This window comes from Rissa tridactyla, chromosome 5 (assembly GCF_028500815.1).
Source record: "Rissa tridactyla isolate bRisTri1 chromosome 5, bRisTri1.patW.cur.20221130, whole genome shotgun sequence".
Taxonomy (NCBI): domain Eukaryota; kingdom Metazoa; phylum Chordata; class Aves; order Charadriiformes; family Laridae; genus Rissa; species Rissa tridactyla.
In genome coordinates, this window is record NC_071470.1 from 13728982 (window position 1) to 13801070 (window position 72089).

The following is a 72089-nucleotide window of genomic DNA, read 5'->3' on the forward strand; positions in this document are numbered from 1 at the left end:
CCCGGCGGTGGCGGCGGCTGGGGGCGGCTCGCCCGCGGTCCCCCCGCACCGAGCCCCTGCGAATGGCGTGAGTCGTCCCCCCCCCCCCCGCCCGCCCCCCCCGGCTGCGGTGTGCCGTAGTGAGGCGAGGAATGGTTAAAAAACCCGGTCTTTTTATGCATAGGGTTTTTTTTTTTTGGTGGTGTTTTTTTAACAAATTATTTATTTTTTGTTCCTTTTCGTCTCGGGGCTTTCGGCTTACGGCAAAGGAAAGCATCTGATGCGTCTGCTCACATGCCACTTTTGATCATACGTTGCCTCTTTGCACAGAGCAGGATCGTTGGGAAAGATGGAGATACCATAAGTTGCTAGGAGTGAAAAGTGCTGCAGAAAAGCCAGTGGTTGCCTTTCTCCACTGAAGTGACATTTTTTATTTTTTTTTTTTTCCTCGGGTTAAGTTGAAAGCGCTGCTTGGCCGGGACTGGCTGTAGCTGAGAGCGGGTTTGTGTTTTTCTTGCACGGTTAGGTTTTGCGAAGAGCAGCGATGAAGAGGAAGCTGGCACTCTCCGAGATGCAGTTGGTTCTGCTGGTTTTATTGGTGTGGCTACCAACAAGGTGAGAGGACGTTTCATTTTGTTGCTCGGTGCAAACATGCATGTTACAATCTGCTAAGGGTAAGCTTGCGTGAGAGGTTATAAAAGTATAGTATGTAGTAATGTCATAAAAAAATCTTTCTTAGCTGTCTGAATGCAGTATTACATAGTTTCCACAGCAAATGCAGTAGAAGGTGGTCTAAGAACCATATAAGCCTAATCTCTTGCCCTTAAACGTTTTGTGGTTTGATGCTTTATTTCACCACTAAAAAAAATAATTCCTTTAAATGCCTTATTGGGATCTTAAAGATTAATTGGAGTTACTGTATCGCTGTGATCCTGTACCATACAGAACAGTTAAGATGGAGAAATAGATTATCGTGAAGTCAAATAGCAAATCACAGCCTCTAAAATAACGCTCACATATTTTTTAATACGGGCATGCCTTTTTTTTTTGTCTTTTTTTTGGTCAACATAACAGAATTCAAAATGATACTTAAGCTTTAAACCTCTAGGTGGAGATAGCATACAACTTCACAATCCCATATAATAATAGCCTCATTTATTAATCAACTTTTCTTATGTTGTTTAAAGTTCTCCATTTCTAAAGTGACAACATAAGAGAAAGTAATTTTTATCACGTAATGGTTTTGTGGTGCTTATAGCCCCTAAACACGCAATTAATTGTAGTTTCTAACTTCGGTTTACCTGCTTTGGTTCAGACTGCAGTAGGTCTTGTCCTAATGTGGTAAGGATCGTAAGCCAAATAATGCGAAGTTTCCTACGATTTTGAAAGTCTGCGTTTATTTTTATCTATTTCCCAGTGAACACAATATTTCCTGCAACTATGTTTCCTATTGCACTTTCTCCCTAACTATGGTGCAGTATTAGTTGAGTCACAGTGGGCCAGATCCTGCGAACCCTACTCAAGTGAGTAATCTCACTGACGTCAAAGAGACTACATGCGTAATTAAGGAGTTTATGCCTGAGTAAAGTTTGCAGGATTTGACCCTAATTTGATATAATTGCATGATCTAATTTTTTTTTAGTGGGATCTTGAGTTCAAAAAAAACTGTTGTATCTCAAAAAGAAGCTTAAAAAATGGCAGGGACTGACAGTACAGACATAAATGTAAATTAAAAATTAAAAATGAGCCATCCAGTAATTAAAACTAAGAAAAAACTCACACCGGCAAAATCACACATGACGTTTTGTTATGTCTTTTATAAGTTATCTGGTTTTGGGCGATTCTGTGGTTTGTGTGATGGAAAGCACAGACTGCAATGATTTACATTTAAATACTTCCTCCGTGCTGTTGAACTGGGGACCGACATAAAGCCCTGTCCTTAATCATTTTATCGCTTGCTCTAGGGAAAACGTCACCCAAACCTACTTTTGGTTAGGAGGAGGGAGAAAACATGCTTGTTTTTGTGGCATTCGGCATGCCTCGATCAGTAGTTCATTTCCAGGTGACAAATAAACATTTCAGGGTAATAATTTGGATGGCTGAGAAAGGTTTAAATGATAATGTGTGTAGCACATGATGCTTTATTTCCTTGGTACTAATATTCTGGTATTAAATAGGTAAGAGTGATGAGCTTATGCATTTCACATGCAGGGTGCTTAAAATTGTTGGCAGAAGAACATTCACTTGTGCAAGGCTTTCGGCATGGGAGTGTTTCCCCCTTGGTCCGGGTGTCCAGGTCCGGGAGGACTGTTCGCCCCCACAGCTGGCTGGGCAACAGATTCATGTTCCAGCCCTTGGTGTTTTCCACGGAGATATGACCCATAAAAGCTGTAACATCTCTTTCTTTATTGGGGAAGTTTGAAACAATCGTCGATCTATAGATTCTTCTTAATGCTTCGTTTATGATTTTTTTTTTTTTTCTATCCAACTATTATAAGGTTTGTCTGCATCTAGTGGGGCAGCAGACAGTGGGTTTTTTTATAACAAGACAGCATTTTAGGAAGATGAAGGCTATCCACAGCTAGCCTGCAGCTTGCTCGTCAGCATTGTTGTTCCCACCCACCAAACGCTGACATCAGAGGACTCCCTGAGCATGATCGCTGGAGTTTTCCCTCATGTTAGTTCTTCTGGTCATGTACGTTACATGACCATTGGGTGGAAGCATATCCACAGGATTTATCCAGAGATAGAGTATCCTTAGGTGAGGACAGATAGGATAGAGCTGGAAGGAGACAGTTTTGTGTGTGGGAACTGGGGTGATGGGTCTGGGAGTGACATGCCACCTGGGGCCGGGAAGCTCTTTTGGGCTTTTGTACCTGCACAGCCAAATGCGTTAGCAGAGCTTGAAAGGAGCCCTTGCGGTGATGCGATGTTGACTAGAAGTAAAAGCTACCAGAAAATGAATTCCTAGAAATTTTAAATAGTGTATCGTCGACTCTTATGTTTCCGAACATGTGATGTGTGAATTGTGTATTCGTATACTCCTAACTACACCTTTCCTGTTAGAAGGCAGCCAGTTAAATATTCAAGGCCAGCCTGCAAAAACTGCATGTTGAGTGTACATTAAAACATATCTAGCACTTTCTAAAATGTGAAATGTCCATTTAGATCAGTGCTGGCTGACTCCCTGGAAGACGAAGCTAAGAATAACATCACCATCTTCACAAGAATTCTAGACAGACTTCTGGATGGTTATGATAATCGTCTCAGACCTGGACTAGGAGGTAATAAAAGCAATTAAAGATTGATTTTGAAAAATAATTTTTAATGTTCAGATTTTATGCAGTGATATTCTTCCTTCGGGGCTTTTTTTTTTTTTTCTCCTTTAACAACTGGTATGTATCTTGATAAATTATTTATAACTCTGTATTCACCCAGCTGAATCATTTGAAGTTTGAGGAAGATAACATCTATGAATGGAAAGGAGGCACTTTCACACGTTTATCTTAAGTAAAAAGAAAAAAAAATCTGACGATTTAACATAGTAAACCAGAATGAGAACAAAAATAACATCTGAAGCTGCTATTCCAGTCAGGGAATTTTGGTTGAGCAAGGGTTGCAGGCTTGATTGCCTGCAATGCGATGAGTGTGTGTTTTCAGAAATCTGCACAAGTCTTTTGTGTGGTGTGTGTAAAATCCACATTTTAGATTCATTCCTTGTCCCACTAAATTAAATGAGAATGTTGTATTTTTGACTTCCTTGGAATTAGGGTTTCCCTGGCAATTAGCATTTTTGTTTCTGGGTACCTTGCATGTATTTGGGCATGAAAAAAAAAAAAAAGAAAAAAGGGAATACTGGAGGACAGAGGTCACTGCCCTCTTGTGCCATGACTGTCACTTATTTTTCAAAATGTCAGTTCACATTTTCATTTTAAAGCTGTATGCCAGCTCATGTAAGGATGTAATCAAGAAATGTAAATAATTTGTTTGGTGTTGGAAGTATTGCTGTGCAAAAAGAGCTCTGTGGTATGGGGAGGGGCAGAATGTCCTGGTTTTGATATAATTTTATCTACTACTATTGTAGATATTCTATCTGCTATTTATACTATCTAACATAAATATTTATGTATCGAATATAACACTGTTACTATTTTTATTATTCGTAACAATTTTGGTAATTGTAATTTTCAAGCTGGAGACTGTTTCAGCTTGCTAAAACTAATTCTTGTGCAAAATCCCGGGGAGCCGTTCCTCTTCCTGTTGATTTCAGTACGATCAGGCCCAAAGCTAGGGACCTGCCCCGACTTCCATGGAAATTAAGCTAACAACCACTCCATTGGATCAAATGAGGAATTAGTTAAAGCTCACAGTTTTTAGCCAACGCTCTTCCATCCCGACCTGTGGCTCTGCTGCTGCTCTGGTTCTGGAGCATCTTTGGCTTGCACCTGACACAGCATAAAGTGGGAGCTGGCGCTGGCTGGAACCAGCTTTCTCATTATGCATTAATCTTAACCTGGGTTATCTTTTCATTTCCATTCCTGGCCTCTGAACAAGTGGCGACTTATTTTATATTTAAGGACTTTTTAATTTAGGTGATCCATAAAATGAGACGTAGGGCGCTGTTGATGTGAGAATTTATGTAGTGATGTTTTCCACGGAGATTCGATTTCTTTGCAAAATACCCGAATTTAAGAATTTAGACGTAGTGTAAACATACAATGCCTTGCGGGTGACTTGCCGAAACATTTCATCTCACAAAGCTTGTGTTTAATTGGCAGGGTGTTTAAAATCATGGGGTTTATTACAAAAATAATGAAAAATTCTTTTCTTGTTTACAAAAAGGAATGTGCTAGTTAATGAGAACAGTCTGCAATTCCTTTGCATATCATGTATTCTTTTTAATATTAACATTTATATTTCTGAAAACATGAATTTTAATTTTTTTTTTTTCTAATGGATTTTTATTTTAGGTTTTCTACTAAATCTACGTCAAAATACCTCCCTCTTTTTCTTTGCCAGGCCTCCTAGGCAATTAAAATATACTTTGGGAGCATAAAAATTAAAGAATTAACATCTGTTTGATATTGGCATACATGGCAATCAACCCATGCAGAACATGTGTGAAATGAAACTGTGTCATGCATATTAAACCGTGATGATTCATGATACATTAATCTTAATCTGCAAGAATCCTTCAGTTGTGGATGGATGGATTCTTGTAGTTTAAAAGGACACTTGTAAAAGCCAGTTGTGATAATCTATGATATGAAAAATACCAAACAATGCTTTTGCACGTAATGCTGAGTAATTACGGAGTTTCATATTCCATGAATTTTGTAGCACTTTATTCCTTTTTCTCTATTAATCTGTACTCTGAAAAGAAAAATGGAAATAATTCTTTTTTTTTTTTTTTTAAATACTATGTGCCTAGTGAGTCCTGATAGTTTCTAAAAGCGTTTGTGCGCAGACTACCGCATTTTGACCAGGCCACACGTCATTAATTTAATATACTCGGTCTCAGTTCTCTTCCACTTGCATTTACATGAATCTGAAACAATTCAATTGAAACCGGTAGAGCATTTACTTTGGCACAGTAGCTTGTGTTGTCCTGCTACGCTACTATGACGGAGATCACAATCTGGCCCAACGTGCTACAACAGAAATAGTCCAGGGTCTGAGATGGGTTCTTTTAGAGTCTTCTGAAAGCAAGAGTTGTTCACCAGCTCACTTTCACCTGTTGTGAAAGACATTTTCAGAGATGTCTTATAGCAAAAATTCGTCTCATTGTAAAGAACTATCCATTTCAAAAATGTTTTTGATGACAAAAAGTGTTAGCTTAACACTGGTGTTTTCGCTAGTTACCAACAAAATGGAAACGTATAGGCTCCTTCAAAGACTGTATATAAATTCAACTTAGTAATTGCCTGTTTGGGAATTCATTCTTGAATTTAGGGGTAGATTTAGAATTAATTTTACTGGGCGACTTGGTGTGACTCGGTGCTTTACTGGTATATCGATACATTTCAGAACTGAGTACTGTTTTCTCTAGGCTGTTGAGGCAGCTTTAACTTTTACTGGTGATGCAGATCTGTCATATAAACAGGTTTTGGCCGTTGATTATTGGCTGTCCTGGCAGCTGGGATACTTGAAGCATGTATGAACACTATAGTGATGAAATAGCCTGCAAAATGTGTGTAGGCAGGGTAAAGAAGACACCACACTATCCCCTGAAGCCAGAGACATCTCATATGATTTAGATAATACCCTGACTTACGGTGTTGATACGGATAGGCATGAGGGTATTCAAGGGGAGATGAATTTTCCTCTGTATTCATTTTATGCTAAGCACAGGATTGCAGCTGGAACACTCTTGACTGCATTTGCAGTTGTGACATGAACCATTTCACACAAACATTCCATGCCATTTCTGTTTAGACATCAAAAAAAATTACAAGTTTGGTTTCAAAACAAATTCCTTCTGTCATTTGTATGTCACTTCCCAATTTGCATGAAATACAGCCATGCAAATGACAATTCATAAAGAGTTTGATTGTTTATGGTTTTTCTCAAAATCATTAAGGTATTTTCTTCTATTTGTTTGCTGTAATGTTTGCAAGACACTTAGGGTAGCCACTTTTCCATAAATCCTTTGATTTTTATTAGCATATAGAAAAAGAACTCCACAAAACAATGGACACTAAAGCTAAGCAAGGGACCAAAAGAGAATTTAGATCTTCAAATAATGAGACAACAGAATACTGAAGCTGAGATACAGCTGCATTCAAATCTGGAGGTGGTTGAATTATCTGTCTGCTCTGTCTGCTTTCCTCTGCCCCATGGACAGACCTAATTAAAAGAAAAAGGGACACTGATTAAGGCAGTCCCCTCTTTTAGTATGTTGATGTTCTTGTGTATTAGGTCTATCAGCAAAAGCATATATATTTTTTAAAATAGTAGCTGCTTTTTAGAGATGAAAAAGAGGAAGGAAGAGAGAAGTAACAGAGATGGTGCTCGGGTATTGATATCATGTTGGGTAATTGAGTAGTCTTACCATCTCCATAAGCTATTCAGCCTGCTCTGCTTTCTCACGTTTGAAATTGCTCATTTCCAGCAGCTATAGAACTTCTGTCTGTTTTACTCTCCCAAATTTATAAAATATAATTGAATACAAGACTTAGAAAATACAAAATTCAAATCTTGAAAAAAACCCACAAAGGGTAGTGACGAGGACGGAGGACTGGACTTCATAGCCTGAAGACCAGATTTTCAACTGCCATATTGATATCGAAAAGAGCTATGCAAATTTATACCATTTTGAGGATCTTTCCACAAACTCTGGTCAATCTCACCAGCTTCGGAATGGCATTCTCACTGTAGCCAGAGAGGTCAATTTTGGTTCTTAAAAAAAACTGAGGAAGATGAGACAGTAGGTAGGTGAAAACTAAATGCTACCGTGGTTCCATTTTGAAAGATCCATCTCTGCTGCAAAATGACTTTCAGATGTTCTGATTACTTTAAATAAGACTCTCCATTGTGTTTCACTTATAGACATACCAAAACCTTTTTTTACCCCCAAGATTTTGTAAATAAATTGAGCAGGAAAACCGAAGAGCATGGAGAAGGATTATTGCTGTGAGAGAGATGGTGAGCAGTGGGCACTTGGGGGTATGGTCGTTCGCCTTTGCAGCACTGGATGCATCATTGCACAGAATCGGTGCAGTAGTGTAGAGTATCAGACTCTGGGATCAAAAGTTGTATGATGTGCTCACCAATATGAGCTAAAAGGGAAAAAAACATTTTCCCACTGAAAACCCTTTCTTTTTCCCCTCAGATCAGGAGATATATATATGTGTGTGTGTGTGTGTGTCTCTGCATGTGTTTATCAGAGAGTTGTATGTCTTCAGTTGCCATGAAACCAGGCTGTGATCATATGCTGATAATCTGGAATATGTTAAATTTAGGGCAGTATATTTATATATCTCAGTGATTCAGAGTTTTTGATCAGCTTTAGAAGAATTTGTAGCTGTCGCAGTCCCCTACCTGGGCATTCAAAACTTAGCGGTGTTTGTCAGCCTACCATGCTTGATGTGCATTCAGGGTATCATAAAAGAAGGTCCTTCAACTCTTTCTGCTGCAGAACACTACGGGAAAGCTTTCACTACTGTTTTTAAAGGAAAGAAGTGCAGTTGCCCTGCTCAGTTCTGGTTGCTTCCTTAGCCCTTCTTTGCTCCAGCTTCATCTTTTGGAAATGGTAATGTCTCCCTGCTGGTGCTAGTGCGGAGTGATTCAGAGCAGCACTTGCATTTTCTGAAAGCCCACTATCTATGTAGCTATGCTGGGATACAAAGGAGTAAACCACTGTATGCACTTTCTTGGGCCTACCTGGAAGGGTCACATGGAATCTGGCCATAATAGTGCTTTCAGAGGAGTCAGCGAGAACCTCAGATTAATTTATGTTAGAGCTGTCGATAATGTATATTGGCAAAAAAGCATTCCTTGTGAAAAATGGAAAAGCAATAGAGGGGAGGATATGAAAATCTCATTTAATTAGTTATCCAGGGCATGCAGATGGTGCTAAAATCCAAGAGCAGAACTAGCTCAGTAGCTGTAAGCATTCTAGGGAATGAATCATTAGGAAAGTGGAAGGATAAAAAACCCTCACAAATTGTTGTGATACTGAAGCACGAACCATCGGAAATGATGTAGGGTAGTCTAGTGGCTGAGGAGCTGGACAAAGCTTATTTATTTTATTTATTTATTTATTGAAAGAGTGTGGATAAATCAACAGTGAAGATATAAAAATAAAATTAATGTTAGAGCTGTGCAGAGCATTGCAATCGGGGAATGTGTTGCACTGTAAAAAGTAGCAAAATGCTATGCTTCTAAACAGTTAACAAAAATCTAGGTACTTTACAGGAAAGTTTACGTGCCTATAAAGGATCTTGTCTGGGAGGATCTCCCAGTGCACCGAACATGTGTATTCAGTACTTTTTTCCTCTCTTTTTTTTTTTCTTTTTCTTTTTTTTTTTTTCTCTTCTCCTGGCAAAGCATCAGCATTCGCTCCTAATGCTAGAAATACTGCTGATGACACCGAGGCTGAATTAAGGCTTTGCTTACTTTTATCTCAGCTGCAAGGAAGACATGAAAGCAGATACTGCCGATTTCTGTGGAGCTCATTGGAGCTCATTGTAAATCAGGCTGACGGGATGGTTTAATTTTTCAGCCAGATTTGATGGGCTAAGGCAAACATCGCCCTTCTTCAGCATTACGTTTATTCTGGGTTATTTAGAAACTGGTTGAAAAGCAGCGGCCTTGCTGATACCCAAGGTGTTCTGCTGTTGACTGCTTCCCACTGAGGCCTCTTATCATGTTACATAAATCTTGCGACGAGTTTGCCATCCGAAATATAGAGCTCCTTCTCACTCAGGCTGACTAGTTTTAATAGCCAAGTACCAAAGGACTGCGATATTATAGTTCCAAAATTTTTATTACCCTTGTGAAATGGTACAATTTGTGTAATGCCACCTGAATTGGAAATATAATTATTATTTAAATAATCTAACTCCGAAACGTTTTCAGAAATATTTAAGCGCATTAGAAATTCATCCAGGATATCTTTGGGGGATTTTAATGGATTTCATGGATTTTTAGTAGTGGATTTTAACCAAGCAAAAAGTGAATTTAAAATGTAGAAATCAATGTATGCGTTGCTTACAATGAAAAAAAAAAATGTTAGTCATTCTGTAGCAACAAAGACACATTTTGTAATACAAATTTAATAGTATTCTAGGTTACACTAAAAGGTTGTGTTTTTTTAACCTTAGCTCTTGCAGCCTCTAATGGCAAATATCTATTTAACATATATTTAAGTATATTTTCTGTATTTTAGCACCCCATAAATTAACAACCGCCATGAGACAGACCTCTTACTATGTATTTATATTCTGCATAGCACAACAGGCTTCTACTCCATTCAAGGCCTGGTTGTGGTGAAAACAATGGAACAATATTATTTTTATTTATGAGGCATAACCTAAAATGACAAAAAAAGGACGAAATAATACTCCCCCTGCCCTTTACCTTTACTAGCAAGCTCATAACTGTTAGGCCAATAGTGGTGATTTTCAACACAGTTGCAGAGGTAATGGTTGCTCGGAGAAGTGGCGGAGTCTCCATCTTTGTGGAGACATTCAAAATTTGACAGATGGTGACCTGGGCAACCTGATCTGTCTTCAGAGCTGGCTCTGCTTTGGGCCTTCCGCAGGTGCTTTTTAAACAGAATTATTCTAAGATTCTGTGACCTACAACCAGCAAGACACTGAAGTAATGGCTGAAGTTTTCCATCTTAATTGGCAACTGTGAAAAAATAAAATTTAGAATGTCAGTTCTGGAAGATAAAGCTAATAAAAATACCTGTTTAAATGAAAGGTTTATACTGCCTAAGGACAGCAGAATGCACAGCATTGTACCACTCTTGAGCTTATTGTTCCACTGGAACCATCCACTGTGATGAATAGAAGATTTGGGGTAAATGGGCATGGTCTGGAAAAATGCAGAGGACAGCCTTTTCTATGGTCTTTGCCTTGGATTTTCTAACATTCAGCAGAATCTGTGACTGAAAGTGACTCTAGCCACGTTTTTCTACTCCCACTGGAGTCCTGAAAAGGGTTAAATATGGGAAAAGACAGTATTTTGAAGGAGAGGCACTGTATTTCATCGAATCGTTCCCAGTTTACTTTGTCATCATTAGATGGGCCGTGTAGAGGGAACTGGAAGGCTGTACAACACTGTGTATCCTAGAGCTCAACACCTCCTCAGCAAGCACCCGGGAGCCTCCAAACCCTGCCCTTCTGAAGCGTCCTGAGGGAGGTCTTCCTTTTTTCTTCTTCTGTTTTCATAGTTGCCTTTTCCCTTTCTAAATACCTATTTCATACATTCTTCTAGAAAATGCCCACCTTCTTTGAACAAAATTCCGTGAATTTATGTCACTCCGTCTAAATGTAGCTTTCCCCAAATCCAGGCCAGACATGCTGTGTAGATGCAGCTGTCTAATTTCGCTTTTTGGTTTTGGTGTGGTATGAAACCCAGACCTGCCTTCCCCTCCTCCCAGGCACAGCTGCTTACATCCAGCTGCCCAAAAGATTTCATAGCTAATGAAGCTGGATCGGGGAGGTTGAAATGATGCGAAGGCAGGTTCCTGGGTAGGCAGAAAAGCAAAGATCCTTCTCTACGCACAGATTGCATGTCCTTCCTTTTGTGCCAGTACAATTTTGTTGGTGTTGTTGAGTGGTCTGAGATGGATTGTTGCTTCTGGCAGTACTCCTGACTGCATATTCCTGCTTCTGCTTTCTTGGAGTGCCACCATTTCCTGACCATTTTTAACAATAACCTTTTCAACGCACAACCTAGTGCTTCCAATTTTTAGAATGAGTAGTGTGTAGGGAGAGAGGTATTTCATCAACAAGGATCGTGCAGAAGGACATTGTAATTGCCTGTACATTAAAACTGCGTCTGCTTTGTTTTTACAGTATTTTGGTCTGTATTAATTGTTGGTATTAGTAGCTCTTATTAGTGACCACTATTAGTATCTAACAGTAGCTTCTAAAGACTCCAAGAAACAGATATCAAGTAGAATATCCCACTCTTTTTCACTGCCCTAGCGTTAGGGTAATACAAGCCAAGGTGGAAAACCACTATAAGCAGGGAACCGGGGAAAGGGCCGGACAAAAGAGATGGCGACTGAAGGAGGGAGATAAAATGGTGATGCTAAACATTGGCCACTTTTAAACAACTGGCAGGTTAAGGTAGCTGAATGATGGTTTTTTAAAATACCCTTTGGAAACTTGAAAGTAGAATAACGTAAGCAGTTTTATCATTATGGTATATGCGTGCATTTAAATTTATGGCATTAATATTTTTCAACTATGAGTCATCTGTCTCAAGAAGCGGCTATAGAGGATATATCGGATAACGTTTTGTGTTGCTGTACAATTCACCAGCCTACTAAATTAAAGCATCAGCAGAAGATTTTTGAATTAATACTGTCAAAAGTCTAATAAATTTTAATGATAAGAATCAAAGCACTTTAATATGCCAAGATTAATCTTTAAACACATTTTTATGTCTGTTTTTTTCAGGTTAATGTTCAAATTAAATTAATCACAAGCTAAAGGAAGTTTTGTTTACCACTGTCATCCTAATAATAGTTTGCTTTATAATGCAAAGTGTGTCAGCACTAGTTTTCTGAAATTGTCTGCACATCAGGAAGGTACGATTCCGCTAACCTTCTGGAAGCGGTGTTGCTATTTGGGAGCCATTTGTTTGATTACTTTGTAGCACATGGCTCTTGATTTACATTCCATAATTCCTTGCCATATGTTGAGGGCTATTTAATAATTAGAGCAGTTAACTCTGTGAAAGCAGTGTAAATCAATTTCCCCCTTACCTGGGATCATGGCGCACATCAGAGGACATTGAACATTTTAGTAGAGTTGTGTCGCTGCGGTCAGAGATTGGATTTAGTTGCATCTGACCAAATTACATTTATTTTTTATGTCCATACATACATATTTGGTCCTGCACATGCATTTTTTTTGTTGAATCAGTAGAGACCATGCATCCTAATCTGCAATTGGTTTTGGGAAAACATGGATGCCTCATGTTCCATCTGCTTAATCTGTGCTTTTTTACAAACTGTAAATTAACTTGTAGCTCTGCAGTGTTATGACTAATAGAGTTGATTGCAATCCAAATTCGGTGCTATCGACCACTGATCTTCACTATGTTCTGACACCTATAGAAGAAGAATCAGTTAAAAACTGATGTACGCTGTAAAACCTACGTGTCCATTATGTGCACGTCATGGCTTTTCTTACATCAGGGACACTGAAAACATATCAGAGAACTCAGGGTCCTTTGCAAAAAGGGGGACTTTTATATCTGAGTAAGTACAAAAGGAACATCAGCCTGAAGTAACCGGGAGGTATGATCCGCCATTGGTAATGGAACAGATCCATGTCTCCAAGCCTAGTACAGTGCTCTGTTTCATAGGCCACATAATTTCTAACATATTTGATCTCAGTGGAGAGGTTTATACAGAAGATATATTCTACCTGGAAAGATGGATAAGCTGTTTTTTGAAACTCCTATTTTTTTTTTCTTGAAGTGTTTATAGCTTGCGTTTGTGATCTTTCATGTGAATGTAGTTTCCTGGAGTTACCTATCTGCGTTTAATACCTTCTTCAGTTTTAATTTAAAAAAAATTGCATCCTCTTACTCCCTTAAATACTTGAATGCCAGAAAAGCAATGTATCTACTGACTGGAAGATTGTCCTGTCATTAGTTCTTCTTCTCTTTGCTGGTCTCCATTGCTTGGTGCTGATTCTCTCATCCAAGAGAGGTAGTTGTCTTCCAGCACATTCCTTGCTTTTTCTTTCTTGTATCCATTCTCAACTGTCCAAAGATAATAGGTTCTTCAGACCACTTCTGTCAGAAGATTGGGATTTATTAGAGCCATCCTTTTCCATTCCCTCAAGTGTGTGAGCCTTGCAGCACACCACCAGAGAGCAGAAAGGGAATGGGGGGGGGGAAGGAGAGTCTGCAGTTATCTCTAAGAATTTAGAGGTGGATTGAAGGGACAATTCCTGCCCTGAATACACCAGCCTAATGTTCTAGATGTTTCCTTCTGAGTGACAATCTAAAGGCTACTGTAGGTGCGTTTTTATTCTCATTATTTCAGGTAATTTATATTTTTCAGAATTTATAGGCTCACTGAATGAGGAAGGAAGTCCCTCTGGATGAAAAGAGGCTAAGGACCAGTTGTAGTATGGAGTACATAAATGAGGAACAACAGGATTTTGAGCCTGAGATTCAGTGCTGTGTTGATAAAACCCCTCTGCCATCCTGAGAGCATGCCGTGGCCTTTCATGGACTGTCCTTATCACCATCTGTAGTGTTAATTGAGTACCAAACAGTGAACTTATTTCTACTAGATCTTTAAACGTTTAAACTTGGTACTGCATTGCCTCATGCAGTTTCTGAACAAAAGGGAAGATATTTCCTCATGGAAAACTAGCTAAATAAATAAAGATGAGAAGGGAGAAATATAAATGCCTGTTGCTTGAGATAAGGGGATGGTCACATCCTTAATAATCCCTTTCCATCTGCTGGGTGCTAAAAGCTGTCAGAGAATCCTTTATTTTTGTACAGGCATTTTGTCTTTAGTTGACCATAAAAAAATGAAGAGAAAATCTTGTTTGCTACTGCATAATATGCTATTTATAAAACAACCAATTGTTTTAAAATAATATTCTGTAGTAGATGTCTGCATTTTCATGAAGCCATAGTATCTGCTTAGAAGAACGTGCACTTTAAGAAACTGGATTCTAATTAAACTCATATTAGGCATTGTGTCAAAGAAAAAAAAGATACCGTTTTGTATTTTCTGCCTGTAAAGAAAACCCAACCTTGTTAATTTAATATTCAAAAGCAGATTCCTGTCACAAATATGTAGCCTTTCCACATATAGAAGCCTTGATGGGTTCTGAAAGTCCCGTGGACAGCCAGAGGGGAATTCTCTTGTCACAGGCACCATAAAAGACAAATTTGAGGCTGCTTAATCCAGGCTTTGGGAGCGTCCTGGGAGTATGTTTTAGAGCAGATTCTGGGAAACACTGCTGTCTGTAAAGTAGCTTGGAGACATTCAAGTGACTCAGCTGTGGGACTTTTCAGTGCTACAGTACACTTCTTGTAGGCACATTACACAGCCTTAATCGAAGACCTTTTTTATTATTATTAACTATATAACAGAAGAGTAACTGACAACTCACTAACATGTTAAAATGGGATTTTAAAAAAGATTGCCTCATTACTGTCCATGTTATTATTTTTTGCTCTTTTGGGGGCTACCTGTTTGATTTCAGTATTAATATGATTCTCTGTTGGGTCAAGGCATGAACTCGTTGTTTGTCAGGCCTCCTGTTTAGCAAGACGTTTATTATCCATGACTATCCCACGGGTTGTCCTGCCAAACAAAAAAATGTTAAGAATAAAAAAAAGGCAGCTTGGCAGCCAGTCTGATTTCTGCTGTGTCTCGGACCCACACCTCTCTTCCTCCTTTCCCTGCATTTCAGCAACCGTGGGGATGGGGGAAGTGTAAAGAAAAAGTGTGCCTACCTGTTCTTCTGCACCCTGGGTACTTAGGGTGTTAACATACACACAACCTCCAGCTGATCTTAATAATCCGTGCTAGCTTTTTTGAGAATATTACAGCAGCCTGGATAAACATTAATTTCCTGTACTTCATAGTTATTTCACCTGGCTTAAAATAGGAACTGCTGGCTGGTTGATAGAAGGATTAGAATGCTGTCTAGTTTTTTTGACAGTGTGTCACAATCTTCTCAAATGCTATTACAGAATTTCATACATACCTATTAAAAATATATTTGAGGCTCTTGCTGCAAAAAATGCATTAAGAGCATGCACAGCTCTATTAAATAAAGGCACTACCTTTTCCTACCATTGGTTCCTGTCATGCTTGACTGCAAAGTACAAGTCTAGCAAAAGATAATAGAACTGTAGCTCCATTTTTAATGACTGTACAATCCAGGACTTTAATAACCAAGCACTCACTATACACAGACAGTAAAATTAGTCTATCTGAAAGGACCATCATTTTCAATGCTTTCTTAAGTCTGTTGATCTCTAGAGGAGCTCCATCAGCCTTTGGGAGTTGGGAACGTGTGAATGTCATACTTTGCTCTGATAGCAGCAAGCCTTGGGAGGGTGCCAACCTCTGGTGACAGTGAGCGTTTGGCACAGAACAAGCAAGACTGTTCTTCCCAGAGCTTCATCCTGGTTTCTGTCAGCTCCAGGGTGCCAACTCTTTTTGCCACGGCTGACTACAGGGAGAGGCGGTCATTCTCCAAAGGCTTCCTCTGAAGTTGGCCAGCACCAGGAGAAGCCTTTTTCACTGACTTCAGTGGGCTCTGGCATGCTACCCAAATCTTCATTAAACAATTAACAAGGGAAATAAGCACTGTGACAGTGTCTGTTTTGGCTTAGAGAAAGTAGCGTGTAGCCAAGGGGTGAAATCCTCTATGTATTACGTATGTGTTATCACAGTTCCTTGGTCACGCCAGTGTGAGTTCTGCAGCCATTTCACATGTCCTTGATGCGGAAGGACTTTAACCTCCGATATTCTTTCTTCCAGGAAATTATGAGAATTTGGATTTTTTCAACATTTGGGATGTGGGAAGGTATTGAAGGAGAGCCGCCTCTCATAATTTGTACTTTTACTGGCAAGTTGACATGTTTACCAACATAAGCCAAAGGGGCTCCTGAAATCTAACCTGGAGAAAATCTAGACTGAGTGATCTTGGCTAGAAAAGCACCGGGGCCTGTGTAAAGGGAGACTAACAAGCAAATAAGCTAGCAACTAAAACTGAGTGAGTCAGGAGCCACTGTGCAATAAAGACATACCTTAAGAAGCCCAGACTCAGCCACTTCATGACTGTAAAGAGAAACTTGAAGCTGATGCTCTTTAAAAATGATACTGCTGTTATGGGGAGATGTGTTTTGGAGTACAGGAGGGGCTGGCAGAGTGAGCGTATCAAATGGAAAGATTTATACATGCTGTGACTTGGAATACAGCACAGAGGTTAAACCTGAAATTAGTCTAGAAGGGCAATGCGGCGGAATTTGACAGGGTGTTCCGTGACTCTAGGTACCGATGTCATAAAATTTAAATATTTAAAAATAAAAAAGAGAGATAAAGACTCCTGAATATAAGCTTCTAAAGTCTGAAATAAATTTGGGAATTTTTCTGCCTCACCTGCATGTTATAGTTTCCTTTCTAATAGCACAAGCTTCTAAGCAGATTAGATGGAAATGTGGTTGCATGGGAATAATAACTTTGCCATCCCTGTTTGTCTGATGACACTGATTCTGGTCACTCCAAATAATTACTGCTCCACTTTATCAGTGTATGCTCCCTTCCATTTCCAGACTTGAGTGCTCTTGTTCTCTCTGTCTTCCTCTGTCTCGTTCTTTAGGCAGCATTGGGGCAGTCTGGTTCATTTTAGCTTTATCATGCTCATCCAGTTGATCTAAACAACGCAGTAGTCTCATTTGACTCAGCCTGGTTATTATATACAATCTCTTTGCATCCTGATGGAAGCTGTAGTGTCTAAAGGGATGAGGTTTAGTGCTGATATTTTAGTTTTCATTTGAATGCCGTCTAGTTTTCGTCTGCTGCCAAATGTGTTGTGTGTTAGCTGAGTTCATTTTACTTCAACCTTTTAAGTAACCCGTCTTGGCAAGATCACATTTCATCCATCCAAACTCAACTATGTTTTCACTTTCATGCTTCTATTGAACATTTTGTGCAACTCCAACTAAAAATAAATCACATTTGTTGTTTATTTTAGAACTGAATGCTTTTTAATTCTTTTTCCTTTTTTTTCTTGGTGTGTGAGGATGTAATGAAAAGGGAATAAATTGAGATTTGGTGGATTTCACAGTAGTCTGGCTTTATGGGAACAGATTTCATATTACCCATGTGTTTAGATTGCCCTTCCCAATGATTACGTTCGCTCCTTCTTGTTCCTATTTTCAACATTTTATTTCTCCCTTTGTTAATTTTACCATAGTCAAGACTACTGTTTATAATTAGTCAGTTGTCTCAGATGTTTATACAACCAAAGCATCCATGTTGTATCAATGTCTTTGCAACGAACCTGTAAATTGGAGGAATACTCTGTTTAAAAGATAGCAGAAAAAAATCTAGAAAGATGTCTAGATAGTTAATTGTTGTCTTAATCACTTGGCAGTTGATACCTCTGAGATTGGCTTGAGGTGCCAAGAGTCTGTGAAGTCCAATAGTAATGACTGAGAGTATCTAAATGTCTTCTTTTCCCCATGCAAAGAACCAATTAAGTTGTGCACTTCTGGGTTGCATCAAACTCTCTCATGTTTAAGTACCATCAAGATTCAAGCTAGACACTGGTTGATTGGTTGGCTCGATGTGATATGGACTGCACCAGTCAGTACAGTAGCCTTCTTATCAGGGATGAAGTATGTTCTAGCTTAAACTTCTTAATTGTTCTCTACCTGATTTGGACAAGGGATCTGAATCCATGTCTCCCACTTTCCAACACGGTTAACTAGACACAGAGGTTTTGATCATTCTGGGAGAGTGGTTTCTTCCACTGGAGATGTTTTAGTTTGTATAAAATACGTATGTGTCAGAACATGGACTGAGACCTATGTTTTATACTGCTGGACTGTAGAGCCATTTACAGTCTTTGGCCAATCAGCCCCATACAGACTGAGGGCTTAGGTTTTGCAGTGTCTATATCTCCTGGACCCCACGTATAGTGCAACTGATTGCTTCAAACAGCCAGGTCTTCTTTGTGGAACATGGGGAAAGCTAGGCATGTTGGCACACCTCAGAAATAGTGTGGGGACAGCCTGCAAAAGTGGTTCATAAAGCCAGTAAACTGAGTGTGGGTCTGTCAAGCTGACTTATCAAGAAATGCTGAAGAGAGGCATGCAGCTTTTCTTACCAACACAGGTGAAACACCCAAGTTTGCATAGGAAAACATTACCGGTCTCCACTTCACCTGTTAACAGGGGTGTGCCCACTCTAGGACTCGTGCCATTCCTCCTTTCCTGAAAAGAGCCGTGAGAGTAGCTGGTAGCCTGGGACAATGGAAACTTGTGTGTGAGAGCGAGCGAGCACCTCATGTCAAGTGCGTGCTCTGATTTAAAGCAGAGACATGAACTTCAGTTACCGTGTGTCAGGGTTTGTCTTGACCACAGAGGTGAATTTTCTAAGATAGGGCACGCTTCCTCAGTCTTTGGAAGGAATTGTTCTGCTTTGTGTAAATAATTAGATATTGAGCAAGGACTTCAATTTATGTCTGCTACATCCCATGAGCACTGCTAGGCTGTGGAATCAGTCTCTTGCTTGCTTTCTTGCTTTCTCTCTCAAAGTTTTTCTGGCCCAGTAAATGTGTAATTATTTATAGTTTGAGGAACTCATTGGGACTTGGTTGAGAGCCAGTTCTTTAAGCTGCTTGGCAGCATCAGGATATTTTTGCCTTAAGGTGGAAATATAAGCAGCCAGGGAATTTTAGGTACTGACAACGTTAGACAGGAATTTGGGACTAAAGGGGATTCAGACAAATATAAGTGCAAAATTTAGTCATTATGATCTGGACCACAGAGACATTCAGATTAACTTCTATTGATTTAAATGGAAACCTGGAGCTTAAATAACTTTGTGGAGCTTGTCCAATATACTTAAAGAGATAATTGGGCACCAAAATCAGTCTTTAGCCCTACCCTTGAGTGTCTTTCTCAAACTTGTGGAGGAAGCCTATAATAAAGTTAAAACTGCACCTGAAGTGTTGCTTGTATCCAAGGCTCTTGGACGCTTTGGAAATGTGTTTAATTTTGTAACCTGAAGTAATAGGGTTTGCAAATTAAAGGTCTCTTGGTAGAGAGAGAGAAGACAAAGTAGTAAAGATGTCTGTGTATGCGATCTGCACTCTTTTCTTCTTTCTGAGTGGGAGTTAAACCCCAAATATGTCATATGCATGTGAAAATTATGTATCACTCAGCACAGAAAGAACTTTTTAATTTTCTGTTTGCTAGCTGGAAGCACTGCTCTTACAGTTTGCAACAGTGTCTTTTACATACAGGAGAAATCTGAGTCATTAAATGGCTGTGGAGATATATCACATCATTTGAGTTGCAGATATGCCTGCATTTCATTCTTTGCACATTTTGTGGATAACCTACACCTGAAGAGGATGTTAGCTCGGCTAAAAACGTATCTGAAAATGTTTTCCTAAGTCATATCTTTTGCTACAGAGGAAAAGGATGTTGACAGTTAAGCTAAACATTTTTTTCCAGGTTAATGTGTGTTTTCTTAGTGGTCAGAATGTCTCACCTCTAAAGATGCACCAACTTTTAACTGAAGTCTTGTATTACAGTAAATTCTCCGTCACGTTTATATTTTCCTGCAATTTTGGACTAGCTATATTCATTTTCAGAATAATAAATACAACTTTTTTGACACAAAAATTCCAATTCAAGAATGGGCTTATACACAGGACCAGGTATTCAGTTAGTCTAAATGACATGATGGTATTTATGTCAAGAGTATGGTATTACTTTACAGGTTGCCCGACTTCATGAGTTCTGGGTAGGCCTTTGGAGCTGTTTGTTTAGAATATGATACAATGTCTGTTAATAGACACAAGCTCTTCAGAGGGAAATCAGTTAGGGTCTGTTAGCCTACTGGCTTTCAATTCCTGTCTCCTTCTCCGGAATATTTTCTCCAGAATATATTCTTGTTTCTGTCAACACCATGAGAAATCAAGTAGAGCGCCTGACTCAGGTCTCATTTACACCAAATTGAATCAAGAGAGCAACTGTTAACAGTAACACTTACAGGTATTACTAGGTCTTACTGGTAAGCTTTGTTAAAGATGGAGATTTGCAAGAGAACTTTACTTACGGCTCGTATTAAGAAATTGTCTTGCCAATAGATCAAGGATAGAGTGAGGCTATTTGAAGTGAAGTGCTGCTGTCAAGGAGGGAAGTGAATTAGTTTCTTCTCACAGTTGGCTTTAGTTTACAAATTGAAAGTGTATTTATGTAGGCACATGTGGCTTTGAAACTCTTGCAATTTAACAGTGGATAATGAATGAAGATGCTGAGGAGTTAAAACAGATAAAACTGTCACATAAAGCACCAAACCCAAATATAAAAAAGAATTGGCAGAACAGTATTTTGAAATATCTGCATCCCTATGGATTTTGCTGCTCTTATGGCTCCACGTCTCGTGACCTCCTCTGACCCCCATTCCCTACCAGCCAGGGAGTGTCTCGAGCTGTCAACAGACACACTAAGGAGCTTGTCAGATAAGGGCAGCGTGTTGAGTTGGAACAGTGTTTGATGGATTAAGACCCTGGCTGTTTCACCTGTGCAATTCCTGACTTGTATTATGAATGACAATTTCAAAGCCTTTGGGCAACGTTGCCAAGAATGCCCTTGGAGACCATATTACAATGTCAGAACAATGTCAATTCCAGTTAAATAATTTTTTATAGCAAAATAATTAAAGTAACATCAAGCTTTTGACAGCGTTTCCACAACAACTCATAAATCCTCAGTTGAGGCTCCCACAGCACTGCAACTTGACCTCCTTTTTTATTTTTTTGTTGACACGATTACAGAGCAGTATTTTATTTTCACTTTTTTTTTTTTTTTTTTTGCATGCTGTAGCAGCCCTTCAGTTACAGCCTTGCAGTGTTCTCCTGGGTACTATTTACTCTACATTTAAAATAATGTTTGTAAGAAATTGTTTCATGCTATGCATTAGGACTGTGTATGTATATTTTAAAAGCTCTGTTCCACCAAGAATACTTATTTTAGCTGCCTGAACCCTGGATTTAGAGATTTATTGACTGAAAATTCGGATTAAATAATACAATAAAAAAAGTCCAACCCAATCTAACTATCAGGTTTTCTTGTGAATATAGCCCCAACACATTAATGGATAATATAGCCAGCTTCATGCAAACGAACAGCTGGAACCTTGCTGATGGTCCACTCTGAAGATTTCACAATGATCACACTCCTTTCTCCTCTTCTTTTAAACGTACCTAGAAAGATCCATGCATGTTTTGTTCCTGCTCTCTGCACAGAAAGGATTGTAGATTATTTTGGTGGGAGGAGAGAAGGAATGAGCAAAACACAGATCATTCTCAAATTTGTGAAATATTCAGAAAATTTTTTCAAGAAAGGTAATCCTGCCTCAGAGTTCTCCAGGAAAGGAAGATCCCTTAGGTGTGCCCAGCCGTTCATGTCTAGCTACTCCACATTGCTGGAACCTTGTATAACCCTTCAGAGATGCAGGCAGCTGACAAGAGACATCTGAAAGAAAGCAGAGAAGTTCTGAAAACTGCCTGGCAGGCAGCGGTCCAAAGGAACTAATTCAAAATTTAATTGCCTCTGTGGAAATTTCCAATTTTAACAAATTGGTAAATGCTGATGAGGAACCTTTTCATCCGACTTTTCTGACCATCTCCATTACTAAACCTGTGATCGATTTAGACTTCAGCCGCTGCAAATTCTCTGCCAAGCAGCCTTCTTCAGCTGAGCCAGCGCTTCTACCGAGGAACGAGTCAGCAGGACTCCAGACCATCAGAAAGGGTATCCCAGCAGCAGGAGACTAGGCATAATGGAATAGACAAAGGCACTGATACCAACTCTAAGCTCGGAACTCCTAGTTTTTGATGAGTCAATGACGTTGACATTTTCCAGTGTGGATACTTAATGTTGGACATCTGAAGCCAGATTGGTGAACACCTGTACTTCACATTACTTACACTTCATTTAATCCTTCTGCCTCAGCTTCCCAAGAATGGAAAAATGAAGGTAATAAAATTATTATCTTTAGAGGGAGGTTATTATAATTATTTTTTGTAAAATCTTAAATGTAATTAAAGCACACAGTAAACCTTCCAGCTAAGAACAGATAAGGATCTATAAATCTTCTGCAATTCGATATGTTTATTGCTTTTTCTTACATTTTGATTTTTTTTTTTCAGTATTGATATCATGACAGTTCAAGTAAGGAAAGGGAATCAGAAGAAACCAGTGCTTGGGAACTATGTGAAACGCCATCTTTATAGTTAATGCTTTTACAACTGCCATAGGATGTGTTTTTCTTCCTCTCTTTATTCTTAACTTTCTTGACTCTTTTTTTGTCAGTTTACCTTTGGTTTCCACCTTCTGAGAAATTAGCCTATACTAAGCCAGATAAGGCTTCTCTTTTAACATTTATGACCAAGGCAAGTTAGAAATGATGCTATAAGAGCATTTACTGGATTTCAGAGCAACTAGTGTGATGATGGCATCTACATGTCATATTCTTTGCCTGAGATTTTTTTTCCCCTAAAAGAAACAGCAGAAATAGAAACTATGTCGTTACCCTTTGTTGTTCCTGTTTCTTTGTTTAACGTTCAAAGGCAGTGATTCAGAATAACTTAAGAGCTCACAAGTATAAATGAGTCAGCCACCCCTCTTCCCAACAGAGGGTTCTTCTTTAAAAACCAGACTTTTTCAAAAGCACTAGGCCTCCATTGATTTAAGCACTTTTGAAAATCAGGCCTTTTAGTTATGTGTTTACATGTCAATTGAGGAAAAAGATCTTATAATTCTAGTGGAAAAAACTTGTCCTTAATTTTTCTCAAAAAACCAGACTCTCGATTTGTGCATGAACACATGTCGCACTGAACATTTTTTAGCTGAGTACATTCCCTTGGCTCTCCCACAAGCACTGATGATCCAGAACTTCCTGAATCTCCAGTGGGCTTGTGCTGTTCTTGACAGAACGTGAGTTATAAAAAGCCTGTAACTGTGGCGCCTGCTGGATGAATTCTGATTAGAGAGTCCATCTGAAACTGTGCTTTGTGCCTATGAATTGTTTTCAGTAAGTTACTAGCGGGACAAAGTGGTATGTTTTAATACAGACTTTATTTGACGACTGTGTATTCTTTCAAAGCGATAACTACAATATTTGTTGTAGAAAAGGATGATTCATTTTTTTCTTTTTCGAGACACTGATTTTGAAACCCCGAGTTCAAATTTGTAATTCAGAGGAAGCTTTATTGTAATACTGTGTAAGGTAACAACGAAGAAACAGACACAAGGCCCAGGCTGCTAACACTAACAGACGGTAAAACAGGAATAATTCAAGATTTATTACATTTCAGCTTCTTTTGTCTTCAAGGACCAGTTTCCTTGTATATAGGATATGAAAAGAAATTTATAAAAAATGCAGAATTTTGAGAGAAAATAGGAGGCAGAAATAAAAATCTGCCAGTACCTCCTTTGTGTAGTTTCCTCTTTCTTTTTTTCCCATCTTCCTTCGTTCTGTTTTCTCATCCTTCCTTTCCCCCCTCAGTCTTCTCATCTCTTGTAACTTCTCAGCCTCCCTTGTCACTTTCTGGCCCTGTTTCAAGATGTTCTGCCTCTTCCCTTCGCTTTCTGTGGTGGCGTGGGTCTCTCCTGAGGAGAAGCAGCCTGGTGGAGTGTCTGCCGTCAGGATGAACTCTCACTTCGGTGGAGAGCAACCAGTTGCATTGAAACTCACTGCTGTCACCATTGCCTGGAGCTATGCTGGTTTTAGGCAGTTTTGGTAAATAAAGAAATAAAGGTGCATGATTAATTTGCATCCCTTCCCATTCCCGAGGCTATCAGGGATGAATTTGCCCCAGGAATTTTTATATACGTTGAAGTGCTTATCTAAATTATGACAACCTGAAATGAAGCTCTTGCAGCTGCGGGTCTGGGGATAGCAAGCCTCCTCTTCTTCCCATCCATCCCCCCTTCACTCCCCAAGTCTTGATCCTTCACCCCAAGGATTTGCAGTGATTCGAAGTGAGTTACGCACACCAACAAGGGGAATCTACAGACTGTTGTAATAGCATTCAGCGATATGTTGCCGTCAGTTTGTTTGTTCTCAGCTCTGTCTTCTCCGCTCGTTTCTGATGGGAGGGTGGATCCAGAAGTATGCAGAAATAATGTGATAGAGTATGGTACTTTTTTTTTAAACTAAAAATATAAGGCAAGCCTGAAGATTCCATGTCCTGTAGTTTACTATATGCAAAGCCTATAGACATTCCCATGTGTCAAATAATATGCCAGATGCAAACAACTGATAGCAAAAGGGTGAGGTTACAAGATGACCCTGCTTCCAACCATTTGGGGGGTACGTGTGTCTGCAGGTTAAGATTTGCCAAGTGACTTTGTTGCCTATAGTAGGGTTCCTTCAGAGTATACCAGTATAAATGAAATTAACCTTGGTTCTCTGCTGTCAGGATACTTGATTGTCAGTCATATTTTCGTAACACCAGTGTTTTTCATGGCATTGTAATTAAGATCTTGTGTTGTCATTATAGCACAGGCCAAATTTCACAGTACAGGCCAAATTTCACAGTTAGTCCCTGCAGCACTGTTTAACCCCCTGAAGAGTAGCTCTCTTGTCACTTTTCCATTTCATCTCAGCCTGTGCCAGATAACCATTTGGAGAGAGTAATCTTTTTTTCTGGACAGTCTCCCACAGGCAACATGCAGTCACTAGGCTTCTGAACTGTACCTGTGGTTTCTGTACAGTATTTCAGCCAGACCCATACTTCATCCTTGTTGAAGACTAAGAACAGTGCAGACTCAGCACCTCTTGTTGTCCACTGACTTAAAATTAGTTTGTAAGATGTTTGGAGTAGAAATCAACTCAACTCGTGTATGGATACTGCATACAGAATTACAGAAGTCTCTATCACACAAATAAACATCTCTCTGGACATGCAGAGAAACTGCTTTTGAACTTTCGGAGTGACACATAGTAAGAGGCAAACTTTATTTATTTGCTGAAAAAGCAGAGGCGATCCTGGAAAGAAGATTCTTTTGGGTAGGAAAAGCTTTACAAAGTTCCGTATTCTAATAAGGACATGTCTAGTGTTTGGCTGGAGAAGGAAATTCAAGTTTTCTTAAAGATGAGAGTGCAGGAATGTGCCTCCCCCATGCTCCAGAATTTTTCTGAAAGCACTGTGTCACCCCGTCTCTGCTTTGGGTGCAACTACATCCCTTTGAAAATGCACTGCTCCCCATGCTCATGGCACAGCCTTGCCTTTGCCTGGTGGCTGGTGGAGCATCTGCTGATTTCTCCCAATAAAGCGCAGCGATTATACCGTTGGCCTCAAATACAATTAAAAGTAAAATCTGCCTATGCCACATATTTGTCAAAAAGTAGCTTTTAGGGATATAGAAGCTATTAACTATCCATATTAAATATGGAAATCAGAATATAACAGCAGGATCACTCTTATAACGGGCAGCTGTATTATTTTTAGGAACGGGAAATTCTGGGGTGAGTCAAATTGCAGCTAGTTGTATTCAAATATTTCTTTTCCAGCCAGCAACTGGCTTTAAGGCAGAGAATTCCTTGTGTTGACTGTCTTGAATGCAGATGGTAGTTGGCAACTGCTGTAAGAAATTTCCTGCAAGTGTGTGCTATCCCTCTTAGTGAATATCGTTCCATTTTGAGCCTAATTGAAAACTGAAGACAGAAAACTCAGCAATTATTTTTCCCTGCAGTACAATATTTAATATTCTGATTTCATGGCTGTCTGACTACAATGATTAGGAAGAACATTTTCTTATAGTATTTACAGTGCCACAACAATGTATCAGGAGCATCGTCTATCAAGGGAAGGAACTATTATGTTAAAATACGTTCCACTTAAAAACATACCCAATTAAAAAGTAGGATGCTGTTGCGTGTTACATTTGGTTTAGTCGATAATTGCTTTGTAAGCTTTTTCTTGTCTTTGGCTTTGAAAAAAGGCTATTCAGGATGAAGAGAAGAGCCTTGAACTAGAAAGGCTTTAATAGGAATGATCTGCAACAACAGAGATCCCACCTCTGCAATAAAGGCATTTTCGGTTTAGAACTCTGCTACCGTGTTAAGTCCAAGACAGTGTGGTTATTTTTGCTGGTGGAGAAATGGGAAATATGCATGTAGTTGCTGATGGCTGTATAGTCCTTTAACTGAAACAAACTACTCTTGTCTGATAACCTGTGTGTTAAGTCGGGGTAGAAACCCTCAGTATTTACAACAGAATACTGGTTAGGAAAAGTAAATAGGGACTGAAACTTGTTCAAAATGTCCCATAATTTTGCACAGAGATTTTGAAGAAGTCCTACACATTTAAAATGTTTGCTTGTTTTTTGTTTTTATATCAGATAGTATTACTGAAGTCTTCACTAATATCTACGTGACCAGTTTTGGACCTGTTTCAGATACTGATATGGTGAGTTTCTGAATCTTTTGCATATATAGTAAACGGTGTAAGATATATAGTATTAACTTCCTTTAAACTTGTATTGTGCTTTTACTTATTGTGGACGAATTGAGAATAATTTCACTGAAGTCAGGAAGTGCCAAATCCCAGTAGTTCTAAAGAAGGAAATTGGTTTATAGGCCTTGCATGAATAGTACGCTTGTATTAGCTGTTTAGTTTGGGCCAGTGAATGTTCTGATTGTCCCCGCTCACTGTACTTTGGTACCTATTCTGGAGCAGTCTTGAGATGGGTGAACTGGATTCCTCTTGGATGAAACAAAGTGGAAGGTGCACTGTAGGAGCACACTTAATGTTGGCAAAGGTCTGGGGGACCTGACTGGAGTCAGTCTAAACTAAACTTTTTGAAAGATGTAGCTTGGAAGTCGGGTCGTCAGCATGATTATGTTGTTCTACAGATCTGTCCTCCATAATTTGGAATATTTAGTAACAATTTAAAGGGAGTCAGTGATATTAAAAGGAAGCTTTCATGAAAACAGCAATGGAAAATGCTCTAAAGCAAGGGGTCCTTTGTGGGCTCACTGCAAATCATACACAGATTAGGGAGAATGTGTCGCACCAGGGAGAAAGATCTTCATGGATATAACACCTCTAAAAGGAAAGAAGGGAAGGACAATCTGAAAGTTACTTTAGCTGCCCTTGCCATTCATGCAAGAAATTATTTCCTCCATGAAATTATTTTTTGAAGTGTTTTGAACATTCATCATTATACACGAGACATATAAAATTACTGCCTATGTGTACCTATAGGTATTAAAAAATGGATATTTGTAAAAACAGGCAATATTTACTTTTTCTATGAAAACTTTCAGCTTATGCATTATACAAAACATGAAACATCTTGATGTTACAAGCTAGGTTGCAATGAAGCTAAATATTTCATGGTATGCTGTACATTTTAAAAGTAATTTGCTCGCTGACTAACAGGTAGTCATAGCTTGGAGAATATATTCTGTTTTTTTGTGTTTGTTTTTTGTGCATGGTAGTTTTGGTTTTCAAGTTTTGTTTCAGTTGTGATGAATACATTACTGAGGCTTCACACGAAAAGTCGTTTCATGGGAAAAATAGGCATTTGTATTCTTTTTGTCACTGTATATGTTACTGATTCTCTAGAGGTTTTTTTTTCCTAATGACCTTAAGTTTCTGAAATGATTCCTATTTTATCACTAATTATAAAAAGCAAGTGTCCACAGCTCTACACAAAGGTGATATGACCATCTTGACCTTGTTAGTCTAGTATCTCATGACTTCACAGTGAGATGATATTAACCCAATTTTAAAGATGTCGTAGTGAGGCACAAGGAGACTTACCCAAGGCTGTGCAAGTCATCTGTGCTTAAATGGGAATTTAATGAAAAGCTCCCTGAGCCTAATCCCCAGCTCCTGAAACACTTTTGACATCAGTGTGTAGGTGTGTGGAGAACGCTGCGTGTCTTTTTGCACAGACAGATATGACGGCACGGGAAGGGGTCAGGTTCTTTGATGCTACAGCTCTAACGGCTCTGTGCAGAGATATTAACCAAAACAAAGTGCAGTGCATCAGAACGGCCCCTGGTACTGTAATGGGTAGGTCTATTTGGAGATAAGTAGATAGGTAAGTCACAGCAGTTTAATACTTACTACTACAAGCTTCAGGGTTAATTTAGCTTGTTCAGTTGATAATTATAAAATCATTTTGAAACGTACGAGCAGTCAATTAGAAAATTTCAACATGTGAGTTTTGAAATAATAGCTTCCAAACTATCACATATTCTGTCAAACATGAAGGTGACATTAGAGTTTTAACCATGAGTACTCTTTCATTTAGGTATTACATTACTGAATTGATAATGTAAACTGCTATACAGAGGGTTTACTGATATTTTCTTCTGTAAATGTTGGAAGCTCTGGAATATTCTAATTTTGTAAGCTTCCTCCTTAAAAGGCTTCATGGGAAGAATAAGTTTGACTCTTGCCCATGTCTTCCTAAATCTCCGGAGGATCCTAAAATGAATCTCAGGTCTTCTCAGGAAGATTGGGTCCCAGCCCCTGAGGTCCTCTGCTTTCACAGTGCGAGTGGTGAGGCCCTCAGTCATGTCAGGTTTTTAGGCTGGACATTGCTGTTGCCCAAAACTCTCGTTGTCATTGCTGCAGTAGGATTTCTTCCCCTGCCATTTTTCATAGCAATGAAACTCAGCAGATGAATGACTGCACCCCTTTGCATATCTATTTGCCAGTTTGTTTGTTTTTTTTCCTCTTAGTTAGCATCATGTGAAGCATAACAGTGCTTAGGAGAAAAGCCTGTTGAAAATGGGAAGGGGACTCATTGCCATGGGAGATGATTAGTATGTGTTTATAGCATGGAAGGTGGCATGCTCAAAATGATGAGTGGACTGGAGCTAAGGACACAGGTGTTGCACAGCAGTGTTGATTCGCAAAGTTGATAAAATGTCATTCTAACCTTTGTTGTTGTTGAATTGATAGCAATTTGTGAGGTTTGGTTTCTGTTTTCCTCACTTAGTAGTTCCCATTAATGATAATACAGTATCGTGTGCAATCTGTGACTCAGTATGATTGATAGAATGTAGGTTTTAATTCATATTCCCTGTATTTTTCCAGTATCACAATTTTGCCAAAAATTCCAGGGGAATTTGATCTTTGACTGATTTTAGGCTTGTTGAAGTTGTCATTGATAAATTTAGAAGGTAACAGCTGAGGCTGAGATTTTTCTCCAAATGTGTTAAGAGTCAAAAACATTTGATCCTTGTTGTGGATTACGATTTTGACTGAGTTAAAAAGATGCTACTCACTCTTCTGCCCAAAATAGTCAGCCACCAAATCTGTTGACACTTGGCCAGAACTCCGTTGCAAACTGTGCTTCAAATGAACTGCTGTGACTAAAATCCTGGTGTATCTATATTAGCTTAGTCATAAAAATATATGTCATTGTATGTCAGCCACAGTATTTAATGTCAAAGGAAATGCCAATATACAGCAGGAATTTTCAACTTCATTTTGCAAACTAATGAGAATCACGGAAGGCAAACCAAAACATGGGATTAAACAGATTTTACTTTCACTGTTCTGTCTTTTTGAGCTGTTTTTTCTCTGAAATGTTTAAGTTCAGTTATTGTGATGTTATGCCTTATAGGCTTCCAACCAGATCAGTGATATAAATTTATTTTGACATTAGCCTGAGAGAAGAAAAGCTGCATTGTTTAGAAAAACAAACCAACCAAAAATTGAACAGAACAATAGAAAAACAAAACGTATCTGAATTTTCTAAAGAATTATAAGGCTAAATTATGATTAAAGAGGTTAATCAAAACATTTTTAATCAAATTAAAATATTTAATATTTGAAAATGATGACGTGAAGGATAATTTTAGTTGGATTATGATTTGTAGGATAACAAAATGGCAATCATTTAATTGAAACATTAAAACTGGTTATTTATCTCTTTTTTTAAAATTAATTATTTGAAGTCTGGTAGATTGACGTATCTTTATAACTATATGCTGCTAACTCTCATTTTAGCACTGCAAGCAAGATACTTTTACAGCTTTTTCTCAGACTTACTTTCTTTCCAGGCTCTCCTGACACTCTGGCTTCTAAAATTTCCCAGGTAACCATAAGTGCTGATGTCCTTGATAGGAAAAAAAAAAAAAAAAAAGAAGAGAAATAGTTACTGTATGTAAGACAGAGCATACAGGCACTGAGAGCCTTTATATGAGGCCTGCTGTAAAGAAAGCTATGCCAAGATTTTGCCAAGTTTTTGCCTCAAGAGCAGTTTTCTAATTTTCACTGGGAACGGTCTTTCCTGCTTTCTGCAAGTTTTGTGTTTCAACTTTCAGCTTTAGCTTTTAATTGTCTTTGGGGAGTCTTTGTTTTTCCCTATTTGTTTGTACACAACATCTTTTCCTAGTTTCCTGTTGATAGACCTCTATTTTTTCACTCTAGGGTCAAGAAACATGAACATTTCTCTGTAGAGAGGGTCATACCCAGGTAGTTCATCACTTCTATCTTGTCAGTTTTCAATTAAACTTTCAATAAGCATTTCTAATTTTTCAAATATAGCCAGAACAGCTGAAGGTAAGATCCAGAAATGACCGAAAGGATAGTTACAGAAACTCTCAGTACAACTGAGGACAGTTCTTTAGAGAGAGTGGCTGAACTGGCAACTGCGTTTCTTTTTTTGTGTCTGTTTTTTTCTATGAAACTTCCTTTTTAGCTGTTCCAAAGTCTAATTATTAGCTATGGTTCCTTAAATGGAGAGAAGCTTTACAGGAGCTGTACGATAAGTAAGTCAGGACAGAATAAGGGAAGGCACCAAGATGGTTTTTTTTCACAAAGATTGAAAATAAACACTGCAATTATTTTACTGTAGCTTTTATTTTAACTCAGTAACAGAAGACTAAAGAGTAAAAGGCAAACAGTAATGATAAATACGCTTGGCTTTCTTGGGTGTTGGGTACCATCTAGGTTGCCTTTTTCTCATTGATACGTTTCTGAAAAGTCAATAAATTGGTTGCTGTGTTCCCTCTATGGCTCAGGTCATTGCCTTTGCAAGTTAAATCCAGAGGCTGAAATTTGGAGGAGGATCTCTCACACGATCGCTTGCAGATTTTCTGTCCTTTTATTCTGTTGGGAAGGCTTGTTCCCCTGTTCAGCATCCTGCCAAGTGGATCAATATTGTAGACTGATTTGTCACAGGCTGTGTCCAAGCCCTTCACTGTCATTAGCTCTCGGTGTACCTCTTGCTTGGATTCCTGTCCCTGGCACCAGGCATCCGTTGTGTTTCAGGGTTGCTCTTTCTCCATGCCTGGACAAAAAGGGGTGATGAGAAGTGTTTGTCTTTTTAGTGACAGCAGTGTGGATAATATCCTGTAGTCTCTATTCTAAGTAATCCCTATTCGTATCTTTGACATTCCTCTCTTATCCCGGCTCAGTGCTTATTTTAGACTCAGAGTTGATTCTACATCAGGTCTATGGAAAGAGAGAGAGAGAAAATAATTCAGAGAAGGTCCTTTTCATAAACGGATATGAATAGAAAGACATTCTCTTCCCTAGATGTTATCATTCAAACTGATTAAACACATTTCTTTCCAGATTTTTTTCAAATACTTCATGTATAGATTAAATGCTTAGACAAAAATGACTGAAGTTGGCAGACGAAGGAGAAATAAAAGGCTTGAAATGAGTTCTTCAAATAGAGGAAAATCATGCTACAATTCCCTAGAAATATACCACATATTCTTTAAAGGTCGTATATATCTGGCAGACATTACTTATGTATTTAAAAATGAATACATGTTCCTTTGAAATGCAGTGATGGGATAGTGTTTAAATTTTTAACAGGGTGTTAAGGATTTTGATAAAAAATAACCAACAGTGCAGTTTCATACCACAACCCTCCTTCATAAGGGAGTTTATTCAGAATATTTTCAAGAATTCCATTCACTGGTGTATAATCTCCACACCTCCCAAAGACCTGAAAAGAATTTCTGACTGTCTGCTATTTCCTTCTATGTTCTGTGTTTGGTACACATCAGAAGGTAAGTTTTGGAAAAGAACAAATGGACTCAGTTTATACATCTTGTGCAGTGAGATTTGGTGTTAGATACACAGAGCCTGAGTAGTCAGTGTTTGTGATTGGAGCATAGAGGGGTTTTGGGGGAGAGGACTCTTTCAGTCCTGATATTGTAAGACAATTTTTTATTGTTTTATTTTTTAGAGAAGAGACAAGTAGAAAGTGAGATGGAGATGGTAGGAACATTGTTTGTCCAATCTGGTAGGTAAAGCCAAGCCATACAGCGGTGTACTTCAAGAACTATGGGGTTTTGCAGGCTGCTGTAGTGTGTTAGCCCTCGTGCATGGCATTTGCACCATGCATAAATCTGTCCTACAGAGCATGACATGACCAAGACAACAAACTAAGGACCTGATCCTCCCACTGTAAAGCTAATTTCAGCATTCACTCAAAAGCTAGATCCAAATGCTTATTGAGGAAGCATTGGTAAATTAATTTGCAGAAGTTCCATCACAAACTGGCACCCGTCAAACCCACAGATATCAGATTATAGCAAGAATGCATATATCGGGCTGATTATTTTGCTTTGAATGATTGCATTTTTTTTTAGTCTGTTTTAAAACTCCTTCTTGGTTTTCTTAGAAGTAGTTTTGATACTTAGTTGCATACCAACCATGTTAGTATTCAACAATACTAGTCACATACTAATATTGTTAACGTTTTTAAGCTAAACTGAAAGAAAAATTGCACATTGCCTTAAAGTAGATATGAGACTAAGAATGTGCTTTTTAAGACCTAAAATTAAGAAATTTTACTAATGTAAAAATAAATATTAATATGAAGCCCCTATATTACCTAGGTGAGATTTAGGTCTATGAATCTTACGTGTTTATCTCGTCAATATGTTAACCACAGTATTTCTGATTGTCTTTAAGGAATCAATAAAAAGATACATGTGCCATTTTGCCTTTCCTTATTTTTAATTTTTTGTATTTGTGTTTTTAAAGTTTTATATTTTACAGTACTTAAAATTTGCTTTCATGGTTATATATGTGTGTCAGTTAATGGCTTTAACAGTGGTCGAGTCAAGAAATAGCCAAATTTTCTTTAGAGAATTGACTGAGAAAAATCTTTACAAGTAGGGAATGAGGAACTCTGGCCTGAACTATTCACTAAACAAACTGCTGTGTTCCAGAGGGTGATTAATAAAATGTTCAGTCTGCTCCATGACAATACTGCTTGCTAATGGACACTCACAATTTTTGAAATATTTGGAATACTTCCATCTTTACTCCAGATGCAAAGACTGCCAAAATCTGCCAACCATTAGCCGAGAGGATGAGAGTACTTTTTTTGTTGTTTGAACTTTTTCCCATACAAATCTGGCCTTAGCAAAAAAGAGGACTGCCATGTAGCAAGGAGGGATTGCATATAGTCAGCTCAGTTAAAGCTTCTCCCAGAGATACTAATGTCTTTTTTTACTGTGTATACTGTTATGCACAACAACTGCGTATTAAAAGAAGAATGAAAATCCTTCACCACTTTATTCTTCTGACCATCGAACTGGCAGAGGCTCGAGTGCTTCTTAACACTGTAGTAAGAATCTCATCATCTGTACCTAAAATTTCATGTAAGCTGGTATAACGCATATTTGAAAGATTATGTTTAATTTGTACTGTGTTAGAGTCCAGCTGTGAAAGCACCGTTTCAGACACAAATCAGTAGGAAGCATTTGCTTGCCTAGAAGTGATCACAGGAGTCCTTAGTAGTCCTGGAAGTATGGTCTTGTGATTTTGTGGAGATACTGCACTATATACTGGAGAGTGGTTTGGTAATGTCTAGAGACAGCACAGGTTCTTCCATATTAGAGAATATGCGCAGATTGTATGAAAAGAGTATCAGGTATTAATTCGAGTCTTTTTTTCTGGAGTCCAGATTTGCATTTCTAACAGAATATTAGTCTTGCTTGGAAAGTAAACATTACGCAGCGTTTACCACGAAGTGGTACATATATGGAATAGGAAACAGTAACAAAATCTTTATGTATCATCTTTTGATAAATGCTGGCTTTTAATCACATTGATTATGTTCAAAATACTGTAATAGTTTCCTGTTTTTTCATTAGTTTTGTATGGTAATCATCATAGGGATGTTCATGATCATAAGTAGAATGTATTTGCCTCAGGAGGGAACATGGGATCTTTGAATATAGCACGGGGATGCAAAAGGCATTGTATTTTGTTTTTCATAATCACTCTGTAAATGGACCAGGACAAGTTAATTTCATCTCTGTGCCCTGGTTTCCCTGCATACAAAATTAAAATTCCAATACTTCCTTTGAAAAATGTGCTGACGTCTATAGATAGATAAGAATAAGTTCTTATATAAGAACTATGGTGAGATTTTATTGCTAATGTGTTAAATGGAAGGAGAAGGTGTTCATGAGCTTTCACACCAAACCTTGGGTTATTCCCTGTTTCCGTCTTCTAAATGTGATGTTCTGCAAACAAAGATTTCCAGCATGGATTGGATGATAGAATTACATGTGGGTCAGTCAGAGATTTATCAGTGGGACCTTTCAAGGCTGGAGCTCAGATTCTCTCCTGCTTATTCCGCTTCCTAAGCACTTGCAATGCATCAAATGTGGTTTTTGAAATGTTGCTGTTTTGATTTAGTGGCATTTCCTGTCTGCTTTTTTTCTGTTTTATATCTCTTGCAATTCTTTTTATATATGTTGGAAGACGGTGGAGAAGTGGGACCTTTGAAATTCTTTATTGGTTGAAACATCACAAAACCTTATGATTTATATTCTAATCATTTATGTGCAGGGATATTTGTCAAAGGAACCTGCAGGACATATCGCTCACTCCTGTTGAATTTCAGTGGGATTTCAAAGTCTTGATCCCTCAGGCTCTTCTTTCCGTTTCATTATCATAAAAACATACAATCACAGAATGGTTTGGGTTGGAAGGGACCTTAAAGATCATCTAGCTCCAACCCCCTGCCATGGGCAGGGACACCTCCCACTAGACCAGGTTGCTCAAAGCCCCATCCAGCCTGGCCTTGAACACCTCCAGGGATGGGGCATCCACAGCTTCTCTGGGCAACCTGTTGCCCAGAGAAGTGCCTCACCACCCTCACAGTAAAGAATTTCTTCCCAATATCTAATCTAAATCTACCCTCTCTCAGTTTAAAACCATTACCCCTCATCTTATCACTACAAACCTTGATAAAGAATCTCTCCCCGTCTTTCCTGTAGGCCCCCTTTAGATACTGGAAGGGGCTATACAGTCTCCCCAGAGCTGATCAACCCCAAGTCTCTCAGACAGTCCGCATAGCAGAGGTGCTCCAGCTCTCTGATCATCTTCGTGGCCCTTCTCTGGACCCACTCCAACAGGTCCTTCTTATGTTGGGGTCCTCAGAGCTGGACGCAGGACTCCAGGTGGGGTCTCAGCAGAGCAGAGGGGCAGAATCCCCTCCCTCGCCCTGCTGGCCACACTGCTTTTGATGCAGCCCAGGATGCAGTTGGCTTTCTGGGCTGTGAGAGCACGTAACTGGTTTATGTTGAGCTTCTCTTCCATGAACACCCCGAGTCCTTCTCCTCAGGGCTGCTCTCAATCCATTCTCCACCCAGCCTGTGTTTGTACTTGAGATTGCCCCAACTAACTTGCAGGACCTTGCACTTGGCCTGGTTGAATTTCATGAGGTTTGCATGGGCCCACCTCTCAAGCATGTCGAGGTCCCTCAAAGGTTTATACCTCAAACATCCACCTTATCGTACATAGTAATGATTTATTGGCAAAGCCCCTCAGACAGAAATTGCAAGGAGGCTTTTAGGGCAGTTGTTTTCCTTGAATTACCTGATAATGCTTCTAGCCAGATTTCATATATTCCCCCTGCTTCAAGCACACTGCGCCTGCTGCTCCTGATTTAGGTTTTGTGAGTTTCCCAGGTCTACAACTGAACTGACAGAATACTTGGAATTTGTAAATTGGTTTTTAAGTCACATGGTATTTAGCAAATAAAACAACATGTAAATCAGCAAATAAAACAGGACAATTGAATGTGATCTATCATAGAGAAATGGGCAAATTGCTTGCCATGAGGCAGCGTCTCTGGCAGCAATGAGAGACAGTAAAAGATCAGGTATAACGTCAAACAAATACATGTTTTATAGGTGCATAACTTTTTGTCTCACAGATATATTTACTAAAATATTATTAGAAATTATAGAAACTGGTATTAAAGAAACACAAGAATATTCATTTTCAGTGTACTGTAGTGTTAGTTTTATTTAATATCTGTTTGAGTAACTATAATTTTAATTAAATAACAAAATTGTATTGTAGTAACGTAAGACCTCTCGACATAGATAAAAATTGCGCTTGTGGTTTTTGTCAGGTTAGTTTATAAGTATCCCATCACATCATTCCAAAAAGATCTCCCCAAGCACCTGTCACCGTTCCTAATGACAACTGCTTCCTCTCCTGCCCCTGCCCCATGCTCCTTCAGGTAACAGGATTCTCTTTCCTTTATTCCACATGCCCTATTTAGCCTCTGGCCCTGACCTGGAAAAGGTCCTCACAGCTTCTCGGCTCACAGGCCAAAGGAGCTGAGAAGGGCCGTCGCTTCTGGCTGTCTGCTCAGCACTCCTTTTCTACCGCTGTATGACTGAGAAAAAACTTAGGCCATGTTAATCAGCACGCAAATAAGCCAGCAGGAAGTGACGGGGGCTGATGAATTCCTGGAACTCACTTTTATGTTGAAATCACTTGAATATTCGTTGAATTTTATTAGGACTTGTCTATTGAAAGATAATTTACTTGAAAATGGTTTACATAAACTATAGGATTTGCAAAGTAATTGCAATAGTATAGACTGTTGTAACATATTAATATTTTTAGATCATGGGTCCATTTTGCACCTGTCCAACAAAACAAATTGCACCAAGGTAGCGTTTGCCAATGCACAGAATACAGTTTGCATCCAACAAGCTCTTCCATTTCCAATTTATATGCTGTGCTGACAGTAGCAAACCACTAAATCCAATTACAGATCCAATTTGAAGTTAGTTGATGAATTTACATTATCAGTGTTTAATCAGTATCTTTCTTTTTTTGTTTGTTTAGAACAGCAACAAAAGCCAGCAGATGGGATACCGGCCCCTGGGTGACACAGGCATCTGGTCTAGGTCATCAGCCCATTTTCGCTCGCATCCTTTTCTCCAGACTGTAGTTCCTTCCCAAGATTAGGCATCAGAGTAAAGTTCAGCAGACAGCGTGTGTCACCCTTTAATCATCAGCTGTTGTTCCCTACATATGTACTTCTGTTAATAAAATCCATACCGCTACAGGGCCTTACTTTACCCTTTGGAAAAATCTTTCTTATATCGGTTTGCCCAGATATATTGTACCTTTTATGGGTAGCCTTGTTTCCTTCCTTCCAGTCTCAGCCATTCTCTGTGCTCTCGAAATGCTGGATTACTCTCCTTCAGGTGCATCTGCTGCAGGAACTATTTAATATCCTTCTGTGTATTTTTTTCTTACTTCTTAATACCGAATAGCTGTGTTTATTGAAATTACCATTGTCACACATACTATGTGTATCAGGTACAGACATCTAAGTATTGGAAGGGTTTGAGATACAAACAACAGCTAGAAGTCACAAAGGAGAATGTCATACCCTGAATAAAGTGACATCTTGTTTATTATTCTCAGTATTACACAATTTTGTGTGACAGTTGTTCTCCTCCCTTGACAGTTTTACCAAGGGAATTTTTGCCACCCGCCAGAACTTTTCTGTTTTGGCCCTCGAAAAGCAGATTAATGTTTCTTTGTGTCAAAAAAAAAGCATATCTTTGTTCCATTACAGGAATACACAATAGATGTTTTCTTCCGTCAGAGGTGGAAGGATGAGAGATTAAAGTTTAAGGGCCCAATGAACATTCTTCGATTGAACAACTTAATGGCCAGCAAAATCTGGACCCCAGATACATTTTTTCACAATGGGAAGAAGTCAGTGGCTCATAACATGACAATGCCAAACAAGCTTCTACGAATCCAAGATGATGGGACTCTCTTGTACACCATGAGGTAACTCTTTTCATCTGTTCCCTGCTCAAAAGCTATTTCTCAATGTGATATTTCCAGATAACAATTAAATAAGGTTCCAAGAGGACTTTCCTTTGTTTCATTTCTGTCCTAGCAGAGAGAAAGCTAGGAAAACGTGCGTTTTGTTTCCGGTTCTGTTACAAGTCTGTTGGCCGATTAACACTTAGTTCAACTTGCTACGTGTTCTCAGTTTTCATACTTCTATAATCTATTGAAAGATACTGACCACCCGCATGAAGTGCTTTGAGACCTTCAGATGGGAATCGCTGTGTAAGAATCGTTAAAAATACTCAAAGTTTACCAACCCCCTCTTAGAACTAGTAAAATAGTATATTAATTTTGCCTGTTGCAGCACCCGTTGTACCAGCCGTGTGAGCCCTTAAGCAAATTTATTATTAAGATCAGTGGCAATAAAAAATAAAGAGGAAGAGGAAAGAGTTGATAAAGCCTCAAATTATTTCCAGCAAGAACTACAGGAAAAATATGTCTTACTCTGTAATAACTGTTTCTTTATAACTAATTACAATATTTTACTTACAGTTTTAATTTTTGCATCCTGTGCATGATTAGCAGCTAAGATAAACATTTAGCTGTTAAAATGTATTAAATTTGCTTAGAAAATAATTTATGAAAAAATAAAAATATCGTGTATGCATCAGCATAAGAAGCATTTTTATAAGACTGATTTCTTCTTTGATTACTCTTCTTGTAATAATGTTACCTGTATGAGTTTTTTGGAAAATTTATCCAAATTTCCAGAAACTGATGACTTAGTTCCTTTCTTTTTCTTTGATAATATTGGATAAATTGTATTTGTTGTGAATGCAGACTTAAAATCCCCGGCCTAAATAAGATGTAAAATGTGAGCTGTAAAGCAAACATGCACTGTGCAATTTTTTCCAGGTAGCCATACCAGCATCCATTAAGTCTGATTAACTAAACAACTCCCAAACCCTCGAGTGTTGATGGGTAGGCCGCTAATGACGTTGAATGATGTGGTGTTTCGACAGGTTCAGAAAAGTTTCCTGGAAATAGAGACCCCCATTACAGTATTTTTGCTTCATCTCAAATCAGTATTTGAACTTTTATCTGTATAAACTGGCTGAAATTCTCTCCCTCCAGAAAGCATTATAATTGTATGCTATAAATAATTAGAAATACTGTTAGAAACCATTATGAAGAAATTTTTTTTTGAACGTAAGATGAGTCATTTCAGCTAGAATTAACAAAGCATTTTCTTGACTTGCTCAAAACTTCATGATTTGTAAGCACGCTGCTTTTGAGGGTATGAGATTAATGTATAAACTGTTTTCATCGTCTCAATTTTAAAAAGCCATTTTTTATCTGTGTCTGTTTAAAATTATAGTGTGATTTATATCAGGAGTTCATGCAGTTCTTTCCTTTGCCTTCAGCTGTTTGCTGACTCTTCACTCTCTCTGCCCCTTGAGTTCAGAAAAACTTTCCTGGGGAGAGGGGGAATATAAATATGGAATGTTTTTGGCTGGAAGGGTGGGAGAACGTAGTGAGGAATACAACGACTATGAACCACTGAGACTACAGGAGCATGTGGCTGATGTTTGAGGCTGGATGATGAGGAACGAAAGCATGCAGAAAAAAATCTCCACCCAGAGGAGACTTGCAGGATAGGAAAGAGAAACAAATTAAAAATAATGGGAAAGAGAAGTCTGTGAAAAACTTTCTTCAGATTGTTTTAAATTACTTTTTATTGTATTAATCCCCATGGTTGGTACTGGGATATTGCTAGGGTTTTGGTTTGTTCATTTTTTTTCACAAAATGAGCAAAAGTGCATGCATTGTTAACATACTGTCATGCTTACACGTAAATAAAAATAATGATCACAACTAACATGGAGAATGAGTAGCAGCAATCTTTTGAAAGGACACAAATTATTTTTTTTTAAATCTTCCGTCCAAACTGTAAAAGAAATAATTTAAAAAACTATGGAGCACAGTCCTTTGGCATATTAACTGTATTTTATGTGCTTTTGTAATGAGCCTTTGAGAGCCATATAATCACACATGTACCTCAGAATATTATGAGAAGAAAATGACTGCTCTTAACAACCTGCAGTTACATAATTTATATTTTCATTTAAATGGCCTTTCCTCATAGTTTTGAGGTCAGCTCTTTCAGGTTTTTGATGTGATAAGTCAATGCCTTCCAAAGGAACACATGAAAGGCAAGAAGCAAGAGCTGATTTAAATTTTAATTAGTTTAATATAACATTTCAGTTTCATCTCCCAGATCAGCATGAACTCTGTTCATTTCTGTGGAATTGATTTTCTTGTCCTGCTAACTGACTTAAACGCATAGCGGTCTTTTGCCTTTTAGGCTTACAGTCCAAGCTGAATGTCCAATGCACTTGGAGGACTTCCCTATGGATGCCCACTCGTGCCCACTGAAATTTGGCAGCTGTAAGTATATAGCAAGAAGCATAGCCTTTGGTTAGTGAATATCTAACATTGCTCAGCATCGCTTTGTTTCAATAAGTTGTTATATGAGAGGTTTAAAACACAAGATGGTACTTTTAAAAAATTAAAATTTGTGACCTGACACATTGAAATCTCGTTTCTTTATTCAGTCTTCAAATGTATTTTAAAGCTTTCTTGACTCCAGTTAACAATAAACACGGTGCACCTAATTCAGCACTGCCTTGATCGGCTTTTATTCCAGCACGCAAACCGTACCGATGAATGCAGACCTAGGTCCATGTAGCCTGAATAGAATGCCCATGGTGTATTAATGAAGAGCAGATTAAAGACTTCAAAGAATGTTTATTTTCATTCATTGGAACATTTATTTCCTCTTTATTGTTAATGATATTTGGTTTTACATTCTTAGTCAATGAAAGCACCAACAAGTGGCTTCTTGTGATAAAAAAGTTCACTCGTTAGTGCATCTCCATGTTAGATAGGTGATCTCACTAGTATTATTTTAATAACAGCATAGCTTCATTTACCTATATTACAGCCTTTATTCTTCTTGTTCATGAATTAGCATCACAATATATATATTTGCTGGATTTTATACAAAAGGTTTTCTTTTTTTCTTTGGCTGCAGCCTATATTGCCTGCTGGACCCATCAAAGGGAATGTTTTTTTGAGGAAACTGGTTAATACCTTTAAATTTTGGCTTATGTTACATTAATTGCAGCCACCACAGTTTACAAAACAGGTGAAATGCTGCCACTAAGGACATCGTTAACCAGATCAGAGAACTACACACACTCTCTCCATAACCCTCATATATCCCCTTTCCTTGGAGTTTAGAGCAAATTAAATCAAGCCTGTGTTTCTGATGATGTTTCTACACTGGAGCAAAATCTTAGCTATGGAGATAAAAGATCGTTAGAATTAATAGTATTTGTATCATGGAGCCTTTTTTGTCCCCTAGATGTTATATTTATAGTACATAATACAGCTTAACTAACACCAGAGATGTTAGGTGAAATCAGCTACTGACTAATAATATTTACATACATGTGCACAGCAAGGCATATTTGATTTATAAGGTGTTGTGAGTGGAAAAGACTCAGGTGTAGCCTCAAAACAACTGAAAAAAAAAAGTAATAATGAAACTGCTACTCAGGCCAACAGGCTACTTTTTTGTATGACTTCATTTGCATTCCTAAGTTGGAAATCCTTCTGAATAGGTATATTAAAATTTGTGTGAACAGTTTCTTTTTTGCTTTCTTTTTTTTTTTCTCATTGTTTTGCTTGGTTGTGTTTTTTTTTTTTTCCTTTCTGATTTCTTCTTTGTTCTCTGTCCGTCGTTTCTGGTTTTCTAGTAAACAGGAGAATTCAAACCATGAGCAATGCGATTTTAGAAAAGCTGTCTTCATTTTCCCCGTAGTCACTTGTTCTCCAGCCTTTTGGCACATCCTCTTACTTCTGTTCATTTTGAAAGGCTCCGCACTCATTTTATTTCTTTACCTAGAGCTTATTTCTAGACTACTGTGCATTCTTCGGCTTTTATTCTGGGATAGAATTTGAATGATGAGTAGTGGTGAAAATAAGCAGGAATCCTGAGGATTTTGGTTTAGCTGAGGCAAGTCTGCCAGTGGTGTATATTCGTCACAGCTCTTCATATGCTGCTAATCTCACGTTGCTGGAAGGATCATCGGCCCGTACGAATCTCTCAGTTTTTTTGTTATACGCACGAGAAAAGCCAAACTGAATGTATTGGAGAAGCTGTCGCTTAATGTCGCCCTTCTTTATCCTCATCAAAAAGTCTAGCCACCAGTGGGGAAGGTGGGGACAAATCAGCAGTTTGCAGCACTGCTGGTTTGCATTAAAGCAGAGGTCTTCTTGTGGGAGCCTGAGAGATAGAAGGGGAGTGTGAAAAAATCTCTACATGCTACCCACCTGCTAGGTTTTGTTCGTCATGCAATTTATGGAAAGTTGCATGAAGAAGCTTCTTTCTGGGCCTCCTGATATTTCTGAAGTGAAAATGTTTGCAGCCCAACAGAAACGTTGCTTTTCTTTTTCACTTTGCTGCAGTTATGGTGTAAGTCTTAAAATGTGCTTGTCTCAATCAATCAAAATGAACACACAATTTCGTCCATCAGTGGTTTCCCCTTTTCCTTTCATACTCCATTTGGTTAGTAGGGTACTAGACTGGAAAAACTCGCAGGATATACTTAATTTTTTTTTCTTTCTTACTTACTGGAGAGGCATTAATGCTATCTAAAATGCGGGGTTGATTTGCTTTCATTTGTAGTTTATTTTGACAGACCCTAGGCTAAATGTATGTTTGATCATGAATGCACTGAGAGAGCTGCCTGCTTAATGTCAGCCTGTCCCACAAAAAGACGCCATGGTAAGGAATGAAATTTAAGAGGCTGCGCAGGGCACGGCACAGAGCCACTACAAGTTTCTTAAGGGCATTGGCACTGGACCTGTCTCCCCATATTTAGGTGTGAATTTCAGCTAACAATAAAATGCTTGTGATACACTGCCAAAATGGAGACAATGGACAGTCAGAAAAATATAGGAATGAATGTTCAAAAAATACTGCGTGTGCTAAACCTTGCAAATTGTTGTTCTTTTTATCTGGTTTACCATGAATTTTAGGACACATAAAATATCTAATCTCTGACAAGCTTTTAACAGCATAGAAAAGCTGTTGTTTGTAATTTAGTAGCAATAAATTGTGGTTAATAAGATCACAAACGAGTGCCTTGTTCCCGTGCTGCAATAGGCATTTACCCTACAGTAAAGCTATTTTAAATGGCCAAACGTATTTTTTACCATATCACTTTAGATTCCTGGGGTGGGTTTTTCTTTGGAAACACAAATAAGTAGCTCTTCTAATTCTCTAAGTTTTGATGGAAGCTGTTTACTTTTAATTTCTGACAAAATATTTTATCTTATTTCCCACAGATGCATACACAACTTCAGAAGTGACATACATTTGGACTTACAATGCTTCAGATTCAGTGCAGGTGGCACCAGACGGTTCAAGATTGAATCAGTATGATCTTTTAGGCCAAACAATTGGAAAAGAGACAGTTAAATCAAGTACAGGTTAGTAAAAGATATTTTGGAATAAAAAGGCACTCACTCGGCTACGAGTGACATAGGCATTGCTGCTGGTGGTAGAAGGCTACTAAAAAAAACCCAACTGTTGCAAAATGTGAGATATTGGGCAGAGTTTATTAATGTACAAGTAACGTATAGCAGCACTGTACTGATTCTTTCAGGTCAATATAGCTGGTGATAGCAGAGGTGAACTTCTCACCAGTGTCCGTTTTTTGACTGCTATCTGGAGCTCAGTCGTGATTCCTAGTGTTTGTAACCCAAGACTCAGATAATTCATATGACAAATGGCACTTTGTGTCTACTAAATGGTGAAGTATGCTGGTTTCAACCATTTTTTCCTTCCATCATGTTATTGGCCTATCCAGAAATACTGAATTACTCTACCTGACTTTGGACTGTGTTCCTACATGTGATCGTGACCGTAGACTAAGTTCTTAGGGTGCCTTTGCGTGAATGCAGGGACTTGCTTATGTGCAGAAGCCTGAAGGACTGAAGTTCTTGTCAGGGCATACAACAGTTCCTGTAAGTTCCTGAAGACTCATCTTTCCTGGAGCTCAGTGGGAATAACATGTAGTTGTACTCAAAAACTTTCTTATATTCTGTAGGATGCTTTCTACTACAAAATATGGTCTGTGCAATTTAACCCTAGCGCACTTGGTTCTCATAATTGTACCAAACTTTCTTTTACCGAAGAAATGGGCTTTCTTAAGATCATAACCTGTTGTTTCATTGTGTTTTGTTTGTTTGTGGCACCTTAGGTGAATATACGGTAATGACGGCTCATTTTCACTTGAAGAGAAAAATTGGTTATTTTGTCATTCAGACTTACCTCCCCTGTATCATGACTGTCATTCTCTCTCAAGTGTCATTCTGGCTGAACAGAGAATCTGTGCCTGCCAGGACAGTCTTCGGTGAGTATACTGAGTAGCATTAGCTTTGTTTGCAACAGCTGAAGCTCTTAGGAAGCATTTCTGAAGTCTGCTTGGTAAAGCCCTTTTTCATTCAAGTTAGTGTGTTTGTAGAATGTGATACTATTTCTAGTCCAAACAGCTTTCAGCTGCAGCTTACACATCTCCCGAGAATCCCAAAGTTTTTGGAAATTAGCACGTATGAAAGAACTCTCCCTATATCCTTGACTCTTTTAAGAGGAAAAAGCTTTCACAGACTGGAGAAAGGTGATAATGTTTCTATTTAAAAAGTAAGTTTAGAATATTTTTTGAAATGTCTTTCTTACGTTGATATTGTACAAATATTTTGGTACTTGGTAGATAAGCACATTTCTAAATAAACTTGTAAATTAGTCAAATTAAATTTGAATTTGTTTAATTATTTGAATGTGTTAAACTTTGCAAGCTGCAGTTCTTTAAAAGAAACCCTATTCTGGGGGTCTGGGCAAATCTTTCGTACTAATTCTGATTGGAATGTACCATAAGGCCGTGAACAGCTTCAGCAGCCCAAACAATGGTGTTTTTCTTACATTAGGATTTTGCTCTCTTCTTTGTTAAAGCAAAGAACAAATACGTTTCTTATTTGCATAGCTGAACATTCTTTTAATTTGTTTGCTTTTAAAGAAAAAGAGACTAGCACAACAAAAAGAAAGTAATGTCTATGTGGAATCAGTCATCAGAAATGCTGCATAAAACTGTATGATTAGTCATCAGCAAACACCATGCTTTCTTCAAAAAATAGGGCAAACTCAAATGCAGATTAAGTATGATACACAGCAAAGCACTTACTGTCTCTCCTGGTAGAAGAAATGCCACACAAAGCGTTGTGAAAATTGCAGGTTTGAATATGAGCCCTATTGAAGTCAGATGAAATGGGTCAGTTGTTTTAGTGGGACCAGAATTCCACCACATTTTCGCAGGCAGTTATCAGGCAGATTTTTTTTTTTGTTGTTGTTTCTTCAAAATCTTCTGGGAATTTGTCCATTTCTGCTTATGAAAATGCACCTTCCTGTTTGCCAGCTCTGGGAGTACACTGTCAAATCCTTCTATATCTCTGCCTTTGACCTTTTCTGTACCTTCCTCCTATGCATTTAGGACACAGTAACTCATTTGTCCACAAAAAGACTCTCATCTTCTCTTCCTAAACGGCACTTTCTGTTACTGTGTCACCGGTAGCAAGGCACTAGGATAGTTTTCCTGGAATGTTGTGTCCTTTCTTGCATGCCTCTCTCCTGTTCTTGATTTATTTTTGATTTAAATAGGGTTTTGTTTTGGTTTTTTTTGAAAGAAGTACTATCTGCATAGCAGCCTGCTGCTTTACTCTGCTGGGGCTTTAGCATAATATGGATAATGAGCAGTGACCTGTTTCAGGATGTCTTGAGGGATCTGGGAAGGGTGAGCACAAGAACCACCCACACCATCCAGTGACATAAAATCTAAATTCTGTTTACTAAGCACAATGGGTATATCGAGGAGATAGCAATTTCTATGCCAGCATTTTATTTCTGCCACACAGAGGTGCACCTCATGAAAGAGTCAGGGCTCCGTCCCCTCCAGGCCAGCTTGGACCGGCACCGTGAACCCAGGGGAACAAGACGTGTCCAGGCTCTGCCTGATGGAGCAGCCCAGCAGCTGCATGTGGCATTTGCACCTCAGGCTTAGCCTTCTGCGTCAGGTTGGATGTGCCCCGAGGAGCTATTTCTTCACATTCTTTTCCACTCTAGATGAAATTGTCAGCACAAGCTGCCAATGGCCTCTCGAATCACGTAGCCCCAGGCGAATCTCCCCGTCTTTCTCCATACCCACTGGCAGCAGTTGTCACTGGGATTTCTCATACCCTCTGGTCTCCTGCCTAAATGTGTTACAAAAAAATGTGAAGTTAGCCACAGTTTCCTAACAAAGCTCATCTGTTGCTTCTTACTGTTTTCTGGCTCATACCGAATTAATCCTGACAGTTAGATCTGGGCAGGTACACTCGAGGTCTCATTTGGGTGGTACTTTCAGGTAGACTTCACCCAGTGACACAGGAAGCCCATACTACAGCTAAGGTAGTAAAGCAAGCTACTTCCAGCAGGGAATATAAAAATTGCAGGAGATTTTACTTTACGTTTTTATTGTCATACTTAATTTTTATTTTTTATATGGAGTAGTCACTTACTAGATACACATATTTGCATTGTCTAATAAATATATCAATATTAAAATATGACTAAGTAGAAGTATTAGTTTTGATAAAGTGCTTTTCAGAATCAATAAGAAATTTATTTCAAGTACCCTCTTGAAAGCCACGGACTCCTGGAAGGGACTATCTGCTGCAGTATTGTTCCTTTCAAAGAAACATAACTCCCAGTTATTCAAAGTGACACTTAGCATTTATTATTTCATGTTTGAAAAAAGTTACTTTTCTTTCCCCTTTCTATTCTCTTGCAATGTAGTTTCAAGTTCTAGGTTAACATTAAGGGCTTGGTATAATGAGGCTTCTTTTATAGTTGAAGCTCTTTAATCCCTTTCCTTTATGGCATCTATTTTAATATTGTTGACCTAAGCTATCCCAAATTAATTATGGCCTGATGTTATATTGTTTCAACTTTGCTTTAAATTGTTGGAAGAAGAAAGTTTTATCATTGTTAATTAAATAAGTCTTGAATGTGTTTTCTCTAGCAGATAAATTTGAAAAGCATTTGATTGCATTTTTAACGAAAGGGAATAAACCTGGTTCATAATGCCTTCATTTAGTGCAAGATTACAATCTGTTTCATTTAGTAATGTGTTTATTGTTACGCATTTAGTGTCAACAATATTAGCAAAACTAATCTTGTGCAGCTTATTGAATTCTCGCTTCATTTTTAATGGGTCATAACATTTAGAAACATCACATATTTGAATGGCAGCATTAGATGCAGGTGACAGAAAAATCAGAAATTAGTTTTCGGTTTTTTTCTACTTTTTACTACATGGACCAAGATGCAGAATTTTAAATTCACATAGCTATATTCTTTTGTCAGGACTCTGTTGTCTGTGATCATTTTACTCTTATGCTGCTTTCCTATCCCTGAGTTTTGCTTGTTCTTGGTTTATCTTTTCTGAACCCATATTAATTAATGTACATTTTGAAGCAAAAAGCCATTTAGACCTGAAATAGACGGGCTTTTTAATTGTGCAGCTACAGAAAGGGGAACCTAAGAAAAGTTCATATTTGTTCTTTTGTTATTTTTACATGGGAACTGAATACAGTAGACCCCTCCTTTTGAAAAATTCTGTATATTCAAATTACTTTTTCCTATTTTGTTGAAAAAAAATCCCAACTGTCTTTATTTACTTCTCCTTTCACGTGCTGCTGTTTATCTTTTGTGTCTTTAGAGGCATCCCACCCGCCACTCACAACTTTCAGGCTGTAATTTCTTAATTGGGAATTTCTGCTAAGTGTAGACATAACACTCTAGTGCTAGGCGGTGGGCAAGCGTACCTGGAAAACTGTAGCCCTTCGTTAGAGCCTGAGCTGGCTGCAAACAAACTAATAAGTCTTCTCACACTTAGCTCATGTTCCAATAGCGGCACAATGACATGAGAATTTTATTGGAACTGGGATAAATAGCACTTGCCATTCAGGTTTGGGAAGTAGGTCGGCTCTTGAGTGATGGGGAACTGTGTTCCATTGCTCGGTATTGGTACAGCGAAGCAACATGAGCCCAGACTTCATGATATATATATATATCTGTAGCTTAACCGACTGAATGCAATTTTTCTGGAAATATGTTATGTTATGGTCCTTGGCCTCCCATGCTGTTTAAAAAGGTTTCTGGCCTTTTGTGTTGTTCTTTTAGTAGGAAGTGCAGACAGAGCACTCGAGCTATTTTTCTACAATCTTCCTCTCAACGGTTGTTCAGATTTATCTCCCAGTGTCTAAGCAGAGTCAATGTACACTCCTTTTTTATTGTGTTCTCAAGTAATACATATACATTGTGTAAGTAAAAAAGAAACAGTATGGTGTGAAGCCAAATGTTATGGTATAATACTTTAAAATTACATTATATCCAGAATTTTTAAGCTTTTGTTTAGACCTCTAACTGTTTACTCTTGGAGTGATAAAATAAAGTACTAAGCTGTATCTCTGTAAAAGGGGCAACAGTTTTTTCTTTCTGCTATGTTATTTGTATTTATAAATCTATTCAAGTTTTGGACCAGTTTGAGCGATCCAATTACCTAACAAAATTTGCAATTACAGTTAAGAAAAAAGAAAGAGTGAAATAATAGAGCAATGGAATTAGCTTCCTAATAATATCAAAAAAAAGTAATTTATCAATCCTTTTGTGGTATGTTCTTCAGCTATTATGTGTATCTTTGCAAAGTGCTGTGATGAAAAGATAAAATTGTGGGAGGAGTAGCATGACATTATAAGAAATGGAACACATTTTAAGCATTTTGTACAAATTATTTGCAAAGCTGAAGTACCTCTTTTATTACAGAAATGTCCTCTGGTAACTCATTATTTAGGCCTTTTACTTTCATTTTCAAAGGAGATGTTCACATTCTGACACAAGATGGCTGGGACATGATTTAGTTGACTGAAATCCATTCAAATTAGAAAAATCAGTTGATACACAGGAGGTGAAATTAGGGTCCAAAAGAAATTGTCCCTGTTAAGGAGTAGCCTGAACTTTGCACACAAATATAAGCATAAAATAGTCATCATGACAGATTTTAACTTTAACACTTATGTGCTAGCTCCTCCAATTTCCACTGTATGTTTTAGTTAGGCATTTCTAGTTTTTCAGTTTACCTCTTCCGCTGTTGTGTGGCAGTGCCCTATGCTGTTGAGTAACAGAAATTGCCTGCCCAAAGGTGTCTGTCTAACTTTAAACACATCTTGAATGGTATCCATCTGCCCTGGAATCCAAAATATGACAGAGCTTGTATTTTCCACATATATAAGTTTACCGCCAGTGAAAAGTGTTGAATTTACAGCCCTGGAGATGGATGTCCTCCCTCCAGTGAGCAGATGCCTCTTCAAAAGCGGCACCATAAAGAAAAATCTTAGGCAATCAAATAGCTCCCGTCTTGATCTGAATGGATAAACCTGTAGTGATAGAAGATATTTGTGTTTTATAGGCATGCACTGCTAAGAACAAAAGTTGTTATGATATTGGGACGTATTTACTGTCAAATAGAAAATGCTTGGTTCTCTTCGGAGAAGGGAAATGTCAGCAGTTTATTTTTTGGATCGCTTTCAAAGACCAACTGATGACTGCTCGTGGTCTCTTACAAGATAATACCTGTCCATGTCCTTCTGGCACCCGTTCAGTGCCGCATCTGCTGGGTTCTGGGCTACAGAAGATAGGTCTTGACCTGTGTATAAGCTGTGGTCTTTCTACATCATAGTGAGATACCACACAGTCTTTACATAGCCTGTTAAATTATTTAGGCTGTTCAGAGTAATACAGGATTTAGAGGAGAAGAGGGTTCTCCATTAATATTTTGACTACCTCATTGTAAGGGGACAATCTATTCACTGTTTTTTATACCAATTTTAGTTCACTAGTGTTATGAATTAGATAATGCAATGAGGAATGTTTTTGATCTAGTCAATGTATGGGTTTATTGGGTTTTTAAGTTAATCTTTGTGAAATAAGTGTGTTTTGTTTTACAAGTTGACCATATTCCTCGACATTAATAATTTTTCAGTCCTCTCAAATTTAGCAGTGACAAGGAGGCAGGTTATTTCCATTCGGTCCTTTTTCATCAAGAGGACTTGGTAATACTGATTTTTGAAATTAACTATAATGTGCAAAATCGTCTGTCTTTTGACTGAAGAAGAATAGCAAGTACAAAAATACTAGAGATTCCTAAACTGACAGGTATCAGAGATTAAATTTTCTGTCCAATTTTTTCCCACTCAGTTCAGGTAAAATGAAATGACTGTGGTAACTGGAACATCAGTGAATTTAAAGATTGAAGGAATAAATGAAAGTGCAATGGCAATTGTCTGACGATGTGCTGCTTGATTAGCATTTGGGTCATGAAGTTGTGTGGCTTGCTGAACTTTTTAGAGAAATTGTCAACCGGTAGCAAGATACAAGATGTAAATTTGTGATGTTTTAATTGAGACTAGAAATTGGGTCACGAAGTTGTATAGCTTGCTGAACTTTTTAGAGAAATTGTCAACCGGTAGCAAGATACAAGATGTAAATTTGTGATGTTTTAATTGAGACTAGAAAAGGTCAGCAGTTAATCTTAAATTAGATTTCTGAAGAAGCCAATGGGGCTTCCAGAAGATTAGTTTATTCTAAAAGGTAGGATTTAAACAGAAGAGTACCTTAACAACTGTATATATTTACATGTGGATAAGGTCACCATATCTCTGAGAAACAATCACTTTACTGATACTTCTGTGTAATTAAAATGATTTATCTGCAGCTCAGGACCGGTGTTAAAATTTGCATGTGATAATTTTAAAGGTAAGATAGACTGCCTTTTCCCTGAGGTGCTGAAAATAATTAAGCCATATGTTGTGTAAGTGTTAAGAGAGAGCAAGTTCTTTACAAAATACATTGCCTGGACATTTCCATACAGTATAGTATGATAGCTGCTTCCTTTTCATTGTATAGGCTAGTAGCCCCCAACAGAGTCACGACCAAATCCACTTCTTTCATTTATGGAGGCTGAAAAACAGCAATGAGAGAATTATGTTTGCTAAGGTGTGTGACTCAGCGGGATGTTTCTGTGCCTTGTTTTCCCTGCCACCCAGGCCTTTGGAAGCGCATCAAGGGAGAGTAGCGCTCAGGCTGAGGCTGCTTAGCTTTGCTCGGGCATCCTTTGTAGCGCCCCCAGAGATGGAGATTCTTTACAGGAGGGATGGAAATTGCAAAGCCTGAAGAGGTGTGCGTAGGTGTAACTACTGCCTCTCTTCCCTTTCACTCGGTGGTTAAAAACGCTTCGCTTGTAGCAGAAGGAAAATTTGAGCGAGGTCGATCCTGCAGAACCCGGGTGGCAGGTTGCTGACAGCGGAGGATCCGGCTGAGGGAGAGCGACTTGACTTTCCCTTGGGAATCCTCTCACAACAATTTTATGAGTGTGTAGTTGTTGAAGCTGTGATGTGCTGCTATTAATATTTCTGCCATGGCGCCTCTTTTGCCTGTCATAATGGAGTGTAGGTTTGCAGATCTGTGCGAAGTGTATCACTTTGCGTTGCTTTTCATTCTGGAGACGTATTTAATGGCCTGCCACAAAGGGAATAGTTTAGTTTGTCTAAGTGTGATTCAGCCCGAGGTGGGAGAACTGATTTACTTAAGGAATGGAGTCTGCATTTGTGGCTGTGGGTTTCTGCTTGCTAAAACTGATTCGGAAAAACGTACTTCTCTTCCTTTCCTCCCATGTATCTTTTTTCTGATTTTTTTTTTTTTTAGTATAATTCCTGGCTTCCTACTGGGTCTTCATTATGTACAAAGTACTGTAGAGTGCTTTTAATAACTGCCACAGTGAAAGAACAATCTCCCTGGATCATTAAGTCTAGTTTTCTGATACATAATACACGGTTATAATAATCTAACTTTTCAAACCAATATGCTGTTCTAGAAAAAATCCTCGTTACCTGAATGAAAACTTAAATTGTTTATGTCTTCAACTATGTCAAAGGATAGTTAGTGAAACAGCTACTCAAAAAGAAAAATAAAATCATTATTTCTAATAACAAAGGTCAATTTGTGTGATACTGTCAGTAAAGATGGGTGCCAGACCTGCAGCCACTGCAGTGAAGCCAGACACCAACCATTAACATATTAATCGTTATTACTGTAATGCTGCAAAATATTATGATTCCATTAAGGACTTGTTAATTTTGTCCCTCACCTGTCCTGATAGATAAAAAAAAAAAAATTATAAAATGCTATCTATCTTCTGTAAGTAAAATCTTCAGCTGATTAAAACGGGGAAGTTTAGACAACAAAATCAGACTAGAATATTTCAAAGAAAACTCCAGATGCAGACTTTAACATGGTACTGGAAATTTGTTACCAACTTAGATAAGCAAATTTTCCATTATGTTTCACAAATATACCATAATAATTTTTGGGTTGTATTTTTGTTAACATTCAAAATCCAAGCAAAATTGTTGATGTTCTGTTTTTCTTTTGTCCCCTTGCAGGAGTAACAACTGTGTTGACAATGACAACACTGAGCATCAGTGCTCGAAATTCACTCCCCAAAGTAGCATATGCAACAGCTATGGATTGGTTTATTGCTGTTTGTTATGCGTTTGTGTTCTCTGCATTAATTGAATTTGCGACTGTAAATTATTTCACAAAACGAGGATGGGCCTGGGATGGAAAAAGTGTAGTGAACGATAAGGTAAGTCCTAAGGAAATAGCCCTATTTCCAGCCAATTGCACTGAAACAGCTGTAATACATTATTTTGATAAAATTAGCTACATAAAAACATAACACATGATGCTTTAAATCAAAAGAATGTAGATGTATTTTCTGTCCTGAACAAAAATATATCTGCCGTGATGTAGTTAATCTCACTTAGTCTCGATGATCCAGATTTAGTTTTCAAGCACATTGGTTTTTTTATGTTGGGAACTGTCTGACTTGTTTCTTGACTCCTCAGATACAACGATTTATCTGGTTATTCAGAAAATTTAATCCAGATTATATTGGTTTTTCACTTTATTGTTATTTAATCCAATTGAGTTGGAAATAAGAAAAAGATTACAGAAAGATATGTATATTAATTTTCCTAGTGTCTAAGGATCAGAAAAACAACTGAATGCCCATATATGTAAAAACTATTAATAACAAAATCTAGAAGTTTTGAACATTTTCAGTATTCTGAAATTTATCCCTAATGATATGTAGACATACATTTTTGAATTAATTTCAATAGCAGCTGTACAAAATTTTGAGTAATTCTTCACCTGTGATGTATTGATGCTCTGAGTGCGCAAAAACACAGTCGTGCCTTAATTTTCTGGTATTGATAGTAGCACAGGTGTGATAACATGAAGAAATTTCAACCTGATAGAATTTCTTATTTCGTGAACAAAATGAACTGGTGATATGCCTAAATTTGTGTGAAGCTTTGGAGTTTATAATTTTAATAACACAGAACAAACGTTAAAGCTGACTTCTTGTTTTGACTGACTCACTTTATTGTACAATTCTGTCCTATCCCAATCCCTGATTCTACCAATGGAAAAGGATTTCTTCTAACAAAGAATACTCTGATTTCTGTAGTTCTCTTTAAAATAGGATAGAGTATTATTTCCTTCCTAGATGACAATAGTAGACATGAAGCAAAGTTTAATTAACCGATGGTTTCTCAGCACTTTGAATGCATAAAGCACAATGCATAAAGAAGGAAAGCGTTCAGTTAATGGTAAAGAAAAATGAGATGAAAAGAGTACATTGTTTATAATTCCCTGTGGCTTCCAGAAGGGCGTGAACTATCCTATCCATAGCTGTGGGATGTGTTCCCGCATGCTGGAAGTAGATACTGAATCACTGAAAGTTTATCAGCGTGTCATGAGTGAAGCTTTTCAGACTGGCACATTGCCCTGGCATTGTAGTAATGTAGGGAGCCCTTATAAACTCTCTGGTTGCCCTTTGCCTGTTCCTTTAAATTAATATAACAGTGTTGTCGCATGATCTTAGAAGTGGCAGCTGTTTAACAGCTAGGTAGTATTCCTTCCCTAGGAATGACAAAATTAGCCATTCCATTTTAAGATTTACATAGCGTTGACATGTCCAGTTCTCTATTTTCTTCAAAATTACTTAACAAAAAGCTAAACTTTTAACATATTCATCATTTCACATACAAAAATATGGTTCAACTTTAGTATGCAGTTCTCATTAATGGTGTTACAGATACCTTTTAAAAACACACTAAGTGTGTCTGAAAGGAAGGAATTATAGATCAGAGTGTTCCTCTGGTAATTCGATTTGGTAATTTGCTCTTATTTTTGCCAAATACATCTGCGCATCTAAACCCACGTTTACTCTTCACCAAATAAAGTGAAATATGTTTGCTCAGTGACAGTTATCTGTGTTCGTGTTATATGGAAATTCCCATCTAAGTGCTGTCAACATGGAATTTGTCTCAGGAAAGCAGGTACAGGGAGAAGCTACATATTTCATCAGCCCTTTTTCACACTCCAGTCAATAAGGAGCAATGCTGAATTCCCACCCAATCTCAGATTTTCTTTTTACATGACACCGTCTCCTGAGACAAGGTATTTGGGGCATATCAACATCTTTGGGGCAATCATCTTTGTGGTCCTTCACTGGACTCATTCCATTATGTCCATGTCTCTCTTAAACTGGGAAGCCCAGTACTGGCCCCAGGACTCCGGATGTGTCTCACCGGGGCTGAGTTGAGGGGAATGATCACCTTGCGTGGCCTGCTGCCAACAATCCTTGTAATGCAGCCCAAGAGGCTGTTGGCCACCTTTGCTGTGAGGGCACACAGCTGGCTTGTGTTCAACTTGGTGTCCATCAGGACACCCTAGGCTTTTTCTGCAAAGCTGGTTCCCAGCCCATCAGCCCCAACCTGTACTGGTGCATGGGGTTACTCCTCCCCAGGTGCAGGACTTAAATTTCCCTTTGCTGAAAATTCAGTAAATTCTTGTCATTCCATCCCACTTTTCTTCTGTTATTTTTTGGGTTCTAATGCCCATTGCCATCACTGTTATGCATTTTTTAGGCAATATTTTCTGAAAAACAGAAATAGTTCTTGTGCTAGTTCTCAGCTCAGTTCTGCAACTACCAGACGGGAGTCCTTCTTTCTCTTAATTGCAATCTCTTTCTGACCTCTGTGCGTGTGTCTATGTATATATATACATGTAAACACACACATATTTCTTTAGAATATTTAAAAAATGTAGACCATTACTGAAATTCCTTTATTTATTTGCGTTACGTTATGAGATGTTCAAATAATAGTGATGTGAGATTTATGTGGGAAAGATGGCCTAATTTTCATTTTATTATAATGCCGGGTAATCTTTTTTTTTTCCAGTCTACCCATTCACTCCTTCTAGTTCTCTTAACAGAGAAGATTTTAAAGACCTTGTAGTTCTGCTGTAAGGAGCCAGATACAAAGCAGAAGAAGCCAGCTACCAAGCACCTAGAGAAAGACCAATCTTTTCCAGTTATCCTTACAATCCCCATAACAGACCTTTCCGTATATAACTTCAGTAGGGTATTTGATGGTGCAATAGGCCATGTTTTTAGAGCATTCTTATGTTACCTGTACCTCCTTTTTGTATAGACTGGAAGTGTCTCTCTCTATATTTGAATTTATCAGTATGGTATTCCTGGTATTTATTTTAATATACTCACACATATTCATTTGTTTCTTTTACATTTGAAATGATGTTTTATTGAGTCTATTCTGGCAAATATACATTAAATATTTAACTTCGTGCTGTCTTCCAATAGAAAAAAGAAAAAGCGTCTGTCATTAAGAAAAACAATGCCTATGCAGTGGCTGTTGCCAACTATGCTCCAAATATTACCAAGGACTCAGTGCTACCAACCATCTCCAAGAGTGCTACAACTGCAGAACCCAACAAGGCAAAACCAGAAGCGAAGCCACAGGAAGCAAAGAAGACATTCAACAGTGTTAGCAAAATTGACAGAATGTCTAGAATAGTGTTTCCAGTCTTATTTGGTACGTTCAATTTAGTGTATTGGGCTACATATTTAAACAGGGAGCCTGTCTTACTTGGCTTTGCGCCATCAACCTAAAAGCTGAATTGCACTGAGGACTTAAAGCATCATTCTAATCAGATAGGTTGTTCGCTATGTACAGTACGACTAATAACTGCTAATCTGTGAACCATTATGTACAGAGTGTATATAGATGTCTTATCTGTGTATCTCCAAAGGAGGGACACAGTGTTAATTCATGGGTCTGTAAACAGATAGCACCCATGGCAAATATAGCCAGCTCTTTAAAAAGTTATACCCAGGGGAGTTCTGTTAAACTAGCATTCAAATATACAGAAATATATTCTCTCCGTACAATGAAATGAAGATACGGTCCTACATAATTATTTAGGAACAGTATTTTTTTAATTTAAAGTTAAAATATTTTTCTATAAAGTAACTAATTCTACTTTAATGAAATAAACTGTCATTTAAAAAAGTGATTTTTTTAAAAAGGTGTAATTGTTTCATACAATAGCAGTACCCATGTACATAACAGAGTACAGAGGTCGTACAGTTCTGCTGTTCACAAACATTCTGGATACTAGTTAGGCTGAAGAGGTAGTAAAGACTACTGTATGGCAAAAGCCATGAGTTTCTTACTTCTGTCCTGTTTGAAGTTGTTAATAAACTCTTATAATTGATTTCAGGGAAAAGCAAGTGTTAATCAAATTTCCAATATCAACCAACTTCCGCTAGTGAAACTCTTATTCTTTTCACTGTTTTATTTATTTGATGTTGCTAAGCCAGGTTGTTTGGTTCAGCAAAGTTGGATTTTTTTTTGCTTTTTGCTTTTGTTCTTAATTGGATTATTGTCAGGTTCATAAAAGCACTCAGAAATTTTTCAGGGTTAAGTATATTAGTAATATAACACACTCTTTTTCCTTGCATAATGTTATCCTAAAACTTGCCATTAAAATATTTACTTGTATTTGTCCCAGAAAGCATTGTTTTCAAAGGAAACAAGAACCATGATTTAAGTTCAGGAAATTTTCCATATAATAAAACTTACTGCTGCTTTTGTAAATTGCAACTTTACATTTCGCTGACATAACTTTACAACAACTTTGTATACTAGAAATGGTTTTGCTAAGATTTGAATGTTATTTTTTTAATAAAAGGTCATGCATCATCAGTAGGTATCAACTGTATTTCATATACACAAATACAACAAAATTGGAGCTGCCATTTGCAATTTTATATGAACATTTAATACTGATCAGTAAAATTGTTTTTCATCTGAGCCTTTGCAAAGATTCTTTATGACCCTAAAGGCCTGGTAAATCATGACATAAGTAATAATTGTGTACTGTATTTAGAATTTAGTATACTCGGCCAATCAAAAATACTTTGATTCACACATACATTAGCAGTTATTAGTTGACCTTTAAAAAAAGATACACCTTTATGATGATGTCTTCTAGTAGAGACATATGTAGTCGTATAGTGTCATTTATTGCAGTTTTGTACAGTACTTGAGTATAGTGCATAAAATAGGTATGTTCAGAGTTTAACAAAGTTGTACAAATATTTCTAAAATCAAATAAAAGAGTATCTTAAGACATGGAAATGTGCTAAAAACAACAAAAAGAAACACTGCTTTCATTCGCTGTTTTATTTTCTTGCTTTTTCTTTGCTTTTAATGTGATTCTGTTTCGTACTTTGTGTGACAGTATAGATGCCAAGGTCACAAATACATACTATGAAATAGATTTAAGAGTTAAGACAGAGTTGACATCAGTAAAAAGATATTTCGTAAGTCATAAAGGAAAGGGAGAAGCACAGACAAGTTGTGTATCCCTTGAAGTCCCTCTAATTAAACCGTCAGATTAAACCTTTCTCATCAACAGGAGTTAAAAAATGAGCACTTTACTCAGAACATTAAAATAAAAATATCCTTATTTTCATATATATTTATATATAAATGTAGATCTTCCATGTAACATGGAGATGTGTGCAATAGTGTGATTAGGAGCATAAGGCTGGAAGGCAAGCAATAAAAAAAAGTTTCTTTCATGGTATAATTATACATTTTTAAAATGTTTCATTTGTAAATTATAAATTATCCCTTTAACGTCACGTTGTCCAGGTATGAATAAATATATAAATATGTACATATGTACAAATAATTGTAAATATTAGAACTGTAGAAAAATCCCTTCACTTTTAACTCTGTTTTTGGCAAAGGGCTCTGACTGTATAATTTAATGGAGGCCCATGCTAAATTGCTCTTGAACTTGAGCGGCTCGATTATGTTTTCTGTAGCTGAGGTCTCCTTCCTGTGACCTAGTGGGAGTTCTTACCTTCCTTTCACGTCAGCAAGATCTAGGGACTCTCCGAACCTCACTGGAGCGGGGTATGAGAAGCAGAGGTTTGTGTTTCACCCTTGGCCACATCCCAGGTGCTCCAAACCCTTCACAATGTTTCATCAATGTTGTGTGTTGCCCCATGCACAACATTGTGTAGTCAGAACTCTCCCCACTGCAAACATGAGTGTGCTCAGAGGCTTGTTGGATTACCTGATAAGGAAGAATTTTGCATCCTCATTCCATAACGGGATCCCTCAAATGTTTTTAACGCTACAAGTCTTCTCCAACAAGACCTTTTCTGTGGAAGATAACACGTGTGTAATTCAGAGCTGCATGCGAAGAGCATATCTTCAGTTTGCACAAGAAGCCTGATGCTGCCTCACATTAGTCAGCTCTGCTGCTACTGCTTTTATTGGGTGCAATTAGTTTTTCATTCAGTGACCATTTTCTCTATGCTTGTGTTATGCTTAGAGTCAGTCAGACAAAATAGCAGATGTTTATCACAGGCTAAAGATACATTTATCACACTAATATAGAAAAATAGGCATACTATATAAATCCACTCAGTGAAAAATAATACATTTTAAATATTCACATGCAGTTACTGTGGGCAGCAGCAAGGCTTTTGAGTGTGTACGCTACAGAAAAGTTTCACTTTTACATTTAGTTGCCTTGGTCTGTGTTAAAGCAAACTCCTTCTGAGAGAAGGAGAAGTCTGCTCTATTGTTTTGCTGCTGAAACATTTATAGTGAGTAAACTGACCACACATACGTTGCAGATTGTAAGACTGACAACTGGATAAGTGAATTTGAATGTAAACATTTACGTGAACGCAAGCATCATACAAGGAACACCAGAATAGGAAGTTAGGCCTTCTTTTCATTAACAGTATAGGATTTTTGTCTGGGATTTTAAAACTTGTCTCACAAATTTATGTGCCAAATACCTACAAGTTTCATTCAATTTGAGTAAAACTTGCTGGTCTTAAATACTTAAAGCAGAGAGAGAGAGCATGAGTGAGCAAATGCAAGTTACTTCGCTATCAAAGACTTGCACATGTGATCTGCTGGTGACATTTTTTGTTGACATGCTAATTTCCCCACATTATTGTTGGGTCAGGGTATCGTATTTTATGTGACTTAAGAAATTAATACAGTAAATACAATGATATAATACTGTGGTAAACTTGGATTGGAATTACCATAATTCTGAAGGAGGTTTATGAGATAGGTTTCCAGTGCAGTACTGGGGCATTTACTTCTGGATTCATGTGGTCAGTAATTTAACAGTAATTTATAAATCAGCATGAAGAATATAGAGATCAGCAGGGTTTGACAGCCAGGGTTGTCTGCTGGAGCCTTCTTAACAGATTGCTTTTAAAAGAATGGCTTCCAAACTTCTCAATTATGTTGTAGCCAATGAAATTAACTTCACCTTCCATACCGGGGTTAATTCAATTTGTAACTGCTGCGTTGTTGAGCATCTTTAAAAAAATTATTGTGATAGATGTTCTGAGATAGGAGCTTTAGCTTGGGAGACTACTCATACCACCGAACATTGTGCTAAATTACGGAGCTAGTCTGTCTGTATAGTCATGGGAGAGAGCATGAAAGAGCTTCACTAGACAGCAAACAGGACCCTTACTGGATCACCTTCCCTTCCGGGTGATTATAGATTAAATATGTGGTGGTGACACTTTAAAAGTGGGATGACCATAAACTGTCTGTGTGAAAGCAACCAGAAGCAGCTGGGAGGAGGTAGGGATGTACGGGGGAGTAAAAGGGGAAAGAGAAGAAGAAAATGGTTTTGTTACTGTGTCAGTGGATTGTGAGATGATCGAGGAAGAAGCCATTGAAGGAGGTAATGTGTATTTTTGTTTCAGTTTTAGTTCTGAGCCTTCAGTACCATATGTAAGTTGCAGGAAAGTAACTTTTAGAGCACATGAATTGGAATATTTCTTGTATAGTTCTGCTCAACTTGAGGGACGTGAATTGTGCCTTTGAAACTAAGAGGCTTCTGCTGACTGCTTTGTGAAAACCTTGCAATGTCCTGTGCTTCCTGCCGCATGGGCCTTCTAGGGTGGAGGGAGGAAAGAAGCTTCAGGAATTAAGTAGAACTTTCTTAATGCCAGGTTTTGTTTCCTTAAGAGGTGTGACTTTCACTTAAGCACAGACAGTCAGCATCCATCCTCCATACCTCTCATTCCGATTCTGAAAGCTTAGTAGTGGTGCACAAGTTTTTGCCTTGGCCTTTCACAAAATGGATGAAGTCTATGCTTCTGAACATTTCCATTCCTAACAAATTTGCATGAAAGATGATTTCAGTATGGATATGAAGCTATCATCAGTCAATGCCCCATTATGTGGAGGCACATAACACTAAAATATAGAAAGCAATGCAATGGGTTTTAAAGCAGAGGAAGAAAATATTTTAAAATGAGCCGAGGAAGTTAAATAGCCTCATTCTAAAAAACCAGCATGATAAATGTACAAGTGTCTAAAACCGTCTAAATAGAATCTTTAAGTGTGATATAATTTGATGTCATATCTAAAGTTTTTGTCGTATAGACTTGGAAACATGGAAGTAATTCAGTGAATTTATGTGAAAGTCAGCTCACACCTCAGCCTCCAGTAAAGGGAGCGGTTCTTTAGAAAGCAGAGTTTTAGGATTCCTTCCGCCTCTTCCCAACAAGAACATACCTTCTGTGAGGATGCTATCAGTTTCCAATATAACTTCAAGTATCTCTTTAACATTACCTTCTCATTGATTTTTGTTTTAGTAAAGGAGACCTCCTCTGCTTCATTTCTGTAGATAACCCAAACTCCCTAACAACCAATTAACAATTAATTGAATCCAATTGTTAATTCATTCCAGCCATCTGAGAATCAGTGAGTGATTTGTCACTTTAGACCTTTAGTAGTAGAAGCTAAAGGCTCACAAGTCTATTTCAATGAATGGCAGGTGTTAATCACGTAAAAATTTTGTTTTCCTCTACTTTAAACCATTTAATTTTCTAGATTTGGATCTCTCTAGCTGAATCCTTGAGCTCATGTTTTGCAGTCTGTGGTTACATCTTACTGGAAGAAGCTAAACTTTGAGGGCTTGACCTCTCTGACTGAGGTCAGGGCAAAACTTGCACCGAATTTAAAATAAAACTGATTAGGATCCTCAGGATATTCATCTATGTCACTGAAGCCAGTAAGGACTTTTTTACAGAAGGGGAGCGCACCTGAGAGTATACCTGGACTCTCCTTTGGCTAGAGGTGCTTAGTTCTTTAACCCATGAAAATAAGCCCTTGAAAGAAGAGCCAACCATACTGAAATATAGGACTTGGTGTGTGTTTCATTCCTGGTATATATTAATGCCTTTTAAGAATATTGTGAAAGTGCTATGAGTTAGCAGTAGGTGATAACACTCACAAAAAGGAATTTGGAGGATGTTTTAAAATATGCAAGATGATGTATACTCTTCCTCTAGTGTCGGTGTCTACATAAATATATATGAATATATTTTTATCGTTGGATGATTTAGAAGTTATATTTTGCTTTCAGATTTTAATTCCTTACATAATGTTGTGAATACTTCACTCGATCAAGTGGCCTGGAGCATGCTTTATGCATTCAAGGTTTTTAATGATTGCACTAAGTGCTTTCATTCATCTAATATTCAAAGAGGTGAGCTTCAACAGGTTGAAGTGTTATATTTGTTTACCAGTACTTCATCCATCTACCTATGCTCTTGAGGATGGATGGAAATAGAGAATGGAACAAGATATTACTTTGATCAGCTGCTTTTGATATTCTTTATTAGATGTTCATTTTGGCTGAATTTATCAGTTTATAGGCTACTGTAGCTTAGCATTAGCACGGAATGCAACGTAGTACTTTACATCTATTAGAATACATATGTACAATACGCACCGTATCTATAAACTGCTAAAAAATCAGTTCCTAAACAGCACTCCTTCACCCTCTCCCCTCCAAATACTCACTTTACTAGGAAACACTTGAAGGCATTTTAATTTTAATGGAAGTGATTACACTAAATCTTGTTATAATTGATTAAAAAAAATCATAAAAATAACATGGAGTCTGATTCAGACATTGTTAGCAATTTCTCAGCTGGGCTGGAGTCGGAGAGCATTTATGCATTGGATGACAGATCTACTTTAGTGAGTCACTTAGGTGTGAAAATGTATAGGAGTTTGAAAACAGATGCTTCCAGTATATTAACAAGAAATAAGGAAACAGGAAGAACGAAACCAATAATTTCAAAGAAAATTAAACACCAACCAAATATGCACAGTAAGAAACTGCATGATAAATGTAAGTATACTTAACCTTGAACATCAACGTCATATAAAATCTTCTGGGTGACAGTTCACTAATTTAGTAGGTTTCATAGTTATAAATAATTAAAGAGGATGATAATATTCTGTAATTTGTGACCTTGTTTTAACTGGAAAAAGTTGTTACTTTTCTAAAATGTAAAAGAAATAACTGGATTTATGTTTGAATGTGTCACTGCTTGCTGTTGAAGAATATTTATTAACCACATGCAAAATATTGCTTAACATTATCTTTTTGTACTTCTTATTAAAGTTAATTTAAATATAGCACACGTTGTATTTTTTTTTTTAATGTTTTGACAGCGCAATTGTTTAATTCCCCTCGTGGCTTTTCTCTCAGGATTTGCGTGTGGGTTTTTTGTTTGTTTGTTTTTGTTTGCTTGTTTTTAAGCAACCCATTACAGCCTCTACGAAGGCGCTTTTTTATTAAGGACAGAGTTTCCCAAAGAAAACAAACAATATATTGGAAAGAAAATATTCCTTAGTTTGGTGAGAGTTTAACAGGGTTTTCTACTTATATAATGAGAATGTCCTTGTGTATTCATATTACATTCGGCAATGTTTCATGTTTCCAGAAGGTTATAAAACATATTGCTGCAGGGTATACATTAACCACCAGTTGATGTGGAACATAAGAAACCTCCTACCAGAGAGCTTGGTTCATCAGTGGGAGTAGATGGGGAAACAACGCTCACTCGGAAACAACCCCAAATGTATATACTGTTAGTAGGATGTGAGTTTGGTTTTGGTTTTTTGTTTGTTTTAAAATGAGTGTTCTGAGTTCCAAGCCTTTCCATGGAAAGGCTATAAGTATTTCAGGGATGGCCCTTTCTTGTCGTGTGTAGCAGCAGCTTCACATGACAAACACATAAATGTACTTCCACATCCATGGAAGATGGAAGTAATTTTGCTTATCAGAAGGGATTTGGGGCTCCTCGTTCTGGTGGATCTAGGGTGGAGCTATGTAATGCTCTTCAGGAATACCTGGGAAGGCCAGGACAGTGTGTGAGCAATCTGTGTTGCGAATAGCTAAATACAGTAGAGTTGTAATAATTTGCATTGGAAAGGGTCTCTGGAGGTCATCCTGTCAAATCCCCTGCTCAAAACACAGCCACATCACATCAAGTTGTGTAAGGCTTTGTCCAGTCAAGTGTTGAGCAAGAATGGAGATCGCCCAGCCTCCCTGGGTCACCGTTTCTCTGTCACCACCCTCATGGCATAAAAACATTTCTTTGTATTTGATTGGAACTTCCCATATGCCTGTTGCTACTTGCTCTGTCACTTTGGACTTCTGAGATGAATGTCCCTATGTCCATAGTCCAAGCTATAGCCCTAAGTGTTTTGGCTTTATTGGCAATTTAGATTGAAAACACTAACATCTGGGCCCAGGCTTCACCACAAGACTGGCTTTCCTAGGATTTTCTGTGTAAGATGGCTGCTTAAATCCTACTTGCTTGTACCCCAAAAGAGTGGATAACAAACTCTACTTGCCTCTCTGAATCAGCACAACATCCCTGGCATGTGTACCATGACTTCTGTCAATTAACAAGAGGCAGTAGAAGAGCCTTGCTATTGCATATCTTCATGTAATCAAACTGGGTGATTTTGCCCTTGCTCTCCCACAGTAAATTCTTAGGTACTGAGGTGATGCAAAATATGTATTATATCAGGTGAGGGAAAATCTCCCTTTTCGGTGCAAGAGACTCACATTGAAGTACAACACTCTCAGTGAACTCCAGTGCTACGACAAAACTGTCATGGACACTGTTCCCAGGGAAAAGCCTAGGAACAGCACACACACTGCGTATTGAGCAATATATTGGGTGATCTGTGGGCCTGGCTCTTATTGCCACTTCAAAGCTTACGATTTCCTTACCACTGCTCCAAAACAAACAGCCCTCCCTTGAAGTGGCGCTGGTAGTTTGAAACCCATGAAACATGGGATTCACACTGGGATGCTTCTGGCGAGAGCCTGGACATGGTTGTTCAAACACACTGGTAGGTACGTGCTTGTGTTATTTGGGCATTGCTCCCTGCTTTTCTCTAGAGCTGTATATCAGTAGCTTTTGAGCGTGTACTGACAGAATCCAATCTCAGTTCTATGACCACTACATTTCTTATGTATCTATTCAGGGTATTTGCTTATTAAGAGATTTACTGATTTATTAGAACACTGCAAATAACACCTCCTGGAGCCACCAGGTGGATTTGACTTCCTTTTCATTACTTCCCCTTCAGAGAGAATGTTGTAGTATAAAGCAAGGCAACATCCTAAGCTAAAAATAAGGATGAAGACATTGGTGAAGAAACAGCCTGTTCTGCTTGTCTCTTTATATATTTCCTCCTTCATGGATGCAAAAATGTATGCAGACAAAATATGCTTGGAGGGCAAAATAATGCTTTCTTATTAGCAATTGTCCAAAGATAGCTATTGTTCTATTGGAAAGTGTTTTTTCTTACGTTAGAATATTTTTTCTGAACATTTCACTAGTATCAAGGAGCATTTTTATGCTCTTATGGAATGCTGAGGGATTAATAGCCATGCAGAAAACAGTCTATAATATAGTATATTTTTCCAGGATAATTTAATCCAAAAATTAGGTTGTAAAGAGTAAGGATTTATTTTCAACAGTATGCTTTATGTACAGATACGAAGTAAACAGGGGACCTGAGTAATATTTGCAGAGTTGACAAATCATATGGGAGAAGAGAAGCATTTAACTAGATCCAGCATGGAAAACATTTTGAACAGTCGTCCGTTGCATGTGTGGTGGATAGCAGCCACAGTAAAAGCGAAAGATGAATATTCATAACATTTTAAATATTGAAAAGCAACTCTGCTTTCAGTTTCTTTGGAGATCTTTTGAGACCCTGGTATAAATTATTAAAGCGGAAGAATTCAATGTCTCTTCCGCCTTCTAAAGAACAGTATCATTTTTTGCTAATACTGGGCATGAGTGGCAAGTGCCAACTGACTGAGTTTTATGAGGATTACTGTTTCGTGCAGAGCGACTTATTTAACTGCTGCACCCCTCTCTCCCCCCTCAAGTCAATTGTTAATATTTTGAGATAGTCAGAACTGGCCATGAAAATTCTCCTAAGTTGTGGCTTGGCGTATTGCTGCTAAACCTTTCTGATGGAACACATTATCCTTCAAAATCCCTTTCTGTTCTTCCTTTCTACCACAGCCACCCGACACTAAACAGGTTAGTGTCTGCAGAAGTGACGGTGATGGGGGTTTAGACTCAAGCATGCTTCCTGCTGCATTACAGGTGGAGTTCAACTGCTTTTGCTGTTGGCTGTGCATAGTGGTCAATGTTTCTATTTAAAAAAAAAAAAAAGTCTGACAGCATTAATACACTAGAACAAGCGTCCACTAATGAGCCAGTGACCAGGTGGTACTGGGAATATTTAAAAACTAGGTCCATCTGGTCACCCTGCTATTTATGAAAGCTGAGAGTACTTTCACACCTCACGGTAAGAGACAGCGCAAAAGAAAAAATTAAAAAAAAAAAAGAAAAACGAATACAGGAGGCTTCTGAAGTGCATTGAGGACAACTTCCTGATGGAGGAGCCAACAAGGGGAGATGCACATACTTAAAAACAAGGGTGGACGGGTTGGGGACGTGCAAGCCCTGAGTGCCCTGACCATGAGATGATGCTGTTCAGTGTCCTGAGAAGAGGGAACAAGGCAAAAAGCAGGATTTCAGCCCTGGACTTCAAGAAAACAGACTGGCCCTGACTCTGATCTCTGCACAGTGCTAACTCATACTCAGCCCCAGACTGCTGAGAGATATGCTTGAAAGAGTCCCTTGATAGATGGTCCTGGAGAGAAAAGGGGTCCAGGACATCTTGTTGATTTACAAGGATCTCTCCCTCCAAGCTCAAGAAAAGCCAACTAAGCTTGCAACAAGTCAAGCCAAGGCGGCACGAGGCCTATATGGATGAACAAGTTGGTGCTGGCTAAACTGAAATATAAAAAGGAAGTATACAGGAGATGGAAGCAGGGCGAGGTGACCTGGAAGGAATATAGAGACATTGTCTGAGTATGCAGAGAGCCACGAGAAACCAAAAGTCCACCTGGAGTCAAATCTAATGATGGAGATGAAAGGTAAAATGAAGGACTTCTGTAGCTATTCCAGCAGCAAAAGGAAGACTAGGGAAAACATGGGCCTGCTGTTGAAAGGCACAGGAACCCTGGTGACCGAGGACATGGAGAAGGCTGAGGAACTCAAAGCCTCCCTTGCATTGGTCTTTGTTGGTAAGACCTACCTTCAGGAGTCACAGGCCCTCAAGTTCTGTGGGAAAGTTGGGCAAGGAAGACTTAGCCTTGATGGAAGAAGATCAGAATAGGGACATTTAAACAGGACATACACAAGTCCACAGGTCTCCATGGAGGCATTCAAAACCCGCCTGGACGTGTTCCTGTTCAACCTGCTCTAGGTGACCCTGCTTTGTCAGGGGGATTGGACTAGGTGATCTCCAGAGGTCCCTTCCAACCCCTATCACTCTGTGATTCTGTGATGAGATGCACCCATAAGTGCTGAGGGAGTCTGATGTCACTGTGAGGCCACTCTCAATTACCTTTGAAAAAATCACAGTGATTTGAGGTAGTTCCTGAGGACTGGAAGAAAGCAAATATTAATCCCACCTTCAAAGAGGGCAAGGAGGAGCATCTGGTGAACTACGGGCCAGTCATCTTTACCTTGATTCTTGGGAAGGTAATGGAGTAAATAACCCTGGAAGGCATTTTCAAACATCTTAAGGACAAGACCGTGACTGGGAGAGGTGAGCGTTGACTTAAGAAGGGGAATTCATGATTGACCAACCTGATACTCTTCTGTGATTAGAAGGCTAGCTTTGTGGAGAAGGGAACAGCACTCAGTATTGTTTATATAGCTTCAGTAAGGCTTTTGACACTATCTCCTAGAACATCCTAATAGAAAAACTGATGAAGAGGTGAAGTGTACTGAAAAGTGGCTGAACTGACAGACTCAGAGGATTGTGATCAGTAGCTCAAAGTTCACTTAGAAGACAATCACTTATTATTTACCCAGGGGTTGATACTGAGTCAAATACTGTTTAAAATCTTGACCTGGGTGATGTGATGGAGTGCACCCTCAGCAAGCTCATAAACAATACGAAACTGGGAGGAGTGGCTGATACACCGCAGGGTTGTGTTGCCATTCAAAAGAATCTTGACAGGTTGGAGAAATGGCTAGAGAGGAACCTCGTGAAGTTCAACAAAGGGAAATGCAAATTCCTGCATCAGAGGAAGAATAAGTCCATGTGCCAGTACAAGCTGGAAAGCAGCTCTGCAGAGAATTAACTTAGGGTCCTGGTAGACAAGAAACTGAGCCAGCAACCTGCTGTTGTGGCAAAGAAGGCCAACAGCCTCCTGGGTTGCCATAAGGAGGGTACTGCCAGCAGGTTGAGCTGTGTTCAGTGCTGGGCTCCCCTGTAGTAAAAGAGAGACGTGAACATACTGGAGCAAGTCCTGTGAAGTGCCACAAAGATGACTAAGGGCCTGGAGATTTTGAAATATGAGGAAAGGCTGAGAGAGCTAGGACTATTCTACCTGGAGAGGAGAAAGCTCAGGGAGCATCTTATCCATGTGCATCAATACCTGAGGCAGTAAAGAAGACCCGACTAGACTTTTCTCAGTGATAGCTAGTGAAAGGACAAAAGGGAAAGGGCACAAATTGATACACAGAATATTCCATTTAAACACACTAAAACCCCTGTCTTACTGTGAGAGTAACTAACCACTGAACAGGTTGCCCAAAGATGTTGTAGAGTCTCCATCCTTGGAGGTACTCAAAGTTGTCTGAACATGATCCTGAGCAATGTGCTATAGGTGACCTGCTTGGAGTAAGGAGTTTAGACTAGATGATCTCCAGAGGTTCCTTCTAACCTCAGTGATCCTATGACTCTGTGCAAAAGATGACAAAGCTGGTGTTGTATGGAAGACTGAACTTGCAGGTATTAAATTGCTTTCTAAGGATCCAAGCAGATCACTGTCTCCCATGGCACAAAACTAAACAAGCTCTAGGTTCAGTCTTATTTCCTCTTTTGCAAACGTGGTCTTGGCATTCTGCATTGGAATTTATCAACTCCAAGTTCCATGTTAAATCCCAAGCGTGGAGACCTTCCAGCTCTGAAGGTCTCTTCTTGTGGTCAGAGGAGATCATTTTGGCCTCTTGGATTATGCACCGAAGAGTCCCTGCTGGGGTGAACTGTGGGGCAATCTGATACCGACAATGGCATTCCCTATAACACATGGCTGCAAACTAATGTGCTCCTCCCCTCTTCACTTTCAAACCCCAAATCTGTAAGAATAGCAGCAGGGTTTTCTTCAGATCCCACTACCAACACAGGCCGTATAAAGAAAGTGTGAATAAATTAGAAGCCATAATGATAGCCCTTTAACTCTAGAAATAGATTGACTTGAATATAAATCTATTACAAAAAGAAATAAATACCTACCTTTTTTAAAAGGAGACTATAGATACATTGAGAACTTAATTTATCAAACTCCTAAAGATATACCCAGCCTTAAAATTGAGCCTGAGGCAGTATATGGCTAATCTTGCTTTCTGTTGCCGTCCAAGTGACTTTGCTAATCTGAAAAGTTCAGAATTTGGTTCTTGGTGAATTACATGTAAAATTAAGAATATCCTTGATTTAAGAAAACAAAAAACCAACCAAACAAACCTAAACAAAAAACCAAAGGTAGGAAGGCTTACGGGGGTATGAATAAATGCAAGTATGCATGCAATCTTTGAATTCTAAAACACTGAAAGAAAAGTTGTGCATAACAGAGAGAACATAGTCCATTTCTGTATGGGAACAAACACAGATCATTATAGTCCAGCCAGTGATTTGCTTCCTCGTTTAGAAAACGAGGAGTCTGATATGAGGGGAGCACTGAGTGTGACCGAAGACAAAGGATTCAGCACAGCTTTAGTTAACACATGAACCTTGCTAATTTGCCAAACCTGGTCAAATTCCTAGCCTTCCATAGCCTTTGCTTAGCACTTGCTCTTTGATCACACATCACACTGCAAACAAAGCACAGGCAATGTCAATTGTTGCAGAAAACAGAATTTACTATACTCTGCTACAGCTGTGATTCAGTGTAGATCCACGTGCGTTTCACTAGAAGCAACAGTCACACTTTATAAATACAGCACAGCCTGGATGTTGTTATGCAATTTTGTGCTTTTATGAAAGTATAATATCATGGTAAAATGTATTCCAACAAAAAAACTGATGAACGCTGAACAGGGCCTATGAGTTATACCTGATATTAATGAACCATGCATTATCAGAGAAATGTTCTGCATAAGCTATGGGTCTAAGCCATGGCTTTTTGGCAATTATATTTGTGTTATAATTTGTGAATGACTAAAAAGCTGTTGCTTGGATCACATTTTAAAACACCTAGAGCAGAACAGCTAATGTCTCTTGAACCAAACTGTTACCTTAAGGAGGAAGTTTCCTAATCTGGATTGATATAATAGGGCAAATTGTTGGAACACTACTACTGAAAGTGATGCTAAATGCTGATTTTCTATCTTCCTTTCTTTCCAGATTAGCTCCTTAATTTGACCAATTGGGCTAAAAGAGAGAGCAAGTGCTAGCCAAAAGGAAGGAATCGGAATGAGCATCCAGAGGTGAGGGAAGGGCTTATCTGTGAACCCACATCTTTCAGCTTTTCCTGCTCTGTTGCAGTCTGAATCCTTGGGTGAAATCCTGGCCAGATTCCAGGGAGTTCTGAAGCTCTTTTTGGCTCCACGGTTTGTCCCCCACCTTTTTTACTAGCATATAGTTTTGTTTGTAATTTAGCCTTTTAAAAAGTGTCAAACTGGTATGGTATTTTTCATAGGAGGCAGCTTTGCCGTCTAACAGCAGCTTCTTTATCAGCTGAGTTCTCTTTATATTCAGTGGCACGCTCCCATCGTCTGCTTGGTTAGCCAGCCAGAAAAGCAGAATTGGCTGTCTAAACTCCACGGCCCATATCCTGCTAGAGAGAGGAATAACTTCACTTACGTTAGCAGATCCATTGAACTCCAGGGACAATTTGTGTACGTGACGTTACACCTCAAAGTGCAGCACCAAGGGCTGTATCCTTTCCAGCGTGAGCTGCCTGTAGTAGGACATTACTGTTAGGGGCGCTGGGATTTGTGCTAATTTTGCAGAAATTTTTTTCCTACATTAAGCTGATTTAGGAAAAATTAGCTGGATGTCTTGTGTTCCCCCAACAGTCAACACAGTAGGCAACCCATCACTATTGCCCTGGTTCTTACTTTGTACGCTGATGCCTCATTTTTCCTTAGAACAACAGCTTTTATTCCTTGTGGTTGCAAAGAGAGCCTCTGAGTTATACACTCAACATCAAAAGTTGCAGCGTTCCTTGAATCTGCAGGCAATCTGACTCAATAGATCGCTTCCGAGAAGTGTCATTTTAGTGTGTTGTGGACTAATCAGTTAATCGTTTAAGTGGTGCTCCAATTAAGATAATTTAAGTCATTTGAGCAAGGAAGAGGTTTGTTTCCTCTGCTAGGCTACAAATACATATTTTGAACTGTCTATAGTGCTTAGGAGATGGGAATGAGGAAATCATAAAAGAGCAAACTGAGATTTATGCAGTGCTACACTATTATGAATCAAACAGAAATAAGC

At 38.4% G+C, this 72089-nt stretch overlaps 1 protein-coding gene across 1 annotated transcript; it reads left to right on the top strand.

The window, feature by feature from the left end:
- Positions 1-523: 523 nt before the first annotated feature.
- GABRA2 (gamma-aminobutyric acid type A receptor subunit alpha2) lies at positions 524-56785 on the top strand. The gene is made up of 9 exons (XM_054202868.1): positions 524-594; positions 3148-3263; positions 26800-26867; positions 38296-38516; positions 40888-40970; positions 43938-44081; positions 44855-45007; positions 53184-53386; positions 56477-56785. Exons 1-9 carry the CDS (start codon positions 524-526, stop codon positions 56783-56785), a joined length of 1368 nt encoding a protein of 455 aa, XP_054058843.1.
- The last annotated feature ends 15304 nt before the right edge of the window (positions 56786-72089 follow it).

What these genes read in the sequence shown, in the direction of transcription:
- GABRA2 (XM_054202868.1), top strand. Translation starts at nt 524, where the DNA reads ATGAAGAGGAAGCTGGCACTCTCCGAGATGCAGTTGGTTCTGCTGGTT. An exon ending in TCTCAGACCTGGACTAGGAG is followed by an intron (nt 3,264 to 26,799) that starts GTAATAAAAGCA and finishes TTTTTATATCAG; the next exon opens with ATAGTATTACTGAAGTCTTC. An exon ending in ACTCTCTTGTACACCATGAG is followed by an intron (nt 38,517 to 40,887) that starts GTAACTCTTTTC and finishes TTTGCCTTTTAG; the next exon opens with GCTTACAGTCCAAGCTGAAT.